Source organism: Apium graveolens, chromosome 1, assembly GCF_009905375.1.
Source record: "Apium graveolens cultivar Ventura chromosome 1, ASM990537v1, whole genome shotgun sequence".
NCBI classification, from domain to species: Eukaryota; Viridiplantae; Streptophyta; class Magnoliopsida; order Apiales; family Apiaceae; genus Apium; species Apium graveolens.
In genome coordinates this window covers 126,108,851-126,180,939 of record NC_133647.1, presented here as the reverse complement: position 1 = coordinate 126,180,939, position 72,089 = coordinate 126,108,851, and the positions used below count along the sequence as shown (strand labels likewise).

The window sequence follows — 72,089 nt, the reverse complement described above, 5'->3', positions numbered from 1 at the left end:
CATAAGCCGGAATTAATCCCCGGTCGCTTAAGAAACTAGACTTTAACCAATTAGACCCCTAACGTTCGCTTTCGCGCTTAACGATTCACTTAAGTCGCTCGAGTACCCTCGGCTCCACCATTTTTAATAAATTAACCATTAAGAGTTTTAAGGCGATTCTTTCGCGAGTACCTTACCAACTGCCTAATCCACTTAACATAATTGTTTCATACCCCAATTAGTCATTTAAAGTCCTTAACCAAGGTTTCAAAGTAAGGCGAGGGGTAATGGTTCGTTCGCGAAATGCCGTTACTTAAAACGGTCGTTTCTCCTAAACCGTACATCGGATTCAAGCGAACCACATATCAAAACGAAACTCGTAACATGAACTAAACATGGCAAAGTTACAGATTGTTTATTGAGTTTTCTGTCCTGAACACTAAGAACAAGCAGTTGAATAAAAATGGGTATTACGACGGCTATATTTTCGAGTTTTCCAAGTTTCCCACTACACCAAAACCTCACCAAACAAGCCACAATCATTAACACATCAAAATCTCAACTAAATAATACTATACCAGTCCTTATTCTTCAGATTCTTCAACTCAACCAACCACAATCAAGTTTTATTAACTATAACAAGATTCATTCACCAAATCACTCCAAATCCAAATCAAACTACTAATAATCAAAGGTCATGCTTCTCATTTAGAAAACCAACCATCAAAATCACTAATAATCAAAGTAAAGGATAGGGTTTGAAGTTTATACCTTCTTTGGGAGGTGTTAAGTTGCTAGGAAGCCTTAGGGAGCCTCCTACAAGCTTGATCTTTCTAAAGAAATCAAGAACACAAAGTTAGGCTTTGAAGTTTTTAAAAGTCCGATTGAAAGAACTGTAAAAATTAGGGTCTTACCCTGCTTATTTGGACGAGACTTGTGAACAAGAGTTGTAGGCCATCTCAATACCTTTCCAAAGAGCTATAGAACACAACATTTGAGTGAGAAATGAAGGCGATACAGCAGTTTTAATGTGCTGGTTCTGTTTTGGCCGAGAGCAATGGAAATGGGGGAGGAAGATGAGAGCTTGTGTTGACTTGAACTTGTGGTGGAAATGAAATGATTTTAGGCTATTTACTTGACTAGTTGTTTTGTTTAAATTAGTGGAAAGTGACATAAGCATGGTGATGTCATCAAACTTACATAATCCTTGCCACTTGTCTCATCCTTATGGTGGAAGCATCTTTTTAAGCTTAATCCTTATATTAAGATGTTAACTAAGTGTATTAATCTTACACTAATTGACCCTCCTCCTTGCCTCTTGCATTACTTAGTCGTTTAATTATTTTACGACTCGTTTATTGTTCATTCTCGTTGATCGTTTGAGGGATCATATCTGGGATCTCATTACTTAGGTTCCCCTAAACCTTTCTCAATATTTCATATTCCTTTTATAATCCCCTCTTATAATCCTTGAATTTAAATCCTTTTAATCATGTTACCTTATACTCAATTCTTTCGGTATCTGGTGGATTTTCGGGAAAAATCAAAGTGTTCGAAATTGGATTCTGACGATCTTGACATACACTTATATACTATATGTAGTACTAATAAGATCTCAGAATATCAATAAAAGAACTCCTACATAGTGTGGCATGAAAAGTTTTCTTAATCAGCATAATCAGCAAAATCACTATTCATCAGTGTTTCAAAGATTCCAAAAATTGGGGTTATTACACAACTCTCCAACCTTATCCTTGGGGTTTCTTTGATGTTCACCCCTTCCCTCACCTAACTGACCCTCCTTCACACTCCCCTCTTTGGCTTTGGTAGATTTTTCAACTGGTACCTTTTGATAGATACCAGAGGGGGTTTTCTTTGACTTGGATTTAGAAATTACAGTAGTTTTGGCAGCTTTGGTAGGCAAGTGTTTGGTCATTGTCACAGTTGCCATAGCTACTCCTGAACTCAAAGAAATTTAGGAGATTGGAATAGTTGAGGGTATGGATGAACTTACCTCACTTACTTGAGGTGTCTGCATTACAGGAAAGTAGAACATTGGCACATCCCTATGATGGTTGGCTCTGTTCAAATCTGCAATGATTCTTCTCTCTTGAACCCAACAAGCTAATTTGTTGTTTGAGTTCTCAAGTACAATCTCTTGACAAAGATGGTTAGCCAATATCATGAAAAATCTAGCATAATATACATTCTTTCCCCTTTTGGCTAACTCACCTAGTTTAAAACCTAACTCATACAAGACAAGGTCACTGAAATTGTAAAATTTATCTGTAACTAGCATGTGTAGCATGTTAAGCATGGAAATGTTCACAGAATCAAAATTACTGACTTTTCCAGAGAAAACTTTAGTCACAACATCACACATGAAACTCCATTCCTTCCTAAGACCTAATCTTCTAATCTCACTTAGCTTAGTAGTAGGAAGTGCATAATGCATGGAATTAAGCATATTGATAATATCAATGTCAGTGTGTGGTGAAGTTTCATTATCATCAGGAATTTTGAAACATGCTTTTATCACATCACTATTGATACAGAACTCATTACCTTTGATAGTTAGAGTGATGGTTTTGTCAGTAGAGTTGTAGATTGCAGTGGTCCACATCTCTTCAACAACTTCACAGTAAATTGTGGGTGATTCAAGCATGGCATAACTTAACTTGCAGTTCTTCACGAAGTCCATCATCTTGTGATAGTCTTTTTATTGTTGAACACCCTTATTGACCAAAGCAGTGAAGTTGTTCTTCTCATAAATGAACCCAGTCTGAGACATGATCTTTACTACAGGTGCCACTATTAGAGAATGAAAGCTTGAAGAGAAAGAGGATATTTGCTTGAGAGAGAATAAAATAAAAGCTGTTGAATTTGAGAATGATAAAGAAAATAATTGAAATGAAACAAGCTTTTATACTATCTCAAAAACAACGGATGAAAATAATAAAGAAAAGTAATTACCCAATAGAAATTGCCTAAATTAGCCATTTAAAAATAAACTGTAAAAATTCCACCCATTATCCGTCGTGTAATACTTACAAACTGTAAGTATACTCGATGGATAATGTTCAGGGAATTAACGGTTAAGATTTAGACACTTCGACGAATGAGGATAAACTGTTATCCGTCGAGTTTTAAAAGATTCCAGAAAAGCAATTGATTTTTATTTGCACATAGTACATCGACGGATGACTCAACTCGATGGATAATGGTCATCCGTCGAGATGCAAATTTTGACTTAGCCAAAATTTTCACTCATGACTAAAAATAAGTTAAATTTCTGGCTACATATCAACTTGCAAAATAACTTAGATAGATTCAAGAGTAATTAAGCATACCTAACTCACTTACCAACCTAGAAAAGGTGGATTCATCCAGTGGCTTGGTAAATATATCTGCAAGTTGCTTCTCACTTGGAACAAAATGTAACTCTACAGTACCATTCATTACATGTTCCCTTATGAAATGGTACTTGATGTCTATGTGCTTTGTCCTTGAATGTTGCACTGGATTTTCAGTGATGGCAATTGCACTTGTGTTATCACAGAAAATAGGAATCCTCTCAACTTGCAAACCATAGTCTAGCAATTGATTTTTCATCCATAAAATCTGTGCACAGCAACTGCCAGCAGCAATATATTCAGCTTCAGCTGTAGAAGTAGAAACTGAATTTTGTTTTTTACTGAACCAGGACAGAAGCTTATTTCCTAGAAATTGACAAGTTCCTGTTGTGCTTTTTCTGTCAATTCTGCAACCTGCATAATCTGCATCTGAATAGCCAGTTAGATCAAAACCAGAATCTCTAGGATACCAAATGCCAAGTTTTGGTGTCCCTTGAGATATCTAAAAATTCTCTTAATAGCTATCAAGTGAGACTCTCTAGGATCAGCCTGAAATCTAGCACATAAACATGTAGCAAACATTATATATGGCCTACTCGCTGTTAAGTACAGAAGTGAGCCAACCATGCCTCTATAGCTTGAAATATCCACAGACTTTTCAGTAGTGTTTAGTTCAAGCTTAGTTGCAGTGGCCATGGGAGTTTTTGCAGATGTGCAATCCATTAGATCAAACTTCTTTAAGAGATCAAAAATATATTTAGTTTGACTAATAAATATTCCATCACTAACTTGCTTAACTTGTAAACCAAGAAAGTAAGTTAGTTCTCCCATCATACTCATTTCATACTTACTTTGCATCAGTTTGGCAAACTTTTTACAAAGTTTTTCATCTGTAGAGCCAAAAATAATATCATCTACATAAATTTGAACAAGTATGCTAGAGCCATTAACATTTCTGAAAAATAAAGTTTTATCTACAATACCTCTTGTGAAGTGATTTTCCAAAAGGAACTTTGATAAAGTGTCATACCAGGCTCTAAGTGCTTGCTTCAGTCCATAAAGTGCTTTTAGTAGATAATAGACATATTCTGAAAAATTTGGATCTTCAAAGCCAGGAGGTTGACTAACATACAATTCTTCCTCCAAATCTCCATTCAGAAAGGCACTTTTGACATCCATTTGATAGACCTTGAAATTGGCATGGGCTGCATAGGCTAAAAAGATTCTGATGGCTTCAAGTCTTGCAACAGGAGCAAATGTTTCATCAAAATCTATTCCTTCTTGCTGGCAATAACCTTTAGCAACCAATCTGGCTTTGTTCCTTACTACTATGCCATTTTCATTCATCTTGTTTCTGAATACCCATTTGGTGTCTATTGGATTCTTTCCTTTAGGCTGGGGTACCAGCTTCCATACTTTATTCCTTTCAAATTGGTTTAGCTCCTCCTGCATAGCTAAAATCCAATCAGGATCTAACAAGGCTTCTTCTACCTTCTTTGGTTCTTCCTTTGACAGAAAGTTGCTGTATAGACATTCTTCTTGAGTTGCTCTCCTGGTTTGAACTCTAGAAGAAACATCACCAATAATCAGTTCAAAGGGGTGATCTTTTGTCCATTTCCTTGGTTGAGGTAGATTAGCTCTAGATGAAGAGACCTCAATGTTGTCTTGATGTGTGATTGAGTTTTGATTGCTAGAAACTCCCCCTGAGTTTGTGGATCTTTGATTTGAGAAAGGGGTACTTTCTATGGGTGATCTGCCTTGACTTCCTGCTCCTTTTGATAACCCGACGGATGGTGAATTTTGAGTACCGACGGATAAGGCAGGTTGTCTACCGACGGATAACACAGATTGCCTTCCGACGGATGAAGCATTTTGTAACTCGACGGATGTTGAGTTTTGTGCTTCATTGGTGATAGATTTGTCTGCATTATCCTTAGACACTGTTTCTTGATCACTTTCACCATCACTTCCATCACTGACCATCTCAACATTGTCGAATTTGAGGCTCTCATGGTAATCTCCATCTTTCAGTCCTTCAATCTTTTTATCATCAAACACAACATGTATAGATTCCACAACAATGTTGGTTCTTAGATTGTAGACTCTAAATGCTTTACCAACAGCATATCCAACAAAAATTCCTTCATCTGCTTTAGCATCAAACTTCCCATTCTGATCAGTTTGATTTCTTAGAATATAGCATTTACAGCCAAAGACATGAAGAAAGTTTAGAGTTGGCTTCTTGTTCTTGAACAATTGATAAGGAGTCATGCATCTTGCTTGATTAATCAGAGAGATGTTCTGAGTGTAGCATGCAGTGTTTACAGCTTCAGCCCAGAAATATGTTGGTAATTTTGATTCTTCAAGCATTGTCCTTGCAGCTTCAATAAGTGATATGTTCTTCCTTTCCACTACTCCATTCTGTTATAGAGTCCTTGCTGCTGAGAACTCATGTAAGATTCCATTTTCCTCACAAAATGCTCTCATGACATAGTTCTTGAACTCAGTTCCATTGTCACTCCTGATTCTTCTAACTTTGAAATCAGGATGATTGTAAACTTGCCTTATGTGATTGATGATGATTTCACTAGCCTCATCTTTAGACTTTAGGAAATATGTCCAAGAGAACTTTGAAAAATCATCAACAATTACTAGGCAAAATCTTTTCTTTGAAATTGACAATACATTGACTGGTCCAAACAGATCCATGTGAAGCAGTTGCAGAGGCTCTTCAATTGCTGAATCAAGTTTCTTCTTGAATGATGCTTTGATCTGCTTCCCTTTTTGGGCAGGCATCACACATTCCATCCTTTGTAAACTCCACTAGAGGAATGCCTCTTACTAGTTCTTTCTTTACCAGCTCATTCAAGGTCTTGAAGTTTAAATGGGATAGCTTCTTGTGCCATAGCCAACTTTTTCTTGACTTGCTTTACTGAGAAGACAAGTTACAGATTCTGCTTTAGTTGAGTTGAAATCAGCTAGGTACACATTTCCTCTTCTCACACCAGTGAGAACCACTTTGTTATTTTGATTATTAGTCACAACACAGGCTTCTTTATTGAAGGTTACTGAGTTGCCTTTATCACAAAGCTGGCCGATACTCAACAGATTGTGTTTGAGACCATCCACTAAGGCAACCTCTTCAATGATGACATTATCCTTTGAAATCAAGCCATATCCCACAGTATAACCTTTGTTGTCATCTCCAAAAGTAATACTTGGGCCAGCTCTCTCCTTAAACTCTGTGAGCAGGGTAGAATCACCAGTCATGTGTCTTGAACAGCCATTATCCAAATACCAAAGATTCTTTATGTTTCCCTGCACACATCAAAATCAAATCAAGTTGATTTTGGTACCCAAGTTTCCTTGGGTCCTGCCTTGTTAGCTTTCTTCTTCTGTTTCTTAGGTTTTATCTCATTTGACTTAGGAATTTCAGATTCTTCCTTAGTCAATTGGGTTGTACCTTTGAAACCACTAAATGCAACAGAATTATCATGCATGTTATGGCTAACAGGAAATGGCATGCTTGGTGCAAACATATTATTCCAGTAAGGCATGCTAAATGGCATTTGAGGCATATTGTATGCAGCATAATATGGATTAGGTGCAAATGGCATATTAGCAAACTGTTCATTCATATTCTGTGTAGGCATAGCATTAACAGGCATGGGAGGCATGGCATTCATGTTAGGAAATTGAGGCTGAACAGACATGGGAGTAGGCATGGCAGATTTGCAATTAACAGACAAATGATTTACACTACCACACTTGACACAGATTTTTCTAGGAGCATATTTACCAGGTATGTAGTTATTGTGTTTGTTAATCCCTACTTTACCATTCCTATTTTTTTTCTTTTTAGTCTCTGTTTTTACATCTATTTTCTCAAGTCTGTCACTTAACTGTTTGACAGTCATGTGACCAACATTAGCCTTTTTCCCTTTCTTAGCTTGAGTTGACTCTCCTGAAACAAAGTTCTTGGAAACAGACCCATACTTATCATTTAGCTTGATTAATTTGGCTTTGCTAATGGGTTTGCTTACAGCCGACGGATGAGGATTTTTATCATTCGACGGATAACACTTTTTGTTATCCGACGGATAGTCCTCATCATCCGTCGAGTCTACATCTGTCAGCAACCCATCTACCAAAATAGGTTCTAGTTTCTCTTTATTCTTTTTACAGGCTTCATCACAAAAAGACTCAATTCCTTGAACTTTGGTGATTTGAGCATGAACATCCCTGGATGTTTTCCATGCTTTAATCACCTCTTGTTCACGCTCGAGCTGCTTCTTCAAAATTTCTTCCTTTTTCAAGGACTCAGTTAATTCCTCCTTGGCAATCTTACACTCAATTTTTAGTTTCTCAAACTCAACAAACTGAGACTCAAGCACATTATTCCTCTCACTTAAAAACAAGTTGTTTTCTTTAATTTTAGCATTTTCTTTAGTGAGAGACTTAAGTATAACACGCAAATGATACAATTCTGTAGACATGTCATTTATGGCATCATTACACTTAGCTTTAGATAAATGTGCAAGGTTTGTAGTGATTACCTGATTGCTTGAGGAACTTGTCTCTGTTTCATCAGACTTGGCCATTAGGGCTAGATTGACATAGCTGACATCTTCATCTTCATCCAAACCATCTGCTGCCCAGTCATTCTCTTGTGTAATAAAAGCCCTTTCCTTTTGTTTGAGTAGATCAAAGTATTTTTGCTTATAATCCACAGACTCAAACCTTTTCTTACTGGAATCTGACTTTTTACACTCATTTGCAAAATGCCCTGCCAAGCCACATTTGAAACATTTGAATTTTGACTTATCCACCATATTTCTATTTGGCTTGGCTGCTCCAAAGTTCTTTTTGAACTTGAGCTTGGCAAATCTCCTTGAAAGAAATGCTAGGTGCTCATCAATGTCCTTCATGTCATCTTGGCTCAATGATTCTTCACTTTCTGCAGCTAGCCCCTTACCCTTATTCTCACAGACCTTTGAAGTTGATTCTACAGCTTCCATCTTCACTTCCTTCTCCTTTTCCAGATCAGCAACTAGTGCAATGGATCCTTCTTTCTTCTTTCCTCTCTCCATTCTTTCATCCTGCTCTATCTCAAGCTCATAGGTCTTCAGAATGCCATACAGTCTCTCCAAAGTAAACTCCTTATAATCTTGTGAGTTTCTCAATGAGACTGTCATTGGTTTCCATTCCTTTGGAAGAGATCTGAGAAATTTCATATTGGAGTCTTTAGTCTGATAGACTCTTCCATGCAACTTAAGAGCATTTAGTAGTTTTTGGAATCTACTTAAAATGTCAGTGAGTGACTCACTTTCTTCATTATGAAAATGCTCATATTGCTGAATCAGGAGCTGCATTTTATTTTCTCTAACTTGAGTGCCATCACAAATTATCTATATTGTGTCCCAAACTTCCTTGGCATTTTTGCAGTTGATGATGTTATCAAACATGTATGCATCAACACCATTGAACAGAATGTTCATGGCCTTTTTATCTTTCCTGACTTGTTCAATGTCAAGATCAAACCATTCATGCCTTGGCTTTGGAACAGATGGCTCGTTTCCTGTAGCAGCTCTCATTGGAACATGAGGGCCTCTTTCTATGCAGTCCACATAGGCCTCATCTTGAGAAAGCATATGAAGATGCATCTTTACCTTCCAATGATGGTAATTATCTTTATCAAGAAAAGGAATCTTGACTCTAACATCTTTCTTGTTCATCTTGCTGAATTGTTTTTATCTTTAAACTCTTTGTAGATTAAGAGCTTGCTCTGATACCAATTGTTAGTCCCTTAACAATGTAGCAAGAATTACAGAAGGGGGGTTGAATGGAATTCTTGAACCTTTTTCTTGAAATAAAAATGTTCAACTCGATTTTAGATATATTTGTTTTGATTAGCACAATGCGGAATGTAAACTTAATTGAATCAAAATATAAGTAATTAAGAACAAGAGTCTTTAAAAACTTTCTGGTGGATTTAAACAATTCCACCAGAGATATATATATATAATATATCGAGAGGACTCTGTGTGCAGAAATGCTCACAGCTGCTTACAAATGGAACTACTGAGAATACAGGAAATGCTAAAGATTCTGCTTACAAAGATTTCTCTGTTTTTGTGTTTCTCAGCTATCTCAGTTATTTTTCTATTTGCTACTCTCTTGGTTTATATAATACCAAGATTACAAAGTCAAAAAGACTGAACAAATATAAAATCTAACAGTTTTAAGCTTTGCTGCTTTTCGTCCTCTATTACCCAGTTAATGGGCTTCCACAGTGTGTTTGTATACATCTCGACGGCTGTGTGTCAGCTTTCACTGTTCAACTGCTGTTTGAATTCTTCATATGATCATCCGTCGACTTTCAGAACATTCATTGATGGTTTAATTGATCATCCGTCGACTGCTATATTAAACATTCGTTGATAGTCATTTGATCATCCGTCGATGGCTTTGTTAATCATCCGTTGGTAGTTATTTTGGCACTTGACTCTATTTCACTTAAGCAGAATTACAAGACATCATTTATGTACAATTAATCAACCTATTATACATATCTAGTTAGAGTTAACATGACTTATATGCTACTACAGATTCTATACAAAGGTGCATACATAACTATGCTACGAACTTATTATTACATAAGCTACTCACTCGATGGATAATAAGTTAATCATCCGTCGGGACTATAATGAGTTATTCGTCGGGACTATAATTCTTATCCGTCGAGTGCTACATAATTTCACTAAGTAAAATCTACTTAGATGTTTTGTTTATGAAATCATCAAGTACATAACATATGCACAACAGCATGAAATTGTATTAAGGGATGGCGTACCCGTATCGATAGTTTCAGACAGAGATCCCCGATTTAACTCGAGATTCTGGAAGCAATTTGAAGAAAGTCTTGGCAGGAAGTTAAACATGAGTACGGCGTATCATCCGCAGACTGACGGTCAAAGCGAAAGGACAATTCAAACAATCGAAGACATGTTACGCAGTTGTGCAATTGATTTTGCGGGAAGTTGGGACGACCACCTGCCATTGGTATAATTCGCCTATAACAACAACTATCACTCCAGTATTGGCATGCCACCATATGAAGCTTTATACGAACGGAAATGCAGATCACCAACTAGTTGGGATGAAGTGGGAGAAGGAAAGATTCTAGGCCCAGAATTGGTACAACAATTACATGAGACAGTCAAATTAATTCAGAAGAGGTTACTTGTTGCTCAAGATAGGCAAAGAAAGTATGCGGATCCAGCGTGCAAGGATGTCAAATTCCAAGTGGGTGAAGTCATTTTGCTGAAAGTATCACCGAAGAAGGGATTGTCTAGATTTGGCAAGAAAGGGAAGTTAGCACCTAGATATATTGATCCTTTTGAAATTTTGAGTCAAGTGGGGAAAGTGGCTTATAAGTTAGTTTTACCGCCTCAGTATCAGCATGTGCATAATGTGTTCCATGTGTCATTGCTTAAGAAGTAAAATCCTAATGTCAACCATGTAATAGAATATGAACCTATAGAAATTCAGGCAGACCTGTCATTTGTGGAGCAACCTGTTAAAATACTCGACTGACAAGCAAAGAGTCTTAGAAATAAGTCGGTGAAATTAGTAAAAGTACTTTGGAGGAACCCCAAGGTCGAAGAGTCAGCCTGGGAGTTAGAGTCTGATATGCGTTCCCGGTATCCTCATCTGTACTCTTAGATTCTGAGGACAGAATCCTTTAAGGGGGAGAGGATGTTGATTTAGTTATAGCTTATGCTAGGCTTGCATGTTGATTTTATGATAAAAATTATTGTGGAAATCATATGGTTTTGACTTGTAAAATTCGAAGGCATGCATGCATGTAAACAACTCATGATTTTCGGAAGTTTTTGATCATTTGGATTGATAATTGTTAGTAGGCTTTAATTTCAGTTGAGTTAAGATAATGATCTTGATTTGTGATCCTTGATATGTGATGTTAATTCCTATATATTTATAAAGAAGATATAACTTGTGGTTTTCAAAAACATGATGACTTGTAATTAGTATAGTATGTTAACTTTTGTTTTGCTATGTTGCACCTTAGGTAAGGATGATCTCCACTAAGTCAATATTGAGTGTAGGAGATTTAGTTCAGTAGATCACCTTGGTTGAGGTTTGGTTTGGGTTTTTGGATGTTGTTGGTTGGGTTTGTCAAGTAAGAATCTTGGTGAAAGGAGACTATTAGTTTCTGCAGAAAATCAGTTTGGTACCCTGAGGTTTAGAGTGAGATTTGACCTTGTCATTATTGTGCACTTTGAGGCCCAAGTCACCAGAAACTAGCACTAGGAGTATACAATAGGTTTTAGGTGTTTGTTGGAGGTTTGTAAGACGTTTGGTTAGGTGCACGAGTGGAAACACCAAATATGTCCAGCAGGGGACAGTTTTGTTGTAACTTAGAAATGGGAAGTTTTGACCATGTCATAGGTAGGCCCTCATTAGGCCTTGTTGGGCCTTAGTTAGAGGGATTGATAGAGGAGTTTTTCCAGCCCTAGTTCATAGGATTTGAGTTAGAACCATGTGTCATAAGTTAGTTCGATCCGGGTTACGGTTTGACCCGTGCGCGGCCCGACACAAAATTTTTGATACGATAACCCTTTTCGATAACATTATGTTAGGTCACACAATACTGTAGAAGGGGGTTGAATATAGTATAGAATACAATCAAATCGATTTAAAACACAAGTAACAGAAAACAGATATATTCGATATAATAAACTCTGTTACATTGGAACTGTTCTCTCTCAATGATGAACAAATATCATGAGAGCTGCTAGGTTACAATTGTATGATCTTCTCGATGATCGTAACTCTTATAGAATAAACCTATGTCTGTGTTTATATAGACACACAGTTACAAGATAACTTCTAATTGATATGGAATATAATTCTGTCTCCTAAAATATATCAATCAGATATCTTATATAATTCTTCTAGTCCTCTAACTCTTTCCATGCATATCTTCTTCTTGTATTAGTCTCGATCTTCTTTCCTGTAAATCAGCTTCTTTCCTTAACTGTTAGTCCTCCAGTACTTAAGTTCTGATATACATCTTCTGATATTATCTTCTGATAATCTAAGTCTCGATATCCTTAAGTCCTGACTTCCAGTAAGTCCTGATTCCAGTAAGAACTGATATTTCCTGTTAGTTAAGATCTGAAAACTAAACATGAAACATATTAGATATGACATCTCAAATATATCTAACAATCTCCCCCAACTTGTAAATTATTCAAGAATATACAAGTTAATAGATTTGATGATGTCAAAAACATTTAAGTTCAAATGCATTAAGAGTTTAACTAGACAACTAACTACAATTTACAGTCCTTGTAGTTTTTACCAGTCTTACTGAGTCAATCTGAATCCAAAATGATTCTTGACAAAGTTTGATATCAGCTTTTCTTCTTTGTTTCTCAGGACCTGAGACATTGTAGCTTTGACTTGCTTCATCTCTTCAGTCTGACTCCCAATCTGGTAGATTGCAGTCCTTAAAGCAGAGATGTGATTTCTTTCTAAATCATTATTCAGTCTTATTACCCTGGGATGAGATGAATCTTCATTGTAGCATAAGCATTTCTCTTTCAGGATCATTTCAAGTTTAGCAGAATTCTTCTTCATTGGAATTTCACTTCCATCATCTTCAATTATGCTTGGAATGAACTCTGTAACTCTTGAACCATAAATTCTAGCTTTATCTCTTATGGTCTTCAAAATAAAATTTGACCATCTCCAGGTAATGTCAGATTTTACCTCTAAAAGGTAATGAAAGAATTGAAGTTCTTTCAATGATTTGTTTAGCACTTCTGATTTTGACACCTGAAATGTCCTTCCATCTTCAAGAAATAGAATCAGATTTTCCTTGATGTTGTGCTTGTCATGAGCATCCAGTACCACTTGAACAGAGATAACCTTATTAAGGTGTTTCTGAGTAATATCTTCAAGAGGTTTATCAGTTATCATAAATGGATCTCTTGTAGCAACTTCAAGTCCTGTTTTGATCTTAGCTTCATCAAAACCTAGTCCAGCCCTGTCTCTTGGTTCTCTAGCATTTAACCCAATGGTCATGAAAGTAGACAGCAGTTGGCTTTTCTTTGGATCTGATGGTTTAACATTTTTCCATAGAAGTTTCCTTTTGTCAGTTACTTCCATCTTGTCTAAATCAACTTGAGCACTGTCAGTGGTTGACTTCTTGACTTTATCAGAACTTGCTGCTTCTTCTGTAACTTGCACTTCTTCACTCTGAACAACTTGAGCCTTGTCAGAGGTTGTCTTTGATTCTTCAGAAATCTTCTTTCTTTTCAGAGTTTGAACATTTTGATCTTCTATCAAAGCATCATCATCATGCACTGTAGCTTGATAGATTTGAATAGAAGAATTGGTCTTTTTCTTTAAAGGTTCATCAACCTTTTCTTTTCCTTTTGATTTAGAATCAATTTCAATCTGTAATCTTGTTTTGGCTTTTGATGCCTCGGAAATTGATTTCTCTTTGATCACAATGCCTTTCTCCTTAGGCCTTGGAGGTTTCTTTGCATCAGAAGCTTTAGACTTAGGATTTGTCTTTTCAGCAGCAAATCTAGCTTCTTCCTCTTTGAGAGTTTCTAAATCCATTCCTGGATTTTGTTTCAAAAATAATCTTCTTGCTATCTCCTCATAAAGTGTTTGGATTTTAGGATCTTTGTAATAAATAGTAGTCTGCTTCCCCTTTAACTTCAGAGTTTGCAAAAACTTCTGAGAGTCTTCAGATCCTGACTGAATCAAAATATCAGAACTTGACATCGGACTTTGCTTATCACCACTTGACTTCAGTCTTTGAGCATCAGAACTTGAACTTCCCTGGTCTTTTCAGAGTTTCCCTGGTCATCACCTTTATCATCCTTTTTCTTCAATTCTTGAGCAGGTGAGCATTTGGACTTAACTACCTTTTCCCCCATTTTGGCATCATCAGGAAGTAAGAGAGAAAGAAGAAGTTCAACTGAAGATTGGATTTCATCCAATTGAGCTTCCTGAGAAGCTTGATTAGCCAGGACCTCAGCAATTTGGGCATGTTGCTCCTCTTGAGTTTTCTCAATGGCTTCAACTTTTTCAGAAATAGGTCTGATATACCTGTTCTTGTCAAGCTTGATCTGTAGATCTAGCTTATCAGCTTTTTCTCTGAGTGTATCAACCTTTTCATGAGTAGAAGTATGTAGACCTTGAAGATGTTTTGTAGACAAAGCTGTGATCTTGAGTTGTGTCTTGAAATCAGCATTTGTGAGCAACTCATCAGCTTTTACAATATGCTCTGTCAGAACTTTAGAACATGGAATAAAATCTGATTTATTCCACTTCTTGGTCCACTCAACACCCCTGTGAGTATCCTCCCAAGGAATAGGTGCTTCCTTTTCAACAAATTTCTTCACCAATTCTTCCTTGCCCAGAGTAGGTACTGGAGTCTCAACAGAAATATTGTCATCAGAACTTGAGGAAGACTCATTCTGTTCTGATAGCTCAACAGTGTGTGAAGCACCTGGAGATTCAGGAATTATATCATCTAAATTCTGATCAGCAGAATTTATCTCCAGAGCTAGTGTCTTTGATGTAGATAGAGCTTCCAGAGAAAAAACTTCAGGAATATTCAAATTATGAATATCTATTTTAGAATTGTCAGTGTGTTCTTTAGCATCATCTGTAGCTTTAATAGGAGAGACAGGAGGGGTAACAACTGTGTCATTAGCAGTGTCTTTGGCTTGAGCTAGAAGGGCTTCAATGATAATTGGTTCCTGTGAGATCAGAGATTCCTGATCCCCTTCCTCAGCTTCTTCAGTATCTTCAGATATAGCCTTAGCCATATACCTCCTAGCCTTCATTTTCTTCAATCTCCTTGCCAATGAAGGAGTTACTTCAGCAGCATCAGAATTTACAGATTTCCTTTTCAAAGTATCAGAACATTGAGCTGCTTTCTCTTTCTGAGAAGTAACATTCTCAACTTCAATTATCACAGGTTCAGATGCATGAACTCGTGCTTCAACTATTTCCTCAAATCATCAAAATTTATTATTTACCATTATTGAATCAAAACATTCATCACATGAAAAAATTAGAAATCGATGAAGTAAAGATTAACAAATTGCAATTAAAACATGCACAATCACATAATTTGAGAAACAAAGACCGAATCTTGCAATTAAAGGAAATTTCATTAATATATCAGATGAGTACATTTCATGAAATTTATCAATTACATGCAAAAATTACAAGATAATCATATTCTAAGAATCTTAACATCAACAACCTTAGTTCTAGTCTAAGAAGCCTATCGACTAGTTCCTTTTGCTGATGACGAAGAGCACTACAATACGGATGATCCGTTCTTGCTGACGGAGAGCTTCTCTCCTTTCCTCTTCCAAACGATCAAGATGGAGGTGGTAGTCCATCGAAAAGAACAAGAGGTCTGTGTGAACCTCTTGTGGAACTGAGTTCCAGAGCTCTTCAGGAATGGCGGTGACATGCCACTCATGTTGCCAATCATCACAACTCAACTCGATATTAAAAGTTTCATAGTTCATGAACAAGTTGAAATGAACCATTTTTGTTGATGAGAATGAAAAAAAAGAGTGAGTTTTGTGAGAAAATGAAAGATGTTTTGGCTGGGATGAATAGTCGGTTTAAATAGCCAATAGAATACCAAGGGACGCGAGGACTGTTTAACAATTACAAGTAAAAATAATGATCCCTCGACTCCCTAGACTGATGTGTAATAATAACAGTCAGTAAAAAATCTAAAGTAAGAGTTAATGGGCACGGGAAATAATTAACAATTACTGTGCACATGCAGTTTTTCAAGACATACACGTTAACCACTAACCCATAATGATTATGACTGTTTTTATCTCACCCAAATTATTCTGATTTAAATATGACTGTTACATATATTATCACAAATAATTCAAGTAAAGAAAAATGCCACGTAAGCATCAAGGATTCCATCATAATTTAATATCAGAACTTAACTTATATCAGATTTTAACAGTCATCAGAACATGGCTTCTGTACTCAAAAAGTGAATATATTTTTCTGTGATTCTTTATACAAATACTGACTTGTTTTCTTCAGAGTTTAATCATCAGAACTTCCATCAGAACTTGTCCTCAGAATTTATGCAAATAACACTTAACTGTTTGTCAAAAATAACTTAATCACCATAGTATTTTTCATCATTCATATGGAGTGAAAGTGTGTGCATTCAACAAAATATCAGATAAAGATTAAAGTCTGATAAACTTCAGTACATCTTAAAAATAAGGCATAACTAAGAAAAATACTTAAAATCTGTCATCAGTCATGATGTCTACTATAGAACAAATTTATGCAAGAGTCCACCTCAACTGTTTGTGCTCATTTTATGCATCTTTTGAAATTCCTTTTTACAGTGGCTTCTCAGTGTAAGTGAGTCACGACTGCTTATCAGAATTTATGTTGTTATCAGAGTATTTCTCCAGTAATCATAGAGTGTGAAAAGTCACCAAGAAAATTTTTTACTTTTCTAATGCATATTACTTAATACCAACAATGCACTTGGGTCTTCCCTTCCACATTTTTACTCTAGATCTCAAAGGAGTACCTGACTTTTGTTCTTTTCTTTTCTTTTGATAAGTGAGGCTTATCAGCACTTAGTTCATTCTTAAGATTTAATGACATCAGAATTTGACAGATACGAAACAAGAATCTAGTTTGTGACTTAGTATTAAGATACACAAAGTAAACTTGACTAAGCTCAATATCAGAATTTGCTTGTGTTAATAAGTTTCCACATAAACAACTAATTCAAACATGGGATTTCTAGTATGTTAAAGACTACTAGGTCAGCATCTAGCACAGTTATCCTCATTGGATTGAATAGCCACAGAACATTCAAAACACTTATCAGAGTATATAAATCCACATCAGATAACAATCAGCATTTAATGAATTTTCAAATTTAGCACAGATTACATATAGATAATACAATCTGTAAACACTGATCATAAAGTCTGATGCATGAGAACAAAAACTAAGCAGATTTAGAGAAAGAACCTGAAACCATTCCAAGTTCATTTATCAATCTTATAAAAGTAGCTTCACATAGTGGTTTTGTGAAGATATCTGCTAGCTGTTGATCTGTTGGAACAAAATGCAATTCCACTGTACCTTCATCCACATGTTCCCTTATGAAATGGTACCTAATACTGATGTGCTTTGTCATTGAGTGTTGAACTGGATTACCTGTCATTGCGATAGAACTTTGATTATCACAGTAAATAGGGATTTTAAAAAATTCTAACCCATAATCTAGTAATTGATTCTTCATCCAAAGAATTTGTGCACAACAGCTTCCTGCAACAATATATTTTGCTTCTGCAGTTGATGTGGAAATTGACTTTTGTTTCTTGCTAAACCAAGAAACCAATCTGCCTCCAAGAAATTGGCAGTTTCCACTAGTGCTTTTCCTGTCTATTTTGCATCCTGCAAAATCTACATCTGAGTAACCAATTAGCTTAAAATCTGATTCCCTAGGATACCACAATCCTAGATCAGCTGTACCCTTAAGGTACTTGAAAATTCTTTTCACATCTATTAAGTGAGGTTCTCTTGGATCAGCCTAAAATCTTGCACAAAGACAGGTAGCATACATGATATCAGGTCTACTTGCAGTTAGATAGAGTAATGAGCCAATCATAATTCTGTAGTTAGTAATATCTACTGATATACTGGTATCCTTATCTAACTTGGTTGCAGTGGCCATGGGAGTGGATGCAGTTGAACAATCTTGCATTCCAAATTTCTTCAGTAAATTTCTGGTGCACTTGGATTGACAGATAAAAGTGTCTTCTTCAGTTTGCTTGACTTGAAGGCCCAGAAAATAGCTGAGTTCTCCCATCATACTCATTTGATATCTTGACTGCATTAGCTTTGCAAACTTCTCACACAGTTTGGAATTAGTAGAATAAAATATGATATCATCAACATATATTTGTACCAATAGTAAGTCTTTTCCATGGTTGAGGTAGAATAAGGTCTTGTCAATTGTGCCTCTGTAAAATCCACTTTCCAGAAGGAATTGAGCTAATGACTCATACCATGCTCTTGGAGCTTGCTTAAGGCCATAAAGTGCTTTGTCAAGCATGTAGACATGATTGGGAAATTTAGGATCTACAAAGCCTAGAGGTTGTTCAACATATACCTTTTCTTCCAATTCTCCATTGAGAAAAGCACTTTTCACATCCATTTGAAAGACTTTAAACTTCTTGTGAACAGCATAAGCCAAAAAGATCCTTATGGCTTCTAATCTAGCAACTGGTGCAAATGTTTCATCATAATCAATACCCTCATATTGAGAGTAGCCTTTAGCAACCAGTCTTGCTTTATTCCTTGTAATTATGCCATCACTGTCAGTTTTGTTTCTGAACACCCATTTTGTACCAACAACTGATCTGTTCTTTGGTCTTGGCACTAGGGTCCAAACTTTATTTCTTTCAAATTCATTTAACTCTTCCTGCATTGCTTGCACCCAATCAGCATCTTGAAGAGCTTCTTCCACTTTCTTTGGTTCAGTCTGAGATAAAAAGGAATGATAGAGACATTCACTTGAAGTTACAGTTCTAGTTCTAACACCTGCTTCAGGATCTCCAATGATTAAATCAGGTATGTGTGCTTTAGTTCACTTCCTTGTAGATGGAAGTTGATCTCTAGAATTGGATCCTCCCCCATGATCCATGCTGTCTCCATCAGCATTTTCTGATGCTCCCCCTGTAGTTATGCTCTCTGAGACTTCAGAATTTGAGTTTGATTTTTCAGGAGTTGAAGAATCAGAGCTTCTAGAATTATCAGAATTTGGCTCATCAGAACTAGACGAATCAGAACTTGAAGAGCCAGTGACAGGTTTTGATGCTTCTCGAGAGTCTTGAGATGTGGTAGGTTCTTCAGCTTGCTCCCCCTAGACAGGTGCATTTTCCTTTGGAGTTGTTACCACAGATTCAATGACATCAGAACTTAATCCATCAGAACTTACAGGTGTAGGATTTAAATCATCAGAATTTACAGAATCAGAATTTAAATCTTCATTCTCAAGTCTCAGCTGATCATGATCATCAAAATCTTCAAGTCCAGTAATTTTCTTATCATCAAAAGAGATATTGATAGATTCCATGACAACTCTTGTTCTTAAATTGTAGACTCTGAAGGCTTTTGTGGAAAGTAGATATCCAACAAAAATTCCTTCATCAGCTTTTAGATCAAATTTTGACAGCTGTTCAGGATGAGTCTTAAGAAAAAAACACTTGCAACCAAATACATGAAAGTATTTCAGATTTGGCTTCTTTTTCTTCACCATCTCATATGGTGTTTTTCCATGCTTGTTTATAAGTGTAGCATTTTGTGTAAAACAAGCAGTCTATACAGCTTCAGCCCAAAAATAGGTTGGTAGCTTTGCTTCATCAAGCATTGTTCGTGCAGCTTCAATGAGAGTCCTGTTCTTTCTTTCTACAACTCCATTTTGTTGTGGAGTTCCAGGTGCAGAAAATTCATGTTTGATTTTATGATCTTTGCAGAACTCTTCCATGATTGAATTCTTGAACTCAGTGCCATTACCACTCCTTATTATTTTAACAGAATATTTGATCAATTTATCAAGCTTTCTGACATGATCAGTTAGAGTAGATGTAGTTTCAGTCTTCTTGTGCAAGAAGTACACCTAAGTGTACCTTGTGAACTCATCCACTATAACCATAGCATATTTCTTCTTTGCAATAGACATGACATTGACTGGACCAAATAGATCAACATGCAGTAGGTGTGATAAGGCTCAAGAATTGATGACTCGGTTTTGCTCTTGAAAGAAGATTTTCTTTATTTTGCCTTCTGACATGAATCACAAAGGCCATCAGGAGCAAATACTATTTTTGGAAATCCTCTCACAAGATCTTTCTTTACAAGTTCATTTATATTGTTGAAATTTAAATGAGAGAGTTTCTTGTGCCAATTCCAGCTTTCTTCAATTGATGCTCTACTCAGCAGACAGATTGCAGAACCATCAGTACTTGTTAAAAATCTGGCTTCATAAATGTTACCATGCCTGTATCCTTTCAGAACCACTTTACCTGTAAAATTACTTATAACTTCACAGTGTTCTTTAAAGAAATCCACATGATAACCTCTGTCACAGATTTGACTTATACTCAACAGATTGTGTTTAAGTCCTGAGACAAGAGCTACTGTTTCAATGATGACATTCCCAAGATTGATCTTGCCATATCCAAGAGTTTTTCCAATGTTGTCATCCCCATAAGAAACTCCTGGGCCAGCTTTCTCCACAAAATCTGATAGCAGGGCTTTATTTCCAGTCATATGTCCTGAACATCCACTATCCATAACTATGATATTCTTCCTGTTGCCCTGCAAGCATAAAGACCACTAATGGTTAGTTTTAAGGACCCAGACTTGCTTGAATCCTTTGGCCTTTTTAAGTTTGTTAACATTTGCAGCGGATTTAACATCAGAGTTTATGCTAACATTTTTCTTATCAGTATTAACAGTATCAGACTTTACATCATACTTTACACTAGAAGGAATTAAAGCAACTTTCTTCAAAGAAGGTTTTATCTGATAATAATCATAGTACAAACTATGATATTCCTTACAAGTATAAATGGAATGCCATATACTACCACAATGAAAACAAGGATTTTGTGGCTTAAACCTAACAGACCGACTCTTAACTCCTGACTTAGAAGGTAAGGAGTTTATATTCTTATTCTTCCTGCAAAAAGAAGCCAGATGGTTAGAGTTTTCACTGTTATAGCATTTCTTTCTAGGAGCATTAGGAACAGGCATATAATTATTGCTTTTATTCACACCTTCCTTTCTATTCCTATTTTTCCTAGCTACCTTTACCTTGTTTATACTGGTAACTTCTTTCAGCTTATGTTTAAGCTGCTTCTTAGTCATTAAGCCTATGTTAACTTCAGTTGGTTTATCCTGTTCTAATTTGTCAGAAGTTGACTCTGCTATCACTTCGGTCTCAATATCTTTCATCTTTTCAGAATCAGACTTTACAGTTTTAGCTACAAATTTAACAGGATTTACCTTTGGCTTAGTAGTCTGTTTAACAATAATTGGCTTAACTTGTTCAGTTCCTTTTTCACTTTTCTCATCTCCATAACCTAAGCCCTCTTTCCAGTTTCCACTACTTAGTATGTCCAGAGTTGCTCTTCCAGAGTTAGTCCAAGTCATGATAATCTCTCTCTCCTTTTCTAACTCAGTTTTTAGAGATTTATTCATTTTTAGCACTTCATCTCTAACATAGAAAGCAGCATCTATATCCTTCTGAGTTTGATGGAATATAACTAACTCTTTTTCTAAATAATCATTCCTCTTTTTAAAAGCAAGATTTTCAGAAGTTAATCTTTCACATGTTAAAGTTTGATCTCTATAGCTAATAAACATGGTTTTAAGATATAATCTCAACTCAGTAATATCATCAGTATGAAAGGCATAAGTTGTTTGAGGTACCTTTAACTCAGCAGCATCAGAACTGCTATCAGCATTTGCTATCAAGGCATGGTTCTCCTCATCTTCAGAATCTGAGGTGTCTGTCCAGTTTTTCTTCTTTGTGATAAGAGCCTTGCCTTTGTCACTCTTTCCTTTCTTGCAATCAGGAGATATGTGACCTTTCTCACCACAGTTGTAGCATTTAACATTTGAGTAATCTCCTCTGTCAGACTTTCCTCCTTTGTCTTCAGATTTTCTGAAGCCCTTCTTATCAGAACTTTTACCTTTCCTGGAAAACTTCTTTCCCCTTCTGAATTTCCTGTAGGCTATCTTTGTGATACCCTTCACCATAAGAGCACACAGCTTCATCATCTCTTCATCAGCATCTACTTCAGGTAGACTTTCAGTTTCTGAATCATCATCATCAGAACTTGATAATTCTGATTCAGACTTTATGATGAGAGCCTTTCCTTTTCCTTTCTTTGAGACAACCACTTTGGGGGATTCCTCCTTAGCATTAAGAGTAATTGTCCTTGACTTTCTCCCATATCTCTTGCTTCTTTGATCCATTTCAAGTTCATAAGTCTTGAGTATTCCATAAATTTCATCAAGAGTAGTTTCATCAAGAGCATAGTTGTCTCTTATAGTAGTAGCTTTCAAATCCCAACTTTCAGGAAGAGCTAAAAGGAATTTTAGATTTGAATCTTCAAAGTCATATTCCTTGTCCACCAGTGACAGATCATTCAAGAGTTTGACAAATCTGTCATATAAGTCAGTTAATGACTCATCACTTTTTGAGTCAAAGTGCTCATACTCTTGAGTGAGTATAGTCCTCCTGTTTTTCTTGATTGCATCAGTTCCCTGACACCTTGTCTCCAAAGCATCCCATATCTCCTTTGCAGTCTTGCATTGAATTACCCAATTTGACATGACATTATCAATGGCACTATGCATCAAATGTCTTACCTTTGTATTATTGGCAATGGATGAGATATCTTCAGCTGTGTATTCACTTTTCTCCTTTGGTATGGTCTTTGCTGGCTGATCTGCAACTACAACAGAGAGCTTGGTTGGCTTATACGGTCCTTCATTAATTCTGTCAAGGTATTTTAGATCTGTAGCTTCCAAAAACATAGTCATCTTCACTTTCTATATGGGATACTCAGAAGGTCTCAGCATGGGAACCCTGATAGTCTCATATTGACTATGGGTTTGAGTCTTTGGAGTTTCTTCAGTTTTGGCGGGCTTGGTTAGATTTTCTGCTTCTTCAGACATGATTGTTTTGGATCTTTACTGTATGTGTGTTAACAGATAGGCTTTGATACCACTTGTTAGGTCACACAACACTGTATAAGGGGGTTGAATATAGTGTAGAATACAATCAAATCGATTTAAAACACAAGTAACAGAAAATAGATGTATTCGATATAATAAACTCTGTTATAATGTAACTGTTCTCTCTCAGTGATGAACAAATATCATGAGAGCTGATAGGTTATAATTATATGATCTTCTCGATGATCGTAACTCTTATAGAGTAAACCTATGTCTGTGTTTATATAGACACATAGTTACAAGATAACTTCTAATTGATATGGAATATAATTATGTCTCCTAAAATATAACAATCAGATATCTTATATAATTTTTCTAGTCCTCTAACTCTTTTCATGCATATTTTCTTCTTGTATTAGTCTCGATCTTCTTTCCTGTAAATCAGCTTCTTTCCTTAATTGTTAGTTCTCCAGTACTTAAGTTCTGATATCCATCTTCTGATATTATCTTCTGATAATCTAAGTCCTGATATCCTTAAGTCCTGACTTCCAGTAAGTCCTGATTCCAGTAAAAACTGATATTTCCTGTTAGTTAAGATCTGAAAACTAAACATGAAACATATTAGACATGACATCTCAAATATATCTTACACATTATATTCGTACAAGTGTTTTATAAGAAGCCTGGTTTAGATGATTATTCAATACTTTTATAATTATCCAAAACTTATGATGCTTATCCAAAACCGGAAATGTTATCTGATCAGATCATTTTTGCAGCTACTTAGCGGCTAAGCAACGTATTTTTCGATCCAAAGCGATCCAACACGTACTAATATTCCATAAATATAAATAGCCATTTTCTTATTTCATTTTACACGTATATTCATAATCAGACAGTAAAATCCAGTAAGATACAGAGAAAACCTAATTAACTGTCGCGTTCCAGAAAATCAAACGCACAAACGAAGGTGTTATCGAACTCCGATTCGGGCGTGCCATATATCAAATCGAAACTCTCGAAAAGTTCTTCATGAATCAATCAACCATTTTAGTGCATAAATTAAGGTGATTTTCTTATTTATTTATTTATTTTAATTCGAATTATTCAATGATTAAAATATGAATTTTTGTTCTTGATGTTATTTGTGTGATTTGATGTTTGAATCATGTAGATCTTTTCTTCCTGGTCATTTTGGTATATTATATGACTAATTTGGAGTTCAATAACATGTTGAAATTGATGTTTGATTCTCGGATTGTTAAACTAGGGTTTATGGCTTTGAATGTTCTTAATTGAAATTTGGGTATTTCTGTGTTTGGGGTTATTGTTGTAAATTGATTATACCATATTGTATATCGTCTAAAAACCAATCGAATGATATAGGTTAGATTAACATAGCATTCCTGGAAGAGGCTCATCGGAAAAATGGTTCGAACGGCGGCGGGAATTTCCAGTTGAAATTCCGGCTGATTCGTTGATCTGTTGATAATTTTGATTGCACGAACATGTTTCTGGAAAGCAACAGCTGATTTCCCGTGATTTTGAATGATTTCTGGGCTAGGCTTTTGGTTGCCGGAAAGCTTGGTGGCCGCCATTAATGGAGGCCGGCCACCGGAGCAAGAATCGGGGAAGACGATGGGGAAACTACCGTTTAGTACCCGAAGTTTCCCTGATTTACAAATTCAGTATTTTGGTTTTAAAAATTTATAAAATTTAGATTGCTATTTATAAAAAATTCAAAAATTAGATTTGTGTTTAATTATTTGCAGAAATGGTATTTTCTTTTTATAATATTTTCAGAAATTGATTTTTATTATTTTAAAATTCCAAAAATTCATTATTTAATTTCTGAAAATTATTATTAATTTAAAAATGAATCTTAATTATTAAATTAATTAATATTAGTTGATAATTAATTATTTATTTAGTCAATTAATTTAAATATTAATTGATTAATTAATTTAATTAGTTAATAAATAATTTTAATTGATTATTTAATTAGATTTAATTATTTATTTGGATTTAAAAAAATTCCGAAAAATGGTTTCGAGCTTTAAAATATTATTTTAAATTATTTTCAAGGCTCGACAATTATTATAAATTATTTTAAAGTCAGATTCGGGCTTTCGAACTCTATTATTTAATTATAAAATGATTCGAATACCCGTTTTAACTCCGAAAAATGTTCAAAAATTCGTATTAAATATCTGGAAAATTATTTTGACCCCGAATCTTCTTTGGAAAATTATTTTAATCGAATATCTTGTGTGATATTTGCTACGTGCTATCTGATTGATGTGTTATATGCCTATGTGGTTATTGTTTGACGGTTTTTATTATAACTTTTAATCCTTAAATCGGATTTGGGTAAAACGAAGGGTAGATAAAAGTTTATGACGTCTATGTGACGATTCGAATGGTATAAGACTGAGTATTGATAGATACTTGTGATGCCTAGCAGAGTAAGTGAGGCATAGAAAAAGAAAGTCAGTGATCCGTAAATAGAATTGAAGCGTAATAAGAGAAGGCAAGTGATTGATGAATGGAGGCAAGGCATAGAAAAATAAGGAAGGTGATTGATGAGTAAAACTGTTACATGAGTACAAGTAAAGTTGGAAATCATCTATGATAAGGCAAGTACTTCTGAACCTTTCTTCGAGATATATTACAAATATTTCTGAACTTTCTTATAACATGTTACTAGTATTCAAAATAAAGCTTATTTTATATTGCAAGCACTTTAAACTATTCAACCTTGAACCCTGATCATATCCTTGAACTTGAGCTGTACGCTCTATTTTTTGTAAACCACCAACAGTTGATTTCCCAGATATTAAACCATGCTAATATAATACTACTCCACAAATACATACACACCATAAACCAAGTATTGCAACAACATTTCTAGTGCATACAGAAACTTATACACCCTGGAATACCCTATGACACCAAAGATCTATACCCTGTATTATCATTGAACCATTGTTATCAGATATTTGATTCTTCATCAGGCTTAAATACGTTCTTCATATTCACACCTTGATATACCCTAGTGATACTTGTGAAATGTTTTATATTCTGAGATAAATGCTTTATCAATGTTAATCAGGATATTGTTTTTATTGAATTACAATGGTTATCATATTGAATTATTTTAAAATTGGATGGTTTTATAAATGTGGACCAGATTCGTGGTCAGACCAGATTAGTGGTCACATTAGGCCAATGCGTGCCTTGGATCCAGTATAAAGTGCAGAGTTGTGTGCCTTACTCGGGGTTAGTGCGTGAGTGATCAACAGCCTAACCTTGGTTTTTAAAATGAAAAGTGAATATCCAATTCTAATCATTACTTATTCAGAAACTTGATTCTTCTGAATCATTCCAATCGGTCATTGTTTAACCTCAGTTGTTGATATTATGACTTGCTGAGCTAGTTAGCTCACTCTTACAAATCTGTTTATGTTATTTTACGGTTAAAAAGGAAATGGCGAGGATTCCCGGTCCAGTGTGCGAGCTAGGATTTCCGGTTAAGTTGAATCAAGCTAGAAGGGGCTTATATTGTAAATGAGTTATGTAAGATTGTGAGAATGATATCATTATCAGTTATAAGTTGAACTAGTTGGGATTTGGTACGATGTAATAAATGTTAAGGTTGTGGCTTTTTTTCATACTTTAACCTGTTGTGATCCGTGGTTATAGTAAGTAGGGTCATTGCATATATTACTTTCATAAACAGGTTTATATATTGGGTGTGTGTATGTTGTGAACCCCAAACTTCTGACCCGGGTTTGGAGGGCGTCACAGGTTTGGTATTAGAGCCACAGGTTATAAGTCACTGAAACAAGCCTAGATTGTCGGGAATGGATAGAGGGTTAGGATTAGGATTAGAAAATAGAAAAATAGAACGTCAAGAGGTGGAGTGCGACTGTATAGTAGGTTTTGGTATGATTCGTTATGAGCTCGAGATTCTTATCTAGCGACGCGATTGTTAGATAGCGGCGATGGAAGATTCTTTTATCCCAGGATCGTCTGATCATTGGGAGCCTTCAGTCGAAGGACTATCATCTGATTCACGCCCTGCTTTTCCACCGGTATTAGCCATATCACCTCCGGTTGTGACGGTTGCACCTTTTCAAGCTATTATCTCATCCCATTATGCGAGACTTCCTATTCGAGAATCCCCTCATGTTGATTCTGGTTCTACCGGATATTCAGCTGTGAGTGCATCTTTTTTGTCTACCCTACACCTTGTTCTATACCATCAGTTTAAATCTCGTCTTTTGAAGTAATAGCACCTATGAGGATGGATTCGAGAGCTACAACATATCGTGAGTACACGAGATATTAAGAAGGGTGAGAAGAAACCTAGAGAGAGGATTTGTGTGTTCCGGAGAATAGTTGCTACCAGGTTATATGGAGCTATTAGTAAGTATGCCACATGTGATTATCTTGTGGAGTGAGCTAAATGGATTTTAAAGGAGTTTGAGAAGATTAGAAATCGAGAGTTTTTTTAGAAGTAGATGATGATGTTATAACCAAACATGATGCGTATAGTAGTAATGTGATGTGATATTAGTCAGCCTTGTTTTACAAAATATATTTGATGATTACCGGATTGACTTGTTATACTTAGTAATCGCAAAAGATGATGACGGGAATGTTACCGGTATGGAAGACTATAAGTAAAATTACGAATAAGATAATATGCAACGGTAACTGGAATTTTTGTCGACCAATAAAGGCAAAATGGACCCAATAAAGGGTAGAAGATATATGGAAATGAACGAGCTCTTATCTGAGTATTTCCCTAATTTGATACTTTGTAGTGGTTGAGAAGGACGACAACCACCTCATATAGTAATGACGACCAGGTGTATGATTTTTAAAATCTATGATTATTTAAAAAGTTCGGGTGTTTGGAGACTTGAAATTTTATGGGGGAGCTATATACTGATATTGGATTGTTTAAATATTTGATTAAGTGGAGATTTTGAAGATGAAGATAACAACAAAGTTGTGAGATTCATTAATATAAAATAACTATTTCTGAAATTTTCATATTTTATCATAAATTTATAAATATTTACTAAATTTTTTTAGATAAAAATATAATTGATATGAATTGAAAAGATATTTTACGTCAACCCAATACGGAATTATACAAATTACAAAAATAAATATCGTTTAAAATTCAAGATATTCAGTATGATAAATAAAAGTTTATGAAATTTAGTACTTCAATGATATGATGAAAGAAGTGTGAGTACATCTATTGAAATGTATTTCCTCTGTCTTATTATGCATGTTATTTTTGAGATTGTTCCCGGTCACATGTCCATCTCTTCTTTTAATATAAATTTAAGGGTAATTTTAAAAATTTATCCTTATATTTATTATTTATAAAATTTGATTTTTTTTGAAACTAAATTCTAATTTCATTTTTCATTTTGTTATTTAAAAACATGTCATAAGAAACTTATTTAAGTACTCAATCTGTCCACATTTTTTCTCAATGATTACCATTTTTTCTCGTCTTAAAATAAGTTGTCCACATTTTATAATTATGGTAAATAATGGTTAATAAAAGAAAAAGAAGTAAGGTGAATATTGATATCACAATTTAATTTTATAGTAATCATTAATTTATTTAATTTGATTGAATAGAATGTGAATTTTGATTTATGGATCAAACGAGACGAAAAGAGTAACTTTTTAAAGAGAGAAATGCCTCTAAATATGTATTTAGGGAGATTAACAGAGTGAGTACATAATGTATTTTTAATAAAAATATTGTAATTTTTTAAATAAAATTTGTTATTACAATAATACTCCTCGTGTATTTATGATACCTCACCTAAATTAATTGTGCATATTTCGGAACATCAAGCTCTTTTTTTAATAAACATATTTAACTTGAAATGAATGTGTAAAATTGGGACGAAAATACTGCGATCGAATAAATAATTTCGAAACTGTTCTAAACATTAATTGATAGGAACCCGCGATGCATCTATCTAATAAATTTAGGTGACCTTGACACAGTTTCTTAATATCTTGAAGCGCTAGTTAACCCTAGTTACAGCCAAACTATCAAAAACCTTTAATTGGCTCAACCCTAACCCAAAAGTATCAAACTTTATCTCACAATTATAATAATGGAACCTTCGATTACAGTTTCTCCTCCTCAATTTCAAGTTTTAAATACTAACCCACCTGATCTTTCACTATCTAGCAATGACCCCCTTCAAGATATTCCATTTTCCGGCGACCCACCGCCTGAAATTTTACTTTCCGGCAACCACCCACTCCAAGAAATCCAACTTTCCGGCAACCCACCGGCCGAAATTGCAGATTCCGGCAACAACCAACCTCAAGAAATCTCAGTTTCTGACTACCCAGATGAAAATATCAACAATTTAACATCTGGTGAGGATAAAAATGATGTTGTTACTATGCCGGAGGATATTCCGGCGGGTTCCGGTGAACCCCAATTGAAGAAACGCCGGCGTCGGAAGAAGCAGTTCCCGGAGATGATTTCTTCAGCAGCTGCTGTCTCGGGTTTTCGCGTAATGCGGCCGAAATCAACGCCAAATACTACTACCGCTGATGATGAATTTGAAGAGCTTGCTGATCATTCTTTGTCGAAGTCTCGTCGTAGGCGAATTTCTGATTTGGCGAAAGAAGTGGACGTCGAGGCATTAATTGCAATTTCTGTTGGGTTTCCGGTTGATTCGCTTACAGAGGAAGAGATTGAAGCCAATGTAGTATCTCAAATTGGAGGGATTGAGCAAGCTAATTATATTGTTGTTAGGAATCATATTCTTGCGCGGTGGAGATCAAATGTGGATGTTTGGCTTACTAAAGATCATGCTCTTGAATCAATTCGAGCTGAGCATAGGAGTCTTGTTAATTCTGCTTATGCGTTCTTGTTAAACCATGGTTATATTAATTTTGGGCTTTCACCTGCTATCAAAGAAGTAAAATGTAGACCGGTAGAAGGGAAATACAGGGGTGATGTTATTGTGATTGGTGCTGGATTATCGGGTTTAGTGGCAGCTCGACAATTGATCTATTTGGGGTTTAAAGTTGTAGTCTTGGAAGGCAGGACTCGACCTGGGGGGAGGGTTAGGAGCAAAAAGATGACTGGGGATGATGTAAATTCGGATATTGTTGCGGCTGCTGATCTTGGTGGGAGTGTGTTGACTGGAATTAATGGTAATCCACTAGGAGTTTTGGCTAGGCAGTTGGGATTGCCGCTTCATAAGGTGAGAGATATTTGTCCTCTTTATCTGCCTAATGGTAAGACTGTAAACTCTGAAATGGATACTCGTGTTGAAATTTCGTTTAATAAGTTGTTAGATAGGGTTTGTAAGCTTAGGCAGACAATGATGGATGAGGTTAAATCAGCAGATGTTTCACTAGGGACTGTGTTAGAGGCCTTTAGAAGAGTGTATGGGGTTGCTGATGACCCCCAAGAACGAATGCTGTTGGATTGGCATTTGGCCAACCTTGAATATGCCAACGCAACTTTGATGTCAAATTTGTCAATGGCATTCTGGGATCAGGATGATCCGTATGAGATGGGTGGTGATCATTGTTTTATTCCTGGTGGAAATGAGACGTTTATCAGAGCGTTAATGGAGGGTATTCCCATCTTTTATAACCGGATGGTGGAGAGTATACATTATGGAAGTGATGGTGTTTTGGTGTATGCTGGTGGGCAACAGTATCAGGCAGATATGGTTTTGTGCACAGTGCCTTTGGGCGTGTTGAAGAAGGGGACAATTGAGTTTGTCCCTGAGCTTCCGCAGAGAAAGCAGGATGCCATCAATAGATTAGGATTTGGGTTGTTAAATAAGGTTGCGATCCTTTTTCCCTATGATTTTTGGGGTGGGGAGATCGATACTTTTGGTCATTTGACAGAGGAGTCAAGTACGAGGGGTGAATTCTTTTTGTTCTACAGTTACTCTTCTGTATCTGGAGGCCCACTTCTTATTGCTCTTGTTGCCGGGGAAGCTGCAATCAAATTTGAACAGATGTCTCCGGTAGATGCTGTGGGTAAGGTTTTGGAGGTTTTGAAGGGTATATTTAATCCGAAAGGGATAGCTGTTCCTGAGCCACTGCAGGCTGTTTGTACTCGTTGGGGACAAGATCATTTTACATATGGATCATATTCATACGTTGCAATTGGGTCTTCGGGAGATGATTATGACATCCTCGCAGAAAGTGTAGATGGAAGACTTTTCTTTGCAGGAGAAGCTACTAACAAACAATATCCGGCTACAATGCATGGAGCTTTTCTTAGTGGGATGAGAGAGGCTGCTAATATGCTGAGAGTTGCTACAAGGAGGTTAGCGGTTCAAGCTGAAAAGCCAAATAATGTTACTGATGAACATAGTGATTTGGATAGATTATTTGAGACCCCAGATCTTAAATTCGGAAGTTTTAATTGTTTATATGATCCTAGTTCAAGCGATCCTGAGTCCACTGTTTTGTTACGAGTTGCATTTGAAGGTGAAAAATCATATTCGGGAGTTCTACATCTTTATGGTTTAATTAAAAGAAGGCAGGTTATTGAGCTGAGCAATGTAACAGGAGATATTGACAGGATGCGCATGTTGAGTCGTGATTTCGGGGTAAAACTTGTCGGGAGAAGAAGTTTATGCAGCATCGCAGAATCTCTTATCACCTGCATTAAACTAGGCCGATCTAGCCTAAACTGAGAAATAAGACAATCATAGTAGATTGCAGACTCATATCTCGTATTAGGACAGCAGTTCATCTCAGTTTGGCAAATGATCGAGCTGGAATGTATGTATTGTTTAATCTACTTGTTCAGTTATTCGAGCACCCTGCCTTGCAAATTTAGGAGTTTCAATTTCTGTCATATGCAACTGTTGTAATGTACCACAATCACCAACATTCCACATTGTACACTAGTATCTTTGTTTATATCTTTTCATAAACCTTATGTACCCGTATTTCATCTGTTTGGGAGTTGTAATGCAGATTTCACGTTTATTATTGATCCATCTACAACTGAAATAAGCACTGAAATATGTATTCAAGATAAAGAATGACTTGTCAAAAATATAACAAGGATCAAAAGCTTAAGTGTTAGTGTTTCACTAATATTACCTCACAAGTTATTGGTTATATATTAAAATTGTTACCTCACATCCGACCTTAGCTCAGTTGGTAGAGCGGAGGACTGTAGTGGTTTATACCGTTGGATATCCTTAGGTCGCTGGTTCGAATCCGGCAGGTCGGAATTTTTTTTTAATCTAAAATTCCTTTAAGCCTGCTTATTCTGGTTGTCATCATGATATTACTAATGCTAATCTTTTGTTTATATATTTTCTATAGCAGAAATGGCGTTCTGCAGAGTTCTGCAGAGTCTTACAAGTTATAACCGAAAGTTGCTTAGCATTCTTCAGCCCTTTTCCCCCACCCCTTTTTTTTTGGTTCTGCAATTTGGATATCAAAAGCTGTAGATATAGAATATATATTTCCATGTATCATAAACTCAGACAACTAGAGAAATAGCCAGCAAGGATAGTACAACCCTAGCCGATAAAAGCTTTGAATATGTAAAGGTTACATACTTACAAATCCGGAGCTTTTGGTCGTCCTCTTAGCTCCAAATACTTTCAACCTATTTTTTGATTATACAACGAAATGTTTTACAGATCAAACTTTAACAAAAGCTACTGAAATTTTAAGATTTAAGGTAATTAACAGGGACAATAATTAGCATTGTTAAGTATACAAAACTGCACTGTGACAGAAGCTTCCGGTATCCTACTATTCTGTACCTGCGAGGCATTTTTTTACATGTACTTGTCCATCTTCAGATCGTATCAGCTGTTTCATGCAAATGTCTTCCTAACAAAGGAGTTGATGGACACATCATTCTGTTGAAGAAGGCAGCAGTCAGGCTCTCTTCTAATAATATTCAAAGTAACCAAGCAGGTCACGTTCTGCACATACAAGGTGTCAATGGATTCTCCCAGATATCATAGTTAGGGAAGGTTTCCTCTGGTAATCCAGTTCTTGTTTGGTGAGTAACAACCACGTCTTCTACAAAGGTCGCCCAGCCCATGTAGGGGTCCCCCAAAGATTTGGATAGTAGCCCCTTATCTGGTTTTATTGATTTTTGGCGGTGACCCATGTACCTACGGGCACCAATTATCAGTTTCGCAAAGTTGCCTCCATGGGTCATTACAAACACATCGGACTTCAAGCAGACTAAGAAGTCAAGGGCAGCCAAGCTGGTCACATGCTTTCTGAAGCCATCTAACTCCTCTTTGCCTGCTAATTCCTCTTTGGTGACCTATTCCAAACCCCAGAATCAATTAAGACGCTAGGCAAAACAAAGACAAATAATGGGGTGGCAGTGTATAGGATACAGGAACCCAAAGAGCCACTCAACAAGTCAGATGACTCAGATAAAATTAAGGCTGGTACAGAGAAGTACGTAAACATTTGATAGAAGTTATGATATTGTTTTAACAATACATAGGAACATCCTAGAGACTTGGGGGAATTACTTTTATCTGTGTGGCTGCGTGCATTTATAGCATGCAATATTAATATGCAAGTGTGCGCAGGTGTTTATTCATATTATAAATTGAAAGAATAATATAGTTATTTATTTAAAAGTCATTGATCAAGCACAAGGGGCCAAGAACAACATAAAGCAGCAGTCATGTTCAAAAGATGTATGCTTTTCTGGTGAGGGCTAAATGAAAGATGGACACAACCACTTTCACACTGAATCACGATACAGACTGAAAGAAGCCAGCATTTATAAGAACTCTTAGTGCTCTAATAGTCAATATTGAACTTACAAGATTAGGGAACATATTCCTCAGGGGAGCCATCCGGTTCTGTCCACCATAGACCTGCCCAGAAGCAACATATATATGAGATTCTTTTGAGTACCCCATTGCCCGAAGCATCACTGCAACTTCACCAGGTTCAAGAGGACATCGCCCCTCCTTCCGCTTCTGCAGAGCCAACGACCATAGATGTGAACCATCCTGCAAATCACTTTGGAGTCAAAAAGCAGATAGTACAAGCATTTACTTTTGTTTCCTGTGCCAGAAATATATTCCATAGCGTAACCTTGAATCGCCGTGGCCATTCTTTCATTCTGTACATTGCCATCAAAACTTTCTCCACCCTTGTTGCCACAAAGTCACAAAAGGATAAGCCTACCATCCCTTTCTCAAATCGAAGATGAAGAGCCCTAATGAAATAAAACAAATAGAGAAATAGTGAATTGAATAATGATATTTTAAATTAAACACTATTATAAAACTTAAGAACAAAATTTCCAGATCTCTTACATGAAAGGATTTGTACTGTTTGTGCGATTTCTCATTCTTGAAACAAGTTGATCAGCCATATGCTCAATTTTAGGAAGAAATTGCAGAGCATGATAATTCACCCTGCACCTTAGCTTATTGATCTCGGGAGGAACATTATCATACCTAACAAGAACAAAATAAGTACAAAAAACAACTTAGTCTCTTCCTACAAATATTTGGCTAAATTAAATTATTCTTGATTACATACCCCAGTCGATCAACAAAAGGTTTTAGTGACATTATCTTCTTCTCTTTGATTCGAGGCAGCACATTGTCAATGTAAAATTGTGCAGGAGCATACTTGGGAATGTTCTTTACAGTTCGTCTGCAATGAATTACTCAAGATTTAAAAAAGATATTGCCAGCTTCAAACATTTATCAAACTATATATCAATAATATATAACATAATATAAAAATAAAAATGAAAAAACTTATGCCAAATACATCATATTAAATACAAGTATACAATGAACTAAGAATTGAAATTTTACATAAAAACTACTTTAATTGCATATCAGTACTCGCACGTTCCTCGTAACTGATATTTCACAGTTTGCTTATGTGCATGTTTAAATGTGTTGGTTTCTTGAATGAAATGAACTAAGTTTGCTTTGCACAATCAAGGGATATTTTTACACTTCTGCAAAGGCTGAAACGTTAAGTTCACAAAATAATTACTATGGACACTTTTGGTCCGGTACACAAAAAGAAAAAAGAAGGGGTCACAATCATACTGTGATTTATTATATTGAACATTTAATCATTCTCTAGCTAATTAGAAGAACCATATTTACTGACAGTTAACTAATTCAGTCAATTTGAATATTAAATACTGTAATGCTACAACATATTATAATCATTAGCGGAAGATAAGTAAACTAAAAACCTTATATTCGTAAATAGCTCTGACTTGTCGGTAAACCACTCAGGAATGTCACGTACAATACGCACATCATTCTTCAGGTACTCTATGAAGTGATCAACATCAAATATATCTTCAAATTTTCTGCACACACATGTTAACATTGTCATGAACTAACTTCTGAGTAGTTACAGAATCTGAGTTCCTAGCATATACTAATTTGGAGTAAAAAAAATTAGTAGTATGTGAAAAAGAGGATAATAATTCCATCTGACATAATACAAAATCACACTCAATATCCCCCACACAACATCACACAAGAACTTCTCATGATTCTTATAACAAGGTTAGTAGAAATGTATTCTTTATTAATTATCACTGCAATGTGTATAAAAAACGAATCAGTAGAATGACTAGAATCAAAGATTGAACTTAAGCCATTTTGTTTCTATAAGAGAAAAATTACATACAGTATATAGGATAACAATATATTAGATTCTAACTATTTATGCAAACATGTTATAGCAAACTTTTTATTCTGAGTTCACCAAATCTTCTAAATGAGCGGGTTCAAAAGACTATAAAATGAAAAATCTAACCACGTATACAAGCTTTGGAGTTCTCCTGCCTGTATAAATACATATCAAATATAAATTAAGGTACCAGAAAACTTCAGAATGAAATAGAACATATATCCAGTGATATAGAACATAAGTATCAAATATATCACATTAAGTATCAAAGTGATCCCGGTATAATTTACAAACACAGACACACATATAAAAGCACACTCACATGGATATACATAATTTTAAGTACAGATTCATGTTAAATCAATCCCTGGTGAATGGGGAATAAAGAAACCAATCATATCTTATACTACATTTACTGTGTTTCTGCAAGATGACCATTACACCACCAATGACATAGTATAAAAAAACTAACGTTTGGTCTTTCCAGATTTGATCCTGCTTTAACACTGGTAAGATAAGGGTGGCATTCAGAATTTTGGCCACAGCAACGGCATTACATATCTGCATAAAAGTCATGTAACAACTCCAATTAGTCAACAAAAGCTGGGCCAAATACTGAGCAGATATTCTGTGAATACTCATATACAGCTAAGCTGGATCAGGATGTGAGAAGAAGATAACTCACTAAAGTGTACCATGCAGTAACTTTAACAAAGACAAGAATTTTCAAATTGACGGAAGAACCGATCAAGATTCATATTTTGCAGAAATTGATATTCGCATCTTCGGAAAAGATAAATGAAAGAAATGTACTAGTAAATCAAGATATAAACTGATAATATAACTTGCAGTAAAGAAAAGGTTCGGAAAGGTGAGACAAAGTGTAAAAGGGATATTAAGGGCCCGTTTGGATTGGATTAAAAAATTTTATAGATAATTAAATTTAAATTATGGATTATAAGTAAAAGTATTTTTCTACTGTATGTTACTGCCCCTGTTTGGTATATGTTTGTACCTGTGATATGAGGAAATAGGTACCTTTGGAGGAAAAATTACAACTTATAATAGGTAGAAGTTATAAACCAAAAGTCCACAATATCAATTTGGATAATTTATTTATAATATATATATAATTTTTAAGATGTAAAAAATAACAGAAATATTACTAGAAGTAACATCCAAAAAGTGTGATAGCAAAAGTTAAATGGAAAATTTATACTTAACAGGAAAAAATGTTACAATTTACATTGAAATAAGTATGAATTTCGTACATTTTAGAATTCAACTATTACATCAATACAAGTCATTGTCACTTACTACACAAAAGACCAACTAAACTGATTTTGAAATATAAGTTCATTTTGAATTATAACTTAGTTGCACAAAGAGGCCCTAAATTATACATATATCACAATATACGGAATCAACCCTCTGTGGTTTTCATTTCATCGCATAAAATAACAACATAAGTAAATATCCAAATCCCATTTGCCTCTTTCACTCGCAAGTCGCACCTTCCTTCATGAATAACTGATTCAGTTGTGACAATTACATAGGTTGATGTAGTATCAGAGTTAACTGAGGACCATCCACTATGTAACCAAAATTAATCCTTTTTGGAATAAAAGTGGAAGTGAGTTTTGAAACGTCCCTCATACACGAACACAATCATGAAATCCTATCTTGAAAATATAAGTTGAAAGTATCCTTGTTCAAGTTTCAGCTTTAGACACATTTCTCATATAAAATAATATTCTTATGCTATACAGAATAGCTTAACACATCAATATCTAAACTATGTATACTTCAGTTAATTATTGTGTTTCTTCCGGACTGCAACCATATAAATGTAGCATACAGACGTCATGATTTTGAAAATGAACAGGCTATCAATATGCATGCATAATTATTTGAAATATAGTTTAAGATCCATCAATTAGGAGTTCAAAGAACAGAAACATACAGCAATTCTTTGTTGGTTTAGCCCACCTTCTGCGTGTATGAATATATAGCCAACAGTTTCATTCTCAGATGGAAGTTCTGCAGAGAGTAAGTTGCCAAGCTTTGAAAAGTGATGAACAGAAGAGAGAAACTAAGAACTTTAGCTTATTTCCAGAATAATAGTGCAACTACCTTTAAGGACTGGCAGCTTAATTAAAATCATTTACTCATTTAAACATCATGCTAACATTACTCCGTCCGTCCCTTTAGCATCTATATATTGGGGGATGGGGACTCGACACGCATTTTAACGCTCCTTTAAAACATATTTCCATTAATTAATTTTAATTATTTTTCTCTTCTAAATAAAAATGTGATGTTTAATGTTTATTTCGGAAAAAAGAAAATTTTAAAAATAAATTATGGAAGTAAACTTTATGTTTACCTTAAAATCCGTGTCGATCTTTGAAAAAAACTGTATAGAAATGAATGGGACAAAGGGAGTATAATTTTACCACTTGAGATTTTTTGACAGAGTGTCAACCAAACTAATTTAACTATTATACAGTTCATTTTTATTTTATTTTTCAGAGTAACTATTGCATTCTGTCTGGTGAAAGCAATTCCATCAATGTCTAAAAAAATCACAATGAAAATGAGAAATATGAGTCAGCATAATAACAGGTCTAACCTGTTATTGCCCTATTTTGTCGCTCAGAACATGGCTTCCATGACGTGGTGGCTGAATAAGGATTCTCCCAAAGCGAAGTAGGCTCCTTAACCTAAATACCAGTTATTATAGTTTATTACATGTACATATTTCAGAAGAAAAAATTGGACAAAACATAGAGAAAGATAAATCTTACTCGCGGACACCGCAGAATGATGCCATCTTTTTTGCACAAGTATGGAGCACTCTACAAATATTTAAAACAATAATTTAGTGCATGCATTTACTGTAAGCATTTCTTAGGATCCATGTGAATCATGCTAAGGGGCCTGTTTGGAAGCGCACTTATAAGTCACTTATGGCTTATAAGCCCGGAACAGCTTATCGACGAGTGTTTGTTGACCCAACTTATAACTTGAATTTACAACTTATAAGCTGATAAGTTGAATGTTAGTAACGACGTACTTTTTCTCAACTTATTTTGATTTTTGGCTGATTTGTTAACCTCAGTTTTAAAATATATATTTTTAAATGTTAATCTAACTTAAAATTCAAGAATTTAGATAATTATATTTAATAATTATTTATTTTAGCTCATTTAAGAATTTTTTTATTTTGACTTACAAGTAAAATTATCCAAACACTTATTTAACTTATAAGTATTTTTTTACTTATCACTTATAATTCACTTATTCATTTTAAGTCGTAAGTTACTTATTTTCAGATTTCTCAAACGGGCACATAATCTTTTACTGACAAAAGGAAGCAGACCAGAATGTCAAAAATTACACCTACTAAGTCATAGGCCGTTACTACTATTTTAATCTCAAACGCGCATACAACCCTCATCCCTGCTAACTACACATGAGCAGTATGCTTTCATATTCAAGTACCCAACATCAAGAAGGACTAAATTACACCGACACACAAACAATAATCTAAAAAACAAACCACAATTTTTTAAGCAGCTAGGCTAAATATCTAAATCACAAAATCAACAAACAGTAATCGGAAAATAACACATTAGACAGAACAATACAGCCATACATATAAAGTACATTATCATAACTCACCAAAACAATAAAAGCATAAAATTCAAACCTCTCCGATAGTTCAAACTCTACCACAACTAACTCACATTGCAATAGTATTAAAATTTAAGCACACTTAAAAGCTCCACTTATTCACTAACCAATACGATAAAACTAAGCACAACTAACTAATCGAAAAAGCCAATCAAACACATTATCATATACACGACTTTATATAACAATTTTAAGCTAAATCACATTGTTCTAAACAATTAATTAACTAACTTAACTATTTTAGTAATTGACATGATAAAACTAAGCACAGTTAACTGATCGAAAAAGCCAAACAAACACATTATACACATAAGTTATCATACACACAACTGAACATAACAAATTAAGCTAAATTACATTGTTCTAAACAATTAATTAACTAACTTAACAATTTTAAAAAAACGATAAGATAAATTATCGAACAAGTAATCAAAAATAAAACAACTCACAATCCAACTAACTAATCACAAAAATCAAAAACTCACAAATCGATTCAAAACCGAAGAAACCGAGAACAATACAACGAGAATCAACACAACGATCACGAACATCGAGATCTTCGAGTTATACACTCTATTTTCATCTAGAGATTGTGAATTGAAGAACCAGAACAACGATCGCACTCGCACTCTCCGATCGCGACTGTCGGCGATGTTTACGGGAGCGAGTGGTGACGTGGCATCGTCTGGCTTCATCGGAGACGGAGTCGAACGAGCGCCGCCGGAACTCGAGTGCCGGAACTCGGCGGCGGCGCGTTTAGGACTGTAGGTTGCCATGGTTTTAGTGAGTCAACTCAACGAGTTGTGATGGTGTGTGTGATTTTGATGGTGTTATTGAAGAGAGCTGAAGAAGACCAAAGTAGACTTTCCTAAATTATAATGATAATATTTTATATATTTTTAAAAAGTTAACAAAAATCAAGTTATTTTCTGATAAATAAGCTGAGTTTAATATCGAGTTTGAGCGTGAATCATGATTTCTTAATGTTATATGCTGAATTAATTTGCCTGATTACTTTCTTGTTTTTTATTTGTGTTTGGAATTGTTTCGATAATAATGAGTGGGGAGAAATGAAAATAAAATTTTATTATATTTAAAGAAAAAGAAGGTTGTTACTATAATACTTCCTCTGTTTTAAATATAGGAATTGACGATGGACTCAAATAAATTCGGTTTTTGAATAAAAATACTAAGATCAAAATTTTTAAATGTAATTGCTTAGCATGCATTTTTGAAAAAGGCAAATTCAGGTTTAAGTATTTTCGAAAATACATTCAGTATGTAACAAAGGTTCAAAAAAATTAATTCTACTTCTCATTTTCAAAACAAGTACGAATACAACACTGGTTCACCATTTCCGAATTTCAAATTCCACAAAATTTATTTTAGCAACTTGTAAACAAGTCTTAGAACATAGAAAGAAATATAACAACAATGTCATGATGATAGCATTACCAAACCCTAGACAACACTTTTAATATCACAACTGCGAATCACTGCCTTGAATTGTTGCGAACGGTGTTGGCAAGTCATAAGTATTATGTACCTCAACAAACTCTTTCCTTGACGTACTTGAGGCAAAAACTTCTTTTGCAAAAAGCAAGGAGAGCCGGGTCCTGCCCTTCTAATTTCAGCAAGTTCAATACCATAAGGTGGTAGAAGCATCCGCTGAGAAACCTTGAGCAACCATCTCGTCTTATTAGAAGAGAATCACCAACCATATATAATTCTTAGCTAAAAATCATTAATACATACTATAAATTAAAAATATATAGATTATGTAAAAAAGAATCTATCTTCAATGGTAAATTGTCCTTATCTATAAATATAGCTAACCTCTTGATGTTGACTATATTTGTTGAACCACTACATACCTGTAAGAAATCCGTAAAAAAAATCTAATCAATTATTATCATATTGAAGTAATATATTCTATTTATAACAACATAAAATTTTAATAACATACTATTTTTAAAATATAGTCAACCAGTATAGTCAATACTATCGAAGTACAATGTCTTATAGATTCAACAAATTTTCCATATTATTTTACAGGTCCAATTTAGCCAACCAATTATAATCAACAACATTGGAGATGCTCTAAGTACACATCCTTCATCATATTTCTTATTTTCGAAAGAGGCGCGGATAAAAATGTTGTATGTAAGATCATTTGGAAAGCAACTATTAACTCAAATATAACTGTTATCCCTTAAAGTATATCGCGATATACTTTTTCACACTTCAAGTTTTATTGAGTATACCTATTGACCCTTATAACTTATAATACGGAAGGTGAAATGTCTTTTTTGTCCCTCCTATTTATAAGGTCTAGATTTGGGGTTTATAGGTATAAAGTTATTAATATTTTAAGGGTCAAAAGGTGATGGGCCTTTTACAAACAATGATGAGCTATCACCTCTCTGAACGAAGCAGCTTTTGGTTAACATCAAATTATTTTCAGAAACTCTGCATTGTATTTTAAGTGAGCTATCAGCCTAAGCATCTCCGTTAAACAAGAGTTAGCAAACAAGAATACCAGTAGAAAACAAGAATTGATGACAAACTAACAAGAGTTGGCTACGCAAGCTTTCTACCTTAGCAGGATCCATGAGGAAACATTAGTAATCTATGATCTAAGTGACAACAAAACAATATGACAATACTACAGTAGTTAGTAATAAACGTAAAATATCAACGGTAATGGAGAAGACACACATACCACTAGTAACATATATACATTGGATAATAATAAAAAAAACAAACCGCCAACATATAAGAAACCTAATCCTAAAGAGAAATAGTAAAAAGTTAGGCAACACGATGCATATACAACACAGGACACTACTTTGAGTCTTTGATATTTGATATTCAATAAAGTGACACTAGTTTTGTAAGAGAAAACACATTCTCTATTATATTTCTCATTTTGTAATAGGATGCAAATACAACAGAGGACCACTTTTTCGAAATTTAATATTCAACAAAATCAACTCCGATATCACAGTTTCTATTGCCTTCAAATTTTGTCGCAAACTTCTTTCGCAAAGCAAGGACAGCCAGGACCTGCCCTTTTAACTTCAGCAATTCCAATGGCATCGAGGTGGTAGAGGCATCCGCTAAGAAACCTTGAGCAACCATCTCATCCATAAGATCACAGCCTTCATCATATTTTGTATTCTCAAAGCAGCCATGGATGACTGCGTTTCAAGTAAGATCATCTGACAAGCAATTACTAGCTTTCATTTCCATAGACATTTTATTTGCCTCTTCCAGTAACCCTTCGTTGCAAAAACATCAAGCCGCAAACCCTTAAAAGGAAGGTTAAGAAAAAGATTTCTTACCTCGTCAACTTTGCCGTCCTCGAACAATTTGTGAATTAGTAGTTTAATAAAAAAAATAATAAAAAGCATAACAAACTTGATTTCAACTAACAAGGATGGCTGTGTTAATGTACATACATTAACTGGAATGGTAAAAGTACACCAATCAGTACAAAGAGAGATGGCAGCAGAGATTTGTTTCATTGTAGCAATGGCAGACCGCGGATAACAGTTGATTGAAGTCCATATCGGTAGGATGAGGTTTCATTTGGAGCCAATAATGGAACCCAAGTATAGCATCATCAAGCAAATTGAAACAGACCTTATTCTTATAGGTAATTACTCAAGTTGCGGATGAGGTAGCGATCAAGAAGGAATATAAGGGATTTGGGATCAGGGCCAGATCCAGTGCAAAAAAGAGAAAGTGGATGAAATCGAAAAGGTCAGACAACTACTTGCTAAATTCCATGGAATTTGAGGAGGCTTTGATCTTAAGGAAGTAGTACTAGTCTTGAACAAAAATCTACAGTCACTAAAATGTTCTTATATTTTTAAAAGAAGTTGCAGAAACAACTTCAACTGTAGATTTTATTTAGTACAAAATTAAGACTTAATTGCACTATGATGGCCTGAGTTATAATTTTTTAGCACAAAAAGGGCTAAAAAATAAAGTTAAGCGCCCGCATAACACAACTTAAATTTTTTTAACCATCGATTGCTTTCTGTCAATCTCATTAACGGATGTTATATAACTTCACAGTTTAAAGTACTGACTGTGGGTAAAAATGTAAAATTGAACGTTGTACTCATATAACCCCTCTATTATTGTCTCTCCCTCCTAAACTAACCCTTAATTCCCCCCAAAAATCGATCAAACAAAACCCTAAAACTAACTAAATTGTAGAAACCATGAAGACGAAATTGGAGCAAGATGTCATGGAAACTGAGGCCCAAGCAGGATGAAGAAGCATTCAAACCCTACCAATGTCCACAATATATAGGTATGTACTTTTTCTCTATTTGCATGCGATGTTTATGTATAATTAGGGGGTTTTTAACAACATGTCATCATAGTGGGGGGTTTTGCTTAGTAAGATTTGTAATGTTATGTATAATTTGAGGGTTTTGCTTAATAAGATATCAATGTCTTTTTTGTTAGTTATTTTTCTAGTGTTTTATAGTGTCTTTTTTTGTTTACTGTATAATTATGAATTATGTTGATGCTGTGTTGATTATCTTGTTTGCTAGTGTTATAAAGTGTAATTTATGATTTATTGTTAGTTATTCGTGTTTTTAAAGTGTAATTTAGTTATCCCAAATTAGCTAGTTAATTTAAGTAAATGGGTTTATTTCTCAGATGCTGAGCTTTTTACAATTAAAATGTTTTATGATGGTAAAATGGAGGAAAATCCTAAGAGATATAATGGAGGTTCTGTGGTTTATGTCGACTTCTGTGATTCTGATGCTATTAGTCTTATAGAGATCAATAGTATGTTGATTGAAAGTGGATCGAGCGGAGGTTTTTATCAGTTGTGGTATAGGATTCCAGGAACTACAATGGAGCACGGTTTATTTGAGTTACAAAGTGATGATGATCTCATGGTAATGTGCACATTGATAAATAACAAAGATAGGCCAAGGACTAATAAGTATGTAGAATTGTTTGTTACTAAATCATATGTTGCACTAAGGCAAGACTGTGATGGTACTACATCAAAGACTGCATATGAAGAAGAAATTTTTATGGAGAACCATTTCCCAATTCAACACAGGATGACTATGAGCTGGAACAGCAAATGCTTGAACTTGAGGGTGTGTATAAGGATTTCTCTGATCAAGATGACTGTGATGAGGAATATGAGTATGGTGGTGATCAATCAGATAGTGATGATGAAAGTTTCCACTCAGATGATAGCAACAAAGATGACATTGATGATGACCTATTGTTTGATCAACATGTTGACAGGACTGTGTATGAAGATGAGGATGAAGACATCCATGAGGACCCTCAGAAAGATGACAACACACAGAGTGATGAGGATTCTGTTTATGCAGGGAGTGATGAAGAAAGGATGGCATAAAATTCAACTGATGAGGATGAGCCTAGTTTCCCAGTTTTTAATGAAGAGGTTGACATGGAAAAACCAGTTTTTTTGCTTGGTATGTTGTTTAAGAGCTCTGCAATATTCAGAAAGGCTGTGAGAAATCATGCTATAATGGAAAGGAGGCCAGTGGAATTGGTGGCTAATTATGGTAGGAAAGTTAAGTATGTTTGCCAGAAACCTTGTCCCTGGACAGTTTATGCTTCCCCCTTTAACAAGACATCAACATACCAGATAAGGTCCATAATCAAGAGGCATACCTGCATGCCCACTTTTAAGCAAAAACAAATTAACTCTACCTAGTTGGCTGCACATTATGAAAAGGAAATCAGAATGAATCCCAGTTGGCCTGTTTCTACATTCCACAAGAAGATTTTTAATGACTTGAAGTGTGAGGTGTCAAAGTATGCAGTGTATAGAGCCAAGAAAAGAGCTCTGATCAAGATCAATGGGACTGCTGCAGCACAATATGCTCAGGTGTGGGACTATGCTTATGAATTAAAAAGGGTGCTTCCTGAGACAACAGTTAAAGTTCTTACTGAAGATCAAGTATCTGGGAGAGATAGGGCTAGGTTCATGAGATTGTATGTATGTCTGGGCCCACTAAAAAAGGCATTCACCCAGTTCTGTAGGCACCTTGTTGGACTAGATGGGTGCCATCTCAAGGGACCCTATGGTGGCCAGTTATTAGCTGCAGTTGGGGTAGATGCCAATGATGGCATGTACCCCATTGCATGGGCTGTGGTTGAATCAGAAACCACTGAATCTTGGACATGGTTCTTGAAATTACTGACTCATGACTTGAAGATCCAAGTTGATGCTGAGTGGACCTTCATCTCTGACAGAAAAAAGGTGTGTGCATAAATATGCAAGTTTATTACCTTGCACTTCTATAAAAATGTCTATATTAATATATTTTTACTTATTTGATAGGGGCTTATAAATGCTTTGGAGGCCATAGTACCAAATGCAGAACACAGATTCTGTGTTATGCATTTGTACCAAAATATGCATAAGGAGTTCAAGGGCATAACATTAAGACAACTTCTCTGGAAAGCTGCTAGGGCATCAACAGATTGGGAGTTTAATCTCCACATGAACAGGATGAAGGAGGTACCTTATACAATTAAGTTCAATTAAGTTCAATTATGTTCAATTATGTTCAATTATGTTCAATTATGTTCACAGATTGCACCAAAATGTCATGACTGGCTCATTGCAAAACCCAAAACACAGTGGACAAGAGCTGTTTTTAGAACAAATGTTCACAGTGATATGTTTGTTAACAATCACTGTGAAGTATTTAATAGCAGTATCAGGAAGTACAGAGACTTACCTATCATTACTATGTTTAGGGAGCTGCATAAATCAGTTATGAAGAGGATTCAAGTTAGAAGAGACAAATTAACAGCCAGGGACACTGTGATATGCCCTAGTGCACTAAAAAAACTTGACAAGTATGTGGCTCTATCTTGTATCTTTCCTGCATCAAAGTTAAGATTACAATTATGGAATGCACTCAATGTAGACCATAATCTATAGATGGGATGAAAATGAGAATTTTATGCTTATTAAAATTTAAAATTAATGTTAAGTATAACTGTTGTCCTATCTTTAAATGTCCTAGGTCAATACAGTATGCTGGTAATTGTGTTGTGTCCTGGTCTGGAGGCACCACATACTTAGTCACTTGTACAGATGATGGCCATGAGTTAGTTGTTGATTTGGAGAAAAAAAGTTGCACTTGCAGAAAATGGAATCTGACTGGGATTCCTTGCTATCATGCTTGTGCATGCATAGCCATTAGGAATGATCCTTGGGAGAATTACATGCATGAATGCTACAGCAAGGACATGTACATGAAGGTAATTGATAGATTTTCTTGCATACAGTTTCCTTTATTTTTGCTACATATAGAATTTGCTTTTTACACTCTAACAACCAAATTAAACTGGTTTCTTTCAAACAGTTATACAGCTGTTTGTTGGAGCCCCTATACAGCTGTTTGTTGGAGCCCATTGTAAGTCCTGAATTTTGGGAACAAGCCTCTAAGCCAAGGCCTTTGCCTCCAGCCGTGAAGACACCAGCAGGAAGACCAAAAAAAAAGAGAAACACCAGAAATGATATTCCTGAAGATGCCACTAAACTCAGCAAGTCTGGGACAATTGTTAATTGTACCTACTGTAAGGCAAGGGGTCATAACACTAGGACTTGTCCTGCCAAGGTACTTATCTTGTAATTCATATAAATGGTACTTATATGGTTATAAGTCAACAACCCTAATGGTCTGTTATCTTCTAATTATAGAAAAATGATGTCATTAAAAAAGCTGCAGAACAGGGGACGGTGCCTAACATTGGTAAGACTACTTGTGTGTGCAAAACATGCAACCAGCCAGGGCATAATTCAAGGATCTGTGCACAGAAGGTAAGACTTACTTAAAATCAACTTAAATACATTAGGTTTAAACAGAGACCTACTTATAATACATTTTACTATGTAGAAACAACAACAACATCAAAATACCATCCCTGAGATGATGCATCAGCATGAGAATGATAGACAAGCTGGTGACACTCAAGCAAGTTCAACATCTGCCTTTGCTCAACAGGCCAAGAAGCAAACTCCAAAGAGAAAGAGATGAATTAATGGGAGACGTGATATTTGTTCTGTGTTTTTTTGTTGGCCTTGACAAGAAACTTTATTTTTAGATCTAATATTGGTGACTATATTTATGGCACTTGATCTTTTTTGTTGGGGATATAGGTGTGCAGTTTTAAGACACTATTTTTGCAAGTCACATGGTTGTTGGCGTATGTAATAGCTAGAATTAATGGCTCCAAGCCTTACAAACTTGTCACTAGATGCTACTATATAATATTTTGTACTATGACCGAAATTGTAAATGATCCTAATGGAATGATATCAATCAAGCCTTTTCTGTGTTTATAAAAAGTGTGTATGTTTATCTTTTAGTGCACATAACTACAAGTTAACAATTGCAAGTATTCACACCTGCAATAACATTAATCAAACATCTGGTTTTACATCTTCAACATGAGGAATATTACAAACTAACATAAAGCATAATAATAAGAATAAAAACAGAAATCTAATCTTCCATCTTCTAGCCTCCAGTTTCATTCTCTCCACTTCCATAACCAGATTCCTACACCTTACGTACCCATCCACCCACCTGAAAAAATCACAGCTACGACTGCCTAGACCACACTCAGCAAACTTACGACCTGCATTTTTGTCATACGGGCGCTTAACTTTATATTTTAGCCATTTTTGTGCTTAAAAATTATAACTCAGGCCATCAGAGTGCAATTAAGTCAAAAATTAATATACAAAAGAAAAAAATGTACATGTTATTGTACTTCATATTTGCTGCACCCGACACTCTTCTATGAAACATTAAACTATCCCTAAAGCAAAGAATAATCCTAGCAGACTAAACCGATAACAAATACTACCTCCTTCCCATGGAATTGTATACGTTCACTATTTACACGCATTTCGAGACTTCTATAAAATATAGTTTCATAATGTTTTTTTATTTTTTTTTCTTTTGAATAAAAGTTTAAACATAAAACTTTTATTCAGGGAAAAAAATTAAAAAAAATATTATGGAGTTATGTTTTAAATAAGCATTGAAAAACGTGCCGAAAATTAACGTATAGAATTCAATGGGAAAGAATGAGTATAAAAGAGTATGCAAGGATACTACCTAGGACAGAAACTTTTTACGTAAAGGAAGAGTGGAAGGGCTACGTTTTATTGGTTCCCTCAAGGTCCAGTACAGTCTTGCCAAGTGTTGGAAACTTAAAAGTAATTTGTACCTCAACAAACTGTCACCTTGATGTACGCAAGGCAAGAACAACTTTTACAAAGCAAGTAGAGCCGGGTCTTACTCTTTTAATTTGACCAAGACCAGTTGTATGGAGGTAATAGAGGCATCGGCTGAGAAACTACGAGCAAACATCTCGTCCAATATGTGCACTATATTAGCATATCAGCCTTTTTGGATCAGTATATCTACCGGATCCTCTTTCAATACTGTTACTAAGAGCAGGGAGTCAGTTTTCTCCTATATCACACTTGATAAACCATAATCACTTACCTAACTTACATACATCAAATAACAAATAAAGTAGCACCAATATATAAACACCCTGTCCCCAATGAGCACTAGCACAAAGCAAAAAAATGTTGGAACTACAACACAGAAGCACCAAGGTTAAATATGGTATTCAAATAAGCAATACTAAACTAACTGCAATCATATGCAGGTCACAAATAGATCATTTTTTAATTTTCTCCTGACATTACCAAAACAAGAGTAAAAGGGCCATGTTTATAGGTTCGGAGTAGGTCCAGTAACATAGAGGATCTATTATGAGAAGCCAACTCCTGCACTTTGTCACATAAAACACATGCTTTATTGTACTTCTCATTTTGTAAAAAAAAATGCAAATAAAACAGAGGATCACCCATTTTGGAATTTTTATAATCAACAAAACTAAATCCGATATCACGATTTCAATTACCTTGAAATTTTGTAGCAAACTCATACAAAGTGTTGACAAATTAAATGTATTACCATAACAAACTCTCTCCTTGACGTACTTAAGGCAAAAACTTCATTTGCAAAGCAAGGAGAGCTGGGTCCTGCCCTTTTGACTTTAGCAAGTCAAATAGCATCGAGGTGGTAGAGGCATCTGCTGAGAAACCTTGAGCAACCATCTCATCTATAAGCGCACATCCTTCTTCATATTTCGGATAAATGTGTTGCATGTAAGATCATTTGGAAAGCAATTATTAACTTTCATTTCCATAAATATTTTATTTGCTTCTTCCAGTAACCCTTCGTTACAAAATCCTCTGATCATAACATTGTAGGATTTGACATCAGGCTGTAAACCCTTCAAAGAAAGGTTGATAAAGAGATTTCTTGCCTCTCCAACTTTTCCGTCCTTGAACAATATGTGAATTAGAATAGTGTAAATGTATATATCAGGAATAAAGCGGATTCCATCATGTGAAACACGGACAGAGCTTCAGCAACAAAACCGTTTTGGCAAAGTCCATGCAGTAGGATAGAACATGTCACGATATCTAATTTAGGACCTTGGTTTAGCATCTTCTTCTTAAAAAAATTTGCGCTTCAACATGCCTGCCTGTAGAAAATAACCCTTGTAAAATAGTATTGTAAGATTCAATCGTTTCGAGTGTTGGGCAAAATCCCCTTACTCCTCATGGTTTCGAGCACTCCTAATGCTTTTTCAAGTTCTCCGCGCAAGCAGTATCCATCCATGAGTGCACTATATGTGACTACATTAGGATATTGACCTCTTTGAATCATTAATTCTATCAAATCCTCTTCATCTTTTATCCTTCCATCTCTGCCATGTGCATCAACCAATATACTATAGGTATGCACATCTGGAGATACTCTGCGGCTGTTCATATCTTCTAACAATTACGTAATATCTTCCCATCGATCGAGGTTGCAAAGACCTTGTATTAATGAGCTATAGGTTATAACATTTGGTGTTATGCCTTTGTGACTCATTTCAGCAAGGCGGCCTAACACATCATCGACAAATCTGTCTTTGGACAAACTATCGATAATAGTGCTATAAGTAACTACATTTGGCATACAGCCTTTCTTCTCCATGTATCTAAACAACATAAAAGCCACAGAAGTATACGTGTTTTGCAGAGGCCGTCAATGATGGTGGTGAAGATAACTACATCAGGTTAAATTTGTTTGTATATAAGAAGCTTCTTAAAGAGATGTGAAATGCTGAATTATTTGGATTGCCATTTTAGTGCAGAGAAAGAATTAATAAGAAAGAAGATAGATGGCAAGAACCAAAAACATATATTTTCAACCTGTTTTCACAATGTGAACCTTATCCCTCTATATCAAAGAAAGTCATGAGAACAAGCAGACAAAAGAGAGTTACAGTTCAGTTATATTGTTATGCAGTACATAGGATCACACCAGTACTAATAATAGTTCAAATAACAGATAACAAAGTAAGGCAGTAAGATGTTATATGTGTAGCCAGCTATTTATTTAATCAGCTATTTATTTAATAACTTAAATGATGTAGCCTCTATACCCCCCTTCAAGCTGGTGAGTCAAACGGAGGGTTGAATCCCAGCTTGGCAACGTGTTGATTATGCAGCTGCACAAGTAGGACTTTAGTGAGAACGTCTGCAACTTGCTCAGCTGATGGTGTGTGTTGAAGATGAATATTTCCACTTCTGACCCGATCCCTCACATAATGGCAGTCTAATTCCACATGTTTAGTTCTTTCATGCAGAACTGGATTAGCAGCAATGGCTAATGCTGCCTTGCTATCACATTTGAGGATGGTTGGCGCAAGATAAGAGATTCTCAGGTCTTTGAGTAGCACAAACAACCAAGTGACTTCACAGGTAGTTAGAGCCATTGCTCTATATTCAGCCTCTGCCGAAGACCTCGCCACAACTGCTTGCCTTTTTGCTTTCCAAGATATTGGAGATGTACCTAAAAAAATACAATATCCGGTAGTAGACCTTCTAGTTGTTGGACAAGAAGCCCAATCACTGTCACAAAAAGCTGTTAATTGTGCTGCAGATGAAGATGCAAGCAAATTTCCTTGAGAAGAGGTGCCAAACATATATCTCAAAATTCTTTTTGCAGCTTGTAAGTGAGAGGTTGTAGGCTGTTGCATAAACTGAGACAATAACTGAACAGTGAAACAAATGTCAGGCCTAGTAATAGTTAAATATATTAGCTTACCAACCAATCTTTGATAAACTACAGGTTCCAACAAAGGATCTCCTTTATCCGTGCTCAGTTTAAGATGAGAATCCATTGGTAATTGCACAGGTTTGGCATTGCTCATTCCATACTCCTTTATAATATCCAAACAATATTTCTTTTGGCATATAAATATACCAGCCGGACTTCTTTCAATTTCCAGCCCCAAAAAATATCGCAAGGGTCCAAGATCTTTCATATGAAACTGATTTGCCAACATGTTTTTTAGTTTATTGATAGAGTTCTGACATGTACCACATATGAGCAAGTCATCCACATAAACAAGAATGGCAGTGATGGAAGAATCCGTTTGATAGGTGAAGAGACTATAATCCGCCTTAGATTGCTTGTAGTCACTTTGCACGAGAGTTGATGATCGTTTAGAAAACCACTGTCTCATGGCTTGTTTCAAGCCGTAAAGAGACTTGTGTAATTTGCAGACCAGATTTGAAGCTTTGACCTTGATGTTATAATCAAAAGACTGAATAATTCTGCATCCGACATGTGTATAACCAGGTGGGAGTTTCATGTAGACATCCTCTAACAAATCCCCGTGGAGAAACGCATTTGAGACGTCCATTTGACATGTTATCCAGTTTTCACTTGCAGCAACAGCAAGTAGTGTTCTCATGGTGGTTAACTTTGCTACGGGAGCAAATGTTTCTTCATAATCCAAGCTGTACTTTTGATGACAACCAAGTATTACCAAACGTGCCTTGTATTTATCCAAAGAACCATCAGGCTGTAATTTAGTCTTAAAAATCCATTTACAACCAATTGAATGTTTACCCGCAGGAAGCTCAGTAACCGTCCAAGTATTATTACTTTCCAGGGCGTCTAATTCAGCATTCATAGCAGTCACCCAATGGTTAAACTGAACAGCATGTTTAAATGATGTAGGGTCTGATGTGTTGGCGAGAGTAGATAAGAAACAATGAAATGAAGGGTGAACCTCAGTTATGGCCAGATTGGTAATTGATGTTGCAATAGTGGATGTTGGTGCAGGAGTAATGTAATCGTGTAGCCATGAAGGTGGAATGTGTGGTCTGCTAGATTTTCGAATGGGTGGAGGGGGTGGAGTAGGAGATGAATCAATGGTAGGGTTGTTAGTGGCAGGAGTACTGGGTGGAGGTGGAGACATTGGCGGTGAATTGAACTCTTCAAAGTCATCATCACAGACTGGAGGACTGTAAGAAGGGGGAATTGGTTTCATGAAATGGTTTAGGGAGTCTGAGTGATAAGGAAATATTGATTCAATAAAGGTGACGTCCCTAGAGATGAACTGTTTGTGTGTCATCAAATTTTGTAAGATATAGCCTTTGGTAAGTGGTGGATATCCTAAGAATACACAAGGCACACCTCTGAGCTCAAATTTATCAGTTGATATAGTAGGATTTGTAGCGAAAGCAAGGCAGCCGAATGTCTTGAGATAATCATATTCAGGAAGTTCGTTGTAAAGGAGTTCATAAGGAGTTTTGTTACATAAGACCGAAGAAGGTATTTTGTTAATCAAGTGTACTGCTGTCATGACACAGGCCCCCCACATAGACAAAGGTAATCCAGCTTGAAATCTAAGGGCTCAGGCAATTTCAAGAATATATCGATGCTTTCTTTCCACTCTAGAGTTTTGTTGTGGCCTATAAACACATGTTTTTTTGATGCAAAATGCCTTTTTGAGCAAAAAATTGAATGCAATTTCTATCTGTGAACTCTAAAGCATTATCTGAACGGATGTGTTTGATAGATTTCTGAAAATGTGTGAAAGCATATTCATGAAAAGCTTTTAGATTTTGTAATGTGTCTGACTTGTTTTGAAGAAGGTATATCCATGTATACCTAGAATGGTCATCCACCAAAGTGAGAAAGTATCTGTACTTAGACTTGTAAGGAGTTTTATAAGGACCCCAGATATCCATGTGAATGAGTTCGAAAATTTCTGAAGCATGTGATGTACTGTTGGGAAATGGGAGTTTGGTAAATTTGGCCATTGGACATGTTAAGCAAACTGGTTGTAGGCCTGCTATTTTAGATTTAATATATGGGATGTGTGTAAGCTTAGACATAGGTGCGTGTCCTAGTCTATTATGCCATAAGGTCATACTGTTAGGTGTGTGGTGTTTTGTGTTCTCAGCAGTCATACATAGAGATGCAGAGTTAGATTGAGGGAACAAGTAGTATAGACCATTATGTAAATAGCCAGTCCCTTTCACTTGTTTGGTATGTCTGTCAAGAATACTACAATGATCAGTAAAAAACTGTAATTCACAATCGTTGTCCTTTACCAGTCTTTGCACAGAAAGAAGATTGTGTTTAAATTGGGGCACACATAACACGTTATGTAAAGTTAAATCAGGCAATACATGAGCAGATCCACAATGTGAAATGAAAACATTATCACCAGTTGGCAATTTAATTTTCTGTGTATGTGTAAAGGGTTTAGGCTTGAAAATACAAGTCAAGTGGGGTGTCATATGATCAGACGCACCCGAATCAATAATCCATGCTGAACTAAAATCAGACTCATGAGGAGAAACCATACCAGAAAAGTGATAATCCAGCTCTTCATCGGTTTCAGATCCTTTACTTTGTGTTGAACTGATTTGAGGCATGAGTTTAGCCAACTGTTCCAGCTGCTGTGGAGTAAAGAGAATACCAGTTGTGTCCTGAACTTGTGCATTAGCTGCCATCCTGTTTGGTTTAGCATTAGGAGCACCAACCCATCTATTACCTTGTCCAGGTGAGGCTTGAGTTCTGGGTCTGTAAGGCAGCCCTTTGTTATTTCTGGGGTGCCATTTCGGAAACCCCACCACTGTCCAACATTTTTCTGAAACATGTCCTTTTACCCCGCAAGCACTGCAAGTTATCTGTCTTTCCTGGTTGGTTCTGCTATATATAGCCATGACCTCTTGATTTGGTTTTGACAAGCTAAGCATCAAGCGTTGAGCTTCTTCCTATTCTATTGCTGCACATGCTGTTTCAACCGTTGGAAGAGGTGTCAACATTAACATCTGACTCCTTTGAGCATTATACTGCTCATCAAGGCCATTCAAGAACTGGAACAAGCGAGCTTCCTCCTTTTGAGACTGAATGGATTCCAATAATTTTATAATTTCAGGCCGGGGATTAACCACAGTTGGTAACATGTTCAAGGAGTCTAGCTCCTCCCATACAGACTTCATCGAGGTGTAATATTTAGTAACAGAGAGGGTGTTTTGTTTGATTTCATACAAGTCCTTGCTTAACTTGTATTTCCTAGATCCATTTGTGAGTGAGAATCGTTTCTCCAAATTAAGCCATATAGCGTGTGCAGAGGTCATGTACATAATGGATTGTTTAATGGTAGGAGACACATTACTAGTTAACCAAGCAATCACCATGTTGTTACATGTTTCCCACATGTCTATTTTTTTAGCATCATCAGTAGGGAGAGGGACTGTACCATTGACAAACCCAAGCTTACGTTTTGAAGACAGATTGATCTCCATGGATCGACGCCAAGCTCTATAATCTGATGACCCTTGCAACTTGTCCACTTGAATGGCTGTTGCATTATCTGAAGGGTGAATGAAGAGAGGAGTCATCATATCTTGATATGTGATTCGATTTGCAGCCATGTTTTAGCTGTTTGATTAACTCAGAGATTTGAGTCAAGAGTAGAAAGGGTTTTAAGGTAAGGGTTTGAAGAAGAAGATTTTTAAATCTATAAATTGATTTTGACAGATTTAAGAGTTGCTGCTCCTTTTTGAGTTGTATCAAATTGAGGTTGATTTCAGGTAGCCGTTAGTTCTCAGCAACCTTGCTCTGATACCATGAAATGCTGAATTATTTGGATTGCCATTTTAGTGCAGAGAAAGAATTAATAAGAAAGAAGATAGATGGCAAGAACCAAAAACATATATTTTCAACCTGTTTTCACAATGTGAACCTTATTCCTCTATATCAAAGAGAGTCATGAGAACAAGCAGACAAAAGAGAGTTACAGTTCAGTTATATTGTTATGCAGTACATAGGACCACACCGGTACTAATAATAGTTCAAATAACAGAAAACAAAGTAAGGCAGTAAGCTGCTATATGTGTAGCCAGCTATTTATTTAATCAGCTATTTATTTAATAACTTTAATGATGTAGCCTCTATAAGATGCTCAGCCTCCAGCAACTTATCTAGAGATAGAAGGCCGTTAAGGAGAGTTGTGTAGGTAACATCAGGGACAAAACCACACTTAATGATTCCGCCAACTAACGAGAAGACACAATCAACTCTACTTAAGCGACAACAACGAACGATGACAGTGATAAAGGTAACAATATCAAACGTAATTCTTAAAAGACAAAATTCTCTAAACATAGAAACAACAACAAAATACTCCTTCATTCGAGCAAGGGCCTTTAAAAGTTGACCGAAGGCAATTACATTAGGCAGAAGTTTCATACTGAGCATTTTATCGAACATAAAAAGAGTATCATCGAGTTTATCGAAACCAATCTTTAATTTATTAAGAAGTAATTGTTGAAGTCGGGGAAGAGGACTGGATGAAGAAGGAATAAAGGGATTAGGGTTAGGGTTAAGTTTAGTAGAGAAATGAGAAACTGAATTAAATTGAAACAATGTAGTAAAAAAACTAGTAGTCTTAGCAGTGTCATTACCTAGTGGTAGAAATGGACAAGGAGCGTTTAAACTCAAGCAAGTACAGCTTTAATTTTTCTCAACATAGTGTGAAATTTTTGATACTTTACGCAAATATTCTAGGATCAGCAGGTTCTGGCTAATGATTACAGAAAATAAATGTGAGATGCATTGCTATATTGTGAGACTATGATATGTAAAATATTTGCTTACAATTAATCATAACTTCGTAGTTGTCATTGTCAATGCATAGGTACACGATTACTATCCCAGAGATAGCGACAAGATCGCGGATAATGGAGAATAGATTGTTTCGAGACCAGGGACTCATTTGTGGATAAATAATTGTATTGAACATGTAAATACATGAGAGAGACTTTTTTCAAGATATATTAAATCTCTTGTCAATGTATATTGTTTTTATTTACTATATGACTGGCATGGTGGCAAAAACTAACCAGAATTGTCATCTAATACAAGTCGGAGAGCTACATCTAAATTAGTAGAAAAATCTAGAGAAATTATCAAAAATACTAATTTTTCTAAGTTTTTTTTTGTAATAATTTTTCTAAGTTTTTTTTTGCAATTTTACTATTTTCTGATTTTTTTTTGTAAAAATATGAAATTAACCAAAATCAACCGAATTCAAACAGAAATGCAACTAGCTAAATGGAGTTACATATAGTTGTAGAAACGCATCAAATGTTGCATGCAGTTGATTCCGATTGCCAAAAAACGTATTTTTGCAAAAAAAAATTGATAAATTTTATTTTTACAAATTAAAAAATATTTTTGCAATTTTTTTAAAAAAATGATGTATTATTGCAAAAGTATTTTTAGACTTGGGCATTTCTCAAAAAAGCCCAAAAATCTACTATGTCAAATATGCAAATGGAAACTGAAATAAGATGACAAGTGGGAACAGAGTTATAAGAAGGATCTGGTCAAACTAGATAACACAAGCATTTGCAAACATACTTTAAATCCATATGAGATCAAAACAGATAATTGTAGTAACCTACAATATAAAAATAACATAATCACTAATCACTATCAACCACGTTGGAATTTTGTCCTGTCATTCAATCAGAAAATAAAACGGGACACTTATTAAACCTAATTCAATATAATAATTTTAATAATTACATAAATATATAAATTTTAATTATTTTCATATAAATAAGTGCAGAATTGTAATTGTGTAGCATCCATTTTTGAAAGGGAAATTCAACTTATGGTATTATTGAAAATAAGTTTGGGAAGATGGAAAATTTTTTAAAAATAACTTTCCAAATATTTCTATAACGGTGATAGATGACATATAATTAGTGACCCCAAAAAATAAAATACACCCTTTCTGTGCAACTATAAACTGACCCTGTGTTACTGCTGAACTGAACTGCCTGAATTGATGGCAAATTTTACCAAGTTGCAAGTCAACACACACTAGTAGGAAATAATGTTTCAGATTAAATCAAAAGATTCCAGTACCTTGGACAAAAACTTCATGGCAAAAGCAAGAGCGGGTCTTGTTTACTTGTTGTGAGTAGTTCCAGACTTCCAATAACATAAGCAAAGTATATTGCATGTCCCCAGAAACTACCTTCCTACTTTTTTCCAAAAAGAAGTAGAAAACCCATGCTTAATCTCTACTTCTTTTTTAATAAAAGATAACATATACAACACAGGTTCACCATTTCAGAATTTCAAATTCCACAATTTTATTTTAGGAACTCCTAAACAATTCTTTTTTTGCAGAGGTGATTTCATTTTGAGCATTTTATCGAACAAAAAAAGAGCGTCATCGAGTTAATCGAAACCAACCTTGGATTTGCCATAAGGTAATTGTTCAAGTTGGGGATGAGGACTCGATGAAGAAAGAATAAAGGGGTTAGGGTTAAGTTTAGTGGAGAAGTAAGAAACTGAATGAAATTGAAACAGTGTTGTAAAACAACTACTAGTAGTTACCTAGTGCTAGTGGTAGAAATGGACAAGGGGTGTTTGAACTGAAGCAAGTAGCGAAAGCCCTTCTTTTCGTCATTATTCTCATCATCATCATCTTCCTTGTAATTTATTTTACTTTCCCTTTTCGCCGCCTCACTGTTTTGTTTTACAAACTCTGCCGTGAGTTTAAGCTATCAGCCATTCAGCCTGATTATGATTTTAACAATTATATTATTTTTTCTTCAAAAAAAACCATTATATTATTTTATTAAAGAAAATTGTTAAATTACACGAGAGAAATGAATTTAGAGGTGGGGTGAAATCAAATTAACTGCTCCCCCGTCAATTTTTTATTGTTACACTTGATTTTTTAACAGTTAAATTTATAAAATTTATGAAAATTTGACTAAAATTTATTAATATTTTATAATTGAATAAAAACAATTATATTCTTGAAAAATATATTTAATCTACTTTAATATAGAACTTTTAATTTTTTAAAAAAAATATTTACACTAAATAATAACTGAAATGTATTATAATTTGGTATCATTTTTTTCGTTTGTTTTGATTATCTTCCAACATGATCGTCAAATCTTCTTAATCAAACTATAACGACCATCAAATCTAACAGTCTTTTTGCGGTGTGCTTATGAGCAGATACTAAGAACTCAATTTCATATGTTTAACTACATTTAATTGGCCTCTATTTTTTAATAAAGGCGGGTTTATACCAATCAAAAAGAGTCAATTTTATAATTTTTAGTGTTTAGCATATGACAGGGGCACATATTACAAAAATCTTAGATTTCAATACTAAAATAACCCATTATCGAAGTTTCTGGGTTCAAATCCGCCAACAACAAATATTTATATTATTGTTTATACTTTACCCAGGTTCACAGGTTTAAATGCCAACAACAAATATTTATATTATATTTTGATGATACAAATAAGCTTTCAAATTTAAATTCATATGAGCTTTTTTATAAAAAGTCTTATCTAATTTTATTTAATTCTAATTTTACTATTTAGCACGAGGTATTGTTATATATGATGATGTACTATAGTTATTTAAAATATTGATCATATATGGCTGTTATGTATTTTTTTTTTATCGTAGGTAACCCGCAGCCGCTACCCTTCGGGTGCGCACTGGGTAAACCCTACGGGTTCACGTAATAGCCTGCAAACCACGTGAACCAAGGTAAACCGCATTTAAGCAACAGGCTCTGGCTCAGGAGGCATAATCATAAATTCTCCTCCCGTGGGATTCGAACCTGTGACCAAGAGGTTAGTTTTCCTCTCTTTAACCAACTGAGTCAACCCTTGCGGACATATTTTATATAAAGGTTGTAAAAGTTTTAAGTGAATATTTGAATGCACGTAATCGAGGTATTGTTGTATATTATAATGTACTATAGTTATTTAAAATATTGATCATATATGGTTGTTATGTATTTTATATAAAGGTTGTAAAAGTTTTAAGTAAATATTTGAATGCACGTTCGAATACTACTGTAGTTGTATTTTCTCCCCATTCAATTTAGGGATGTATTAATTTTGTTAAAACTAATATTAATGTAAAATGAAAGAATACCAAAGGAAAATGTTCTTTTTTTTAAAGAAAGGGAAAATTTTCTTAATCTTTATATTAATTTTGTTTTAATTTTATTACTTGATTTTAGGTACTTTTTTCATTAAAATTTTAAGCAAAAATCAAGTTGACAGTTCCTATTCTTTGATGACATTAATCCGAATATACCTAATCACTTGATTACCAAATTAACAAAACTTAAATAATGTATATTTTCATATTTGATTACAAATATTGAATCAAGTAATTTAAGTTAAAAAATCCTAGTTTTCCTACCATTTTTAAAATATATAAAATAAGCGTATAATTTTTTTTAAAGATGATTTAGAAATATCATAGAACTGAAGAACATCTAATACATAAAAATAATAAACAAAATTAAGATCACATGTGCTTTGCCCGAGTTATAAGATAATATGAGTAATTTATAATCCTTGGTTAAAAATTGACAAATTTGATCGGTAAAAAAATGTGACAAATAAATAGGGGCATATCAAAATTTATTTTGTTTAATATATTTAATTATTTTAAAAATATAAAAAGAAAATATAATACACATGAATTTGATCTATGTGCTATATATGCAATTTTGTAAAAGTACAATGTTCTTATTTCATTAAAAATAAAATAGTATGTTTTAGCCTGAAACCCATTATATAACAAAATCCAACTATTTTTAATTAGTTTGATTTTAATTTTATTTTAACATGTATCAGTAGTTTTAGCCTGGTGTATATTATTTTGTTTAATTATGAGACCATTAAACCGACGAATAAATTTTCTTTAGTTCGATTTATAAAAAAGTAATATAGATACGAAATCAATCCTCTAAATATAGAAACATAAGTACCATACCAACTAATCCATTACCATATTTTAATGTTTCAGCGTTTGATGCACGAATTTTTTTATTTAAAATGTTTATTAAATTAAATTAGTTGAAAAGGTAAATATCATAATAAAGGTAAATATCATAATATGCGGGACTCAGGGATGTGACCTGATTGATACTACGTGTTAGGATCAGACACTTACCACTACGCAAATAACTATTTACGGATAAGTCGTAACTATAACATTTATAGTGTAGCGATCAGCACCACGTCTCGACATGTAAAGATGATGGACACCCATCAATATAAATTTGGGATGTCTACTTCTTTTTCGTTTAAATATTTAAAAATGTAGAAGATTCTATTTATATTTAAAATACATATTTATCGATGGTTATAAAATATTTATATTTTAGATCCAACGGGTATAATATCTTTGTTTAAAGATTTAATAATTCGTATATATTGATTTTCAGGGAGCATGACTACAAAATGTTTAAATAAGATCGTATTTATGTATATTTGAAAGGAAATCTTCGATTAATTATTTATTTTGGTATTTGCATAATTTAACATAAAATTTAAAACACGTATATCCTCTCCAAATAGGCATAAATTTAATTGACATAATCAAAAGTGAAAAGCCATATCTAGCAAAATATTTTCAAAAATGTTTTTCAAAATGTATTTATATTTTAAATATAAATACAAGAGATATTTCAATTTGCTGAAATTCAAAATATTTATTTTTAAAGAAATATACTCCAAAACAATGAGATCGTAAAAGAACTATCGAAAATATGATCTTTCTTAGGCTCTCTTGCAATATTAATAAGGCAACAAGTTTGAAAAAGAAATATCAGAACTTGGATATTCTTTAGAAGACTCGTGCTAAATTTATTTCAAAAACAGATGTTTTTAAAAGGGATAAAATATATATCTTTCACTCCATAAATATTTATAAATCCAAAGATATATTTTTAAACTCTTATAAATTTATATTTGATAAAATAATATTAATATCTCATTTTATCCCTCTCCTCATATTTTTTTCAAATCATTTTCTCTCGTATCTCAAATATATTACTTATCGGAGAAAATACTTTTAAATACTTAAAAATATTTCCCACACTCTCAAAATATTTTATATTTAATAAAATATATTCTAAGTATTTATTTTAGCCCAAACTGAGCCAACAATGTCTATATATTTTCATAAAAGATCGTTCATATTTTATTTGGAACAGAACCCTGATTTAATCATTTTAAATTCAAATAAAATACTTACACTTGTTAGAAAATCTTGAAACTTAATATTTGTCACTTAAATGGTATAATCTATGCATGGTTAAAGTTTCGTAATTTTTGAGAAATTTTGTCCGGGTGTGATTTTTCTGGGTGTTGACCAAGACTTTGACCGAGCGTTTGACCAAGCTACCTTTGACTAAAATTGACCAAAACTTGCATATCATCATTTTATGATATTTAGGTAATTATCATATTTTTAGTTGTATTTATTAAAGGATTTTCAAAGTCGTTATATTTAATGGTGTTGATTACTTAATTAACTAAGTAATTAATGATTAATTGAAAAAGCTAAAAACCATTATTATATAATTAATAGTTGCTAGGATTTTTCTTGTTTGTCCTATATACAAGTTGCAAACTAACACACCTTATCCTCCATGTCATCAATCCACAACACTCTCTTCATCCACCATTCATTTTAACTCAATCCCAACCACTCCCTTCACCTAACTCCTTCTATAAATAAACACCCACCCCACCATATTTCACACAAGCTAAGAGCTAATTAATTGCTGGGCATTTTCAAGAAGTATTCTCTCTACACACTCTCTAATATCCAAACCCAAATACTTCATCTCAAAAACCTTTTCTCTTACAAATATATATCATATATTCAAGGTTTTTGATCTTCAAGATTAGTTCCACCAACCAAGCTCCATTAACCCAAATAAAGCTCATCCACGCCACTTTCTTGCCACCCGAAGGGCTGCCCAAGTTCGACCAACAAGCCATAATCGGGCCGAACCTCCGGCGAATTTTTCCGGCGAACTTTTCCGTTCATCTCTTTAAAGTGGTAAACCTCTTAGCTTCCATCCGAGTCTTAACCGCCCACTCCTAATATTCATATAAGAAGCTTAGTACCAAATTCTCTTAATCTATACAAGCTCTTATATAGAATAACTTAAAGAAAAACAAATCTGCACAAGGATTGTTTTCTACAAATTATACACTTTTAAGCACGAAGTGATAATGTTAGATATATTTGATAATGTCATGTCTAATATGATTTGTGTTTAGTTTCCAGATCTTACTTAAATAGGACAAATCAGTACTTAACTGGAAATCAGTACTTATACTAAAGTCGGAACTTAAGTGGTCAGAACTTAAGTTATCAGGAGATATTTATCAGAAGATAATATCAGGACTTAAGAAAACTTTCAGATAAAGAAGGCGACTGATTGAAAGGAAAGAAGATCAAGACAAACGCAAGAAGAGATATGTATGAAGAAGGAATTCTATGAAGAATAGAATACTTGGAAGAAAAGATATTTGTTTGATATATTTTAGGAAGCAGAATTATATTCCATATCAATTAGCGATTATCTTGTAACTGTGTAGTATATAAACACAGACATAGAGTTTACACTATAAGTGTTATCATTATCGAGAATAATATTTATTGTAACCCTAGCAGCTCTCGTGATATTTATTCATCACTGAGAGAGGACAGTTCCATATTGTAACAGAGTTTATTATATTGAATAAAGTATGTTTTCTGTTACTTGAGTTCTTTAATTCGATTTGATTGTGATAAACACTGTATTCAACCCCCTTCTACAGTGTGTGTGACCTAACAAGTGGTATCGGAGCAGATCTGTTAACACACAAACAGTTTAAGATCCAAAAACAATCATGTCTGAAGAAGAAACTCCAACCAAGCCCACCAAAACTGAAGAACCTCCAAAAACTCAAATCCATAGTCGATATGAGACTATTAGAGTTCCCATTCTGAAACCATCTGAATATTCCATATGGAAGGTGAGGATGTCTATGTTTCTGGAAGCTACTGATCCAGAATATCTTGACAGAATCAATGAAGGACCACACAAGCCAACCAAACTCGTTGTTGTAGTTGCAGGTCAATCAACAAAGTCTGTGCCAAAGGAGAAGAGTGATTACACTGCTGAAGATATCTCTTCAATTGCTAAGGATGCTAAGGTACGACACTTGCTGCATAGTGTTATTGATAATGTAATGTCAAACAGGGTAATCAACTGCAAGACTGCAAAAGAGATATGGGATGCTTTGGAGACAAGATACCAGGGAACCGAATCAGTTAAGAAGAATAGGAAGACAATACTCACTCAAGAGTATGAACACTTTGACTCAAAGCCTGATGAGTCATTAACTGGTTTATATGACAGATTTGTCAAACTCTTGAATGATTTATCACTAGTTGACAAGGAGTATGATCTTGAGGATTCGAATCTTAAATTCCTGTTAGCACTTCCTGAAAGATGGGATTTGAAGGCCACCACTATAAGAGACAACTACAATCTTGAAGAAACAACTCTTGATGAAATTTATGGGATGCTCAAGACTCATGAACTTGAGATGGAACAAAGAAGCAAGAGGAAAGGAGGAAAGTCAAGGATAGTTGCTCTTAAGGCTAAGGAGGAATCTCCCAAAGCAGCTACCTCAAGGAAAGGCAAGGGAAAAGCTCTCATCACAAAGTCTGATACTGAGTCATCAAGTTCTGATAGTGATGATGACTCAGAAACTGAAAGTTTTCCTGAGATGGATGCTGATGAAGAGATGATGAAGCTGTGTGCTCTTATGGTGAAAGGAATCACAAGGATTGCATACAGAAAATTCAGGAAGGGAAAGAAATTCTCCTGGAAAGGTGCAAGTTCTGATAAGAAGAGTTTCAGAAGATCTGAAGGCAAATGAGGGAAGTCTGACAGAGGAGATTACACAAATGTCAAATGCTACAACTGTGGTGAGAAAGAACACATATCTCCTGATTGCAAGAAAGTGAAGAGTGACAAAGGCAAGGCTCTTGTCACAAAGAAGAAAAGCTGGACAGACACTTCAGATTCTGAAAGTGAGGAAAACTATGCCTTGATGGCAAATGCTGATAACAGTTCTGATGCTGCTGAGTTAAAGGTACCTCAAACTACTTATGCCTTTCATACTGATGATATTAATGAGTTGAGAAGATATCTTAAAACCATGTTCATTAGTTATAGAGATCAAACTTTAACATGTGAAAGATTAACTTCTGAAAATCTTGCTTATAAAAAGAGGAATGATTATTTAGAAAAAGAGTTAGTCATGTTCCATCAAACTCAGAAAGATAGAGATGATGCTTTTTATGTTAGGGATGAAGTACTTAAAATGAATGAATCTCTAAAAACTGAGTTAGAAAAGGAAAGAGAGATTATCAGAACTTGGACTAACTCTGGCAGAACAACTCAGAATTTGTTAAGTAGTGGAAACTGGAAAGAGGGCTTAGGTTATGAAGATTATAAGAATGATAAAGGAACTGTAGAAATTGAGCCTAAAGTTGTTAAACAAAAGTCAAAGTTGAAACCTGTTAAGTTTGTAGCTGTAAAGTCTGATACTGATAAATCAGAAGTTAAAGAGGAATTAACTTCTGGCAAACTAAAACAGGAAAAGCCAACTGAAGTTAACGTAGGCTTAATGACAAAGAAGCAGCTTAAGCATAAGCTGAAAGATGTTAAGAATGTAAACAAGGTAAAGTCACCTAGGAAAAACAGGAATGGAAAGGAAGGTGTGAATAAAAGTAACGATTACAAACCTGTTCCTAATTCTCCTATAAAAACATGTTATAACTGTGGAAATTCTAACCATCTGGCTTCTTTTTACAGGAAAAATACGAACATAAACTCCTTACCTTCAAAGTCAGGAGTTAAGAGTCAGTTTGTTAGATATAGGCCACAAAATCCTTGTTTTCATTGTGGTAGTTTATGGCATTCCATTTATACTTGTAAGGAATATCATAGTTTGTAGTATGATTATTATCAAATAAAACCTTCTTTAAAGAAAGTTAGCATTGTTCCTTCTAGTGTAAGTTCTGATACAAAGTCTGATAGTGTAAATGCTGATAAGAAAAATGTTAACATAAACTCTGATGCTAAATCCGCTGCAAATGTTAACAAACTTAATAAGGCCAAAGGATCCAAGCAAGTATGGGTCCTTAAAACTAATCATTAATGGTCATTGTGATTGCAGGGTAACAGGAAAAACATCCTAGTTTTGGACAGTGAATGTTCAGGACATATGACTGGAAATAAAGCCATGCTATCAGACTTTGTGGAGAAAGTTGGCCCAAGCGTTTCTTATGGAGATGGCAACATTGGAAAAACCTTGGGATATGACAATATCAATCTGGGGAATGTCATCATTGAAAACTTAAACACAATCTGCTCAGTGTTAGTCAAATCTGTGACAGAGGTTATCATGTGGATTTCTTTGAAGAACACTGTGAAGTTGTAAGCAAATCTACAAGCAAAGTTGTTCTGAAAGGATTCAGGCATAGTAACATTTATGAAGCCAAGATTTCAACAAGTACTGATGGTTCTGCAATCTGTCTGATAAGTAGAGCATCAATTGAAGAAAGCTGGAATTGGCACAAGAAACTCTCTCATTTAAATTTCAATAATATAAATGAACTAGTCAAGAAAGATCTTGTGAGAGGACTGCCAAAATCAGTATTTGCTCCTGATGGTCTTTGTGATTCATGTCAGAAGGCTAAACAAAGAAAATCTTCATTCAAGAGCAAGACTGAATCATCAATTCTTGAGCCTTATCATCTACTACATGTTGATCTATTTGGTCTAGTGAATGTCATGTCTATTGCAAAGAAGAAATATGATATGGTCATAGTGGATGAGTTCACCAGATACACATGGGTGTATTTCTTGCACACAAAAAGTGAAACTGCATCTATCTTGATTGATCAAGCAACTGGATAAATTGGTCAAAGATTCTGTGAAGATCATAAGAAGTGATAATGACACTGAGTTCAAGAATTTGATCATGAAAGAGTTCTGCAAAGACCATGGAATCAAGAAGGAATTTTCGGCTCCTGGAACTCCACAACAAAATGGAGTTGTTGAAAGAAATAATAGAACTCTTATTGAAGCTGCACGAACTATGCTTGATGAAGCAAAGCTACCAACCTATTTTTGGGCTGAAGTTGTGTAGACTGCTTGTTTCACTCAGAATGCAACACTCATTAACAAGCATGGAAAGACACCATATGAGATGGTGAAGAAAAAGAAGCCAAATCTGAAGTATTTTCATGTATTTGGATGCAAGTGTTTTGTTCTTAAGACTCATCCTGAACAGCTATCCAAATTTGATCTAAAAGCTGATGAAGGAATTTTTGTTGGATATCCACCTTCCACAAAAGCCTCCAGAGTCTACAATTTAAGAACAAGGGTTGTCATGGAATCTATCAATGTCCCTTTTGATGATAAGAAGATTACTGGACTTGAAGATTTCATTTATCATGATCAGCTGAGATTTGAAAATGAAGATTTAATTTCTGATACTGTAAATCCTAACAGTCTAAATCCTAACAGTCTAAATCCTGATACTACAAACTCTGATGGATTAAACTCTGATGTTATTGAAATTGTGGTGACTACGCCAAAGGAAGATGCACCTATGCAGGGGGAGCATACTGAAGATCCAACCACATCTCAAGAAGCATCAGAATCTACAACAGGCTCTTCAAGTTCTGATGGGTCAAGTTCTGATAATTCTGGAAACTCATGTTCTGATATTTCTGGAAACTCAAATAATGAAGGATCCAACTCAGAGAGCATAATTTCAGGGGGAGCATCAGAAAATGTTGATGAAGACAGCATGGATCATGGGGGAGCATCCAGTTCTAGAGAAAACCTTCCATCTGCAAGAAAGTGGACTAAATCACATACACTTGACTTAATTATTGGAAATCCTGATGCAGGTGTCAGAATTAGAACAGCTACATCAAATGAATGTCTATATAATTCTTTTCTTTCTCAGACTGAACCGAAGAAAGTGGAACAAGCTCTTCAAGATGTTGATTGGGTGCAAGCAATGCAGGAAGAGTTAAATGAATTTGAAAGAAACAAAGTCTGGACCCTAGTGTCAAGACCAAAGAATAGATCTGTTGTTGGTACAAAGTGGGTGTTCAGAAACAAAATTGATAGTGATGGCATAATAACAAGGAATAAAGCAATGCTGGTCGCAAAAGGATATTCTCAACAGGAGGGAATTGATTATGATGAAACATTTGCACCAATTGCAAGATTGGAAGCCATAAGGATATTTTTGGCTTATGCTGCTCACAAAAAGTTTACTGTCTTTCAAATGGATGTGAAAAGTGCTTTTCTTAATGGAAAATTGGAAGAGGAAGTATATGTTGAACAACCTCCAGGCTTTGTAGATTCCAAACTTCCAAATCATGTCTACAGGCTTGATAAAGCACTTTATGGCCTTAAGCAAGCTCCAAGAGCATGGTATGAGACTTTAGCTCAGTTTCTTCTGGAAAGTGGATTTAACAGAGGAACTATTGACAAAATACTGTTCTACCTCGACCATGGAAAGGACTTACTTTTGGTGCAGATATATGTTGATGATATCATTTTTGGTTCTACAAATGACAGACTTTGCAAGAAGTTTGCCAAACTGATGCAGTCAAGATATCAAATGAGTATGATGGGGGAACTTAGCTATTTTCTGGGCCTTCAAGTCAAGTAGAATGAAGAAGGCACTTTTATTTGTCAATCCAAGTACACCAGAAATTTGCTGAAGAAATTTGGAATGCAAGATTGTTCAAGTGCATCCACTCCCATGGCCACTGCAACAAAATTGGATAAGGATACTGGTACATCAGTAGATATTAATGATTACAGAGGTATAATTGGCTCACTACTCTATCTAACTGCTAGTAGACCTGATATTATGTATGCTACCTGTCTTTGTGCAAGATTTCAAGCAGATCCAAGAGAACCTCACTTAACAGCTGTGGAAAGAATTTTCAAGTACCTTAAGGGTACAGCTGATCTGGGATTGTGGTATCCCAGAGAATAAAACTTTAAGCTAATAGGTTACTCAGATGCAGATTTTGCAGGATGCAAAATTGACAGGAAAAGCACAAGTGAAAGCTGCCAATTTCTTGGAGGCAGATTAATTTCTTGGTTTAGCAAGAAACAAAAGTCAATTTCCACATCAACTGCAGAAGCAGAGTACATTGCTGTAGAAAGCTGTTGTGCACAGATTCTTTGGATGAAGAATCAGTTACTGGATTATGGGTTAACATACTTTAAAATCCCTATTTACTGTGATAATCAAAGTGCTATTGCTGTGACAGGTAATCCAGTTCAACACTCAATGACAAAGCACATCAGCATTAGGTACCACTTCATAAGGGAACATGTGGATGAAGGTACAGTGGAATTGCACTTTGTTCCAACAGATCAACAACTAGCAGATATCTTCACAAAACCACTGTGTGAAGCTACTTTTACAAGATTGGTAAATGAACTTGGAATGGTTTCAGGTTCTTTCTCTAAATCTGCTTAGTTTATGTTCTGATACATCAGATTTTATGATCAGTATTTACAGATATTACTATCTTTGTGTATTCTGTGCTTATATTGGAAATTGTTTAATTGCTAATTATTGTCTGATGTGAAATTCTATACTCTGATAGTGATATGAATGTTTCTGTGACTATTCAACCCAATGAGGATAACTGTACTAGATGCTGACCTAGTAGTCTTTAATATACTAAAGTCTCATGTTTGAAGTAATTATTTATGTGGAAATCTTTTAACACAAGCAAATTCTGATATTAAGCTTAGTTAAGTTTACTTTGTGTATCTTATTACTAAGTCAAAAACTAGAATAGTGCTTCTTATCTGTTAAGTTCTGATGTTAGTAAATCTGATGGATGTACTAAGTGCTGATAAACCTCACTTATCAAAAGAAAAAGGAAAAGAAAAAGGGAATAAAATCAGGTACTCCTTTGAGATCTAGAGTAAAAATATGGAAGGGAAGACCCAAGTGCATTGCTGTTATTAAGTAATATGCATCAGAAAAGCAAAATATAAATTTTTCTTGGTAACTTTTCACACTCTATGATTACTGGAGAAATACTCTGATAATAGCATAAATTCTAATAAGCAGTCGTAACTCACTTACACTGAGAAGCCACTGAAAAATGGAATTTCAAAAGATGCATAAAATGAGGACAAAACAGTTGAGGTGGACTCATGCATGAATTCATTCTAAAGTAGACCTCAGAATACTAACAGATTTTGAGCAAAGTTCTTAGTTATACCTTATTTCTAAGATGTACTGAAGTGAATCAGACCTTAATCTTTATCTAATATTTCGCTTATTGCACACACATACACTCCATATGAATGATGAAAATTACTGTGGTGATAAATGTTATTTTAGATGAACAGTTTAAGTGTCAGATGCATAAATTATGAGGATAAGTTATGATGAAAGTTCTGATGATTAAGTTCTGAAGAAACGAAATCAGAATTTGTGTGAAAAATTAAAGAAATAGGCATTCACCTTTCGAGTTAAGAAATCATGTTCTGATGACTGTTAAGTTCTGATATAAGTCTAAGTTCTGATATTAAATCCTGATTCTTTACTTGACTTATTTGTGGTTAAAATCTGAAACAGTCATATTTAAAATCAGAATATACTTAGGTGAGATATAAACAATCAACATAATTTGGGTTAGTGGTACTCGTATATGCACAATAATTTTTACTTGTTTAGTGTGCTCATTAACTCCTGTTTTAAGCTTCCAATGGCTGTCCTTATTACTCATCAATCTAGGGACTCGAGGGGTCATCATTTTTACTTGGAATTGTTGCCCAGTCCTCCCGTCCCTTGGTATTCCATTGGCTATTTAAACCATCGATTCATTCCAGCCAAAACATTCTTCACTTTATCACTCTCTTTTTATTCATATCACCAAAAATGGTTCGTTTTAACATATTCTTGAATTATGAAACTTTCACTATTGAGTTAAGTTGTGCTTACTGGCAGCAGGAGTGGCATGTCACTGCCATTCCTGATGAACTCTGGGATTCGGTTCCACAAGAGGTTCACACCGAACTCTTATTTTTATCAATGGAGTATCATCTCCATCTTGATAGATTGGAAGAAGAAAGGAGAGAAGCTCTCCGTCAGCAAGAACGGATTATCCGTCTTGCAGTGCTCTTCGTCAGCAGCAGAAGGAGTTAGTCGTTAGGCTTCTTAGCTTAGGACTAAAGCTGTTGATGTTAGACATTTTAGACTAGGACAATCTTGTAATTTTATGCATGTAATTTAAGTTTCATGAAATATATTTGCTTAATATATTAATGAAATTTTATCTTTTTGCAAGATTTAGTCTCTGAGTCGTTTCATATTCTAATGACATATTAAATCCTGATACTAACCATATTCTGATGACCTTTTTAGCTCTGATACAAATCAAATTCTGATTCTGACGTGGCAGTATTTATTTACTTGGTTTATTTATGGTCATTCTCTCATTGGTCATATTTTTACAGAATATTGGTAAAGCAGTAATAATAATTTATTTAGTGGGAACAGTTTTAAAATTTAAAATAAAACTGAGCGTCCTTGATTAATGGGATTACTTGGTAAATGGAACGGTTTTTCTCCTTGAAAAACTACATGTGATAAGTAATGATTACTGAATACCCGTGCCCATTAATTATCTTTTACTGCTGCATGTCTGACAGGTCTCGAAGGTTATTTTTTTGTGATAATTAAAAGAGAGAAAAGATTGTAAAATCTTTTATTTACCTTCATATTTTATCTCTCTCTTTTTACTTTTATTCTCTCTCACATCTACTGACGATTTTTCATACAGACATTTTATCAAACACCTTACAGGCAATTTTCTTTCTCATGTATTTCTCATGGTACCCAAGGACATAATTTTTGATGGAGTTACGTTTGTTCCTAATAACTTCTACGCTATTTTTAGCAAGTCAGAAGCCCCATCTGAACTTCACTTCACTCAGGACTTTCTTGCTAGTTCTGATATTGGGTATGCTCTGACCGAACCTGAAGCAGTCTCTGGTACTCAAGTACTGGAGTTCTGGAGAAGCGGTGTATATGATGATGGTGGTGCTCAAGGGTCCCCAAGTATTATTTTTTCATTAGGGAGGATGAGTATGTTGTGACATTGTCT

General features: G+C 34.9%; 3 protein-coding genes, 1 long non-coding RNA gene and 1 other non-coding gene across 5 annotated transcripts; 3 read left to right on the top strand and 2 right to left on the bottom strand.

The window, feature by feature from the left end:
* Window positions 1–29,190: 29,190 nt before the first annotated feature.
* On the top strand, window positions 29,191–32,192 carry LOC141666907 (lysine-specific histone demethylase 1 homolog 1). Its single transcript, XM_074473156.1, has one exon. The coding sequence runs from the start codon at window positions 29,318–29,320 to the stop codon at window positions 31,883–31,885; it is 2,568 nt and encodes an 855-aa protein (XP_074329257.1). The 5' UTR covers window positions 29,191–29,317; the 3' UTR covers window positions 31,886–32,192.
* A 150-nt stretch (window positions 32,193–32,342) lies between these two features.
* TRNAY-GUA (transfer RNA tyrosine (anticodon GUA)) lies at window positions 32,343–32,433 on the top strand. The gene is given in 2 exon segments: window positions 32,343–32,379; window positions 32,398–32,433. It is a non-coding gene; the product is annotated as a tRNA-Tyr (tRNA).
* Window positions 32,434–32,697: 264 nt separating this feature from the next.
* On the bottom strand, window positions 32,698–40,442 carry LOC141666899 (protein PECTIC ARABINOGALACTAN SYNTHESIS-RELATED-like). Its single transcript, XM_074473145.1, has 11 exons — window positions 40,052–40,442; window positions 38,678–38,728; window positions 38,503–38,593; window positions 37,834–37,910; window positions 36,343–36,431; window positions 35,422–35,541; window positions 34,743–34,859; window positions 34,514–34,657; window positions 34,290–34,413; window positions 34,013–34,204; window positions 32,698–33,495 (listed from the first exon to the last, which is right to left on the bottom strand). The coding sequence occupies exons 1-11, from the start codon at window positions 40,340–40,342 to the stop codon at window positions 33,136–33,138; spliced, it is 1,656 nt and encodes a 551-aa protein (XP_074329246.1). The 5' UTR covers window positions 40,343–40,442; the 3' UTR covers window positions 32,698–33,135.
* Window positions 40,443–45,324: 4,882 nt separating this feature from the next.
* LOC141706321 (uncharacterized) lies at window positions 45,325–47,635 on the top strand. Its single transcript, XM_074509112.1, has 7 exons — window positions 45,325–45,843; window positions 45,925–46,104; window positions 46,180–46,448; window positions 46,619–46,856; window positions 46,961–47,215; window positions 47,299–47,418; window positions 47,495–47,635. Exons 1-7 carry the CDS (start codon window positions 45,325–45,327, stop codon window positions 47,633–47,635), a joined length of 1,722 nt encoding a protein of 573 aa, XP_074365213.1.
* A 355-nt stretch (window positions 47,636–47,990) lies between these two features.
* LOC141666894 (uncharacterized) lies at window positions 47,991–58,044 on the bottom strand. The gene is made up of 2 exons (XR_012552398.1): window positions 57,929–58,044; window positions 47,991–48,239 (listed from the first exon to the last, which is right to left on the bottom strand). It is a non-coding gene; the product is annotated as an uncharacterized LOC141666894 (long non-coding RNA).
* Window positions 58,045–72,089: the final 14,045 nt, after the last annotated feature.

Coding starts and splice junctions, on each gene's coding strand:
- LOC141706321 (XM_074509112.1), top strand. CDS start 45,325: ATGAATCCCAGTTGGCCTGTTTCTACATTCCACAAGAAGATTTTTAAT. Junction 46,105..46,179: donor ACATGAACAGGATGAAGGAG/GTACCTTATACA, acceptor TTATGTTCACAG/ATTGCACCAAAATGTCATGA. Junction 46,449..46,618: donor GCACTAAAAAAACTTGACAA/GTATGTGGCTCT, acceptor TAAATGTCCTAG/GTCAATACAGTATGCTGGTA.
- LOC141666899 (XM_074473145.1), bottom strand. CDS start 40,342: ATGGCAACCTACAGTCCTAAACGCGCCGCCGCCGAGTTCCGGCACTCG. Junction 36,432..37,833: donor TAAACCAACAAAGAATTGCT/GTATGTTTCTGT, acceptor ACTTTTATGCAG/ATATGTAATGCCGTTGCTGT. Junction 34,205..34,289: donor AATGGCCACGGCGATTCAAG/GTTACGCTATGG, acceptor AGTGATTTGCAG/GATGGTTCACATCTATGGTC.
- LOC141666907 (XM_074473156.1), top strand. CDS start 29,318: ATGGAACCTTCGATTACAGTTTCTCCTCCTCAATTTCAAGTTTTAAAT.